At 35.4% G+C, this 72,089-nt stretch overlaps 3 pseudogenes; 1 reads left to right on the forward strand and 2 right to left on the reverse strand.

Annotated features, from left to right (window-relative positions):
• Positions 1 to 28,537: 28,537 nt before the first annotated feature.
• On the reverse strand, positions 28,538 to 29,786 carry LOC149159256 (transcription factor bHLH36-like; annotated as a pseudogene).
• Positions 29,787 to 30,132: 346 nt separating this feature from the next.
• Positions 30,133 to 31,291, forward strand: LOC149159257 (uncharacterized; annotated as a pseudogene).
• Positions 31,292 to 67,458: 36,167 nt separating this feature from the next.
• LOC149159258 (uncharacterized) lies at positions 67,459 to 67,989 on the reverse strand (annotated as a pseudogene).
• Positions 67,990 to 72,089: the final 4,100 nt, after the last annotated feature.

Here is a 72,089-nt window from a genome sequence, read left to right on the forward strand (position 1 = left end):
GAGTCAAGTTAAAATCCCCGGCTATTAGCAGCGAATTGATCTCTAGAATGTGTGAGTCAAAAAGTTTTTCCCAAAAGGCCAATCTGTTTTTGTATGGGGCATAGATGTTCAGCATGTTGAGAGAGCAAGTTTGTCCTCTGATTGAAGCATGTATTAAGATTCCTGCAATGCATTTAAATGCTTTAGCCTTGACCCAGACTGGATTCCACAGGACCGCCAGGCCACCCGATTGACCGTTTGCTTCCGTGGCCACCATATGCCACGTAGGGAACATTTTTCTAAAATATACTATGGATGCAAAGCTGGGATGCATGGTCTCCTGGATGAAAATGATCTTCGGATGGGCCGAGTAAAATACATCCTTTAGCGCATTAAATTTAGGGGCTGCGCCCAATCCCCTTATGTTCATTGAGATAAGGAAAGTCATTTTGATGCTTCACCGGCCTCGTATGCTCTAAGGGGCCGAAATTCAGGTGAGTCCAGAACCGGGACTTCCACTAGAGAAAAATTTCTCACATCTTGTTCAGAAGCTACAGTCCTCCCTCTAAAATGGCGAGTACCCCCCTTGGATTTCTTCCTGACAGTGATGTTTTTAGCAGATTAGGGACTGATGAACGGATTGGGCAAGCTGGACGGCTTGTGAATGGTAAGCGGTTCAAGCACCAGTGAATTCCTATTAAGGATGCCGTCTATATCACTGTCAAAGTTGTTTTCCAGAGAATCTGGGGAAGCATTACCCGGGGAGCGGGCATGATGAGGGTCGAAATCATGGGGCCGGATAGGTTCTTTTCCTTTCGAAACACCCTGACAAAGATTAACCGGAGACGGAGAGGAGGATGAGATTTGTATAAGAAGAGAGCCTACGACAAGGTCCGATTTATTCATATCAGGTGGAGGAGGAACTGGAGTGTCCTCGCGTGGTTCAGGAATTTGAGATCATATAGGTGGCGAGGAGACTGAATCTATGCGGACTTGTGAATCTCTATAGGAACAGAGGGGATCAGGTACAGTAGGAGGATCTGAAGACTGGGACTTTTTTCCCTTGTTTTGCGACTGATGTTGCCTTCCAGAGACCCAAATACCGGCTTCCTGGGAGAACTCAGACTCAGAATGTCTGGCCCGTCTGATATTTGATTTCCTGTTCTTATGAAGTAATCGACGGCTGCAGTTCCTGATCAAGTGGCCCGTCTTATGACAAAAGGAGCATCTAAAGGGGATACCCCAAAAATCTAGTCTTTGTAGGATTTTGCTATCTCCCCATGCGATTTCTAAGTGATCTGGATAACCGCCTTTGTATGGCTTTTCGATAAGGACCCAGGCGACTCTCTTATCAGTCTCTCCTCTACACCAGGGATCGACATAGACAAACCTGCCTATCGAGTTCCCTATTTTTGATAGAGATTCTTCCGTCCATAGCTCCAAGGGCAGATTTGGGAGCTTCACCCAGATCAGGCAGTTTGAAGGGGTGTTTTTTAAGGGGTCAAAACCTATATACCAGCGTGATAGTGCTAGGAAGCTTCTTCCATAGACCCAAGGATTTTTAAAAATGATCTCCACATCAGACTCTTTCAGAAAATGGAAGGAATACCAATCCTTCATTAGGCGGGAGATGATTGGGGTATACCCAATGAGGGGAGCCCATTTTACCGATAGCCATTTACGCATGTCCTGATCCTCCATCTCGGGAAATTGCCATTTCCCTACCAGCGACAGTTTCTTTAGGCTATCGATTCTTTCTGTGAGGGTGAGCCCATCTACACATATGGCTTTTGGAGAGGGGTCGGTCTTGACAGGATTCCTATCCTTGGAAAAGAAGGAAGAAGGGGGAACAGCAATATTGGAGGAGACCATATTTGACTTATGTGATCCTCTGCAAGCTGGCTTTATGATCATATCCTCCACTGTGGCTTGCCAGCCTGTAGTAGTAGAATGATTGTACCGATCCTCCTCAGCTTGTATTGCTGCCTGTACCAGCGCTCGCGTGGCTGAAGAGTCCGAGTCATCCATTTCAGGTAATGGGATTGAAGGGGTACCCAATGGCAGTGTTGTCACTGTCAGCCACTTGTGCCATAAACAGCGATCATACTCCAATACTACCTTCCTTAAAACTACCCCCTTTTTCAAAAAGACCTGGAGGAGACGGCCGTAGCAGAAAGGACAGTTTTTGATAGAGGAAACTGAGAGAAGACAGACCCGAAGTGAGAGCTTTTAATTGTGAATGCCAGGGCAATCAGAATCAAAGATTACAATTCAGACAAGAGAATATCTCGGAATATGGAGAAGTAAAGGATTGAGAGGGATAAGGACATAGGATCATTACGGAGGAAGACTCCAGAGAGGGGTAAAGGTGGCGGAATTCAGCATAAAAGGACTGCTCTTTCCCCAAGACAGCTAAATATCCTTAAATGGAAGAGATCATACGTACTAGGTGGAGTGTGAGAATAAGAGATAGAGTAAAAGCCATAAAAGCTGGGAAGGACCCTGGAAAATTCAAAATTTTCAGGTGGCCGGAGAGATGATGAAAAAACCAGAATTTTCAGTGGTTTTCAGGCATCCCTTGAATCTACCTTTCAGGTGGAGGATAGCGGTTTTGTAGAGGAATGGTCCTGGCAATCTACACAGCAACAAACGAGCTGGAATACACACCACCACCTCCCAATTCTGATACGAATATCAGTACACGGACTATAGAAGGCAAAAGAGTTCTTTATCTTAAGGAAAATAGACTTCAGCATTTTATAAACATATCAGAACTGTCACCTTGCCTACAGGGAAACCAGAAACTTAACACAAAAAACTACTGATAATCATCGTCAGAGATATTTGCCTTATAAACTAAGAAGCAGATAAGGGAGGTTGATAGAAGACTGACCTTTTCATGCGTGGCCGGAACATGCGGGAGAGAGAGCTCTTTTGTCAAAACCATCTTTGTCGAAACACCAATGCGGACCAAGAACAGTTCAGCTTGGATCTTTATACACCAGCACCCCAGAAAAACAATCAGACAGAGAATGAAACCTTTCAATATCTATGATTTACGCAACCTAGACCCCAGAAAAAGCATTCGCCTGATAGGAATCAGTTATGGCCACCATCTCGGTTCAGAGAGAGATGTCTTATATAAAAGACTCAAGGCCTGATGCGAATGAAGGAAGAGGGAAACTACAGCTAGATTATCAGTGTGTTATTTATAACTAGATGCTGTGAAGACATGGATAAACCCAGATGGCTTTCTGCATGGAGAGAACCTCCTGTCTGCACTTCGTGTCCAGGGAGATAAATTGCATGCGGTGAAACCGCTCCTTCCAGCCAGGTGTCACTGTATGGAAAACGACTTTCCTGTGGTAGACCGCCCAAAGGATACTCCCCGTCTTCCTAAGATCAGACCCCAAAGCCTAATGGAGTAAAATACGCTGTCTGTCTCCGGAGATGGTGAGTGGCTGTAGTCTACTGGACTCTGTCAGCGCCTGTTGTGACTCCGCTTCTCTCCCGTGTTCCGGCATCGCCCCTCGTCTCCTATCATTCAGAATCATATACATTTCTGATCCAGTGAATTTGTTGGTTCCAATGCAATCCTTTGCTTATCCGGTAAAGTATTTACTTTCTGTTCTCAAGGCTGGCGATTATAACTTTTAATAATAAATTTGTATTTTATCGGTCACTTGGATTTGATTTCTTTAGACTCACTAGTGAATATGAGTATTAGATAAGCTACAGCTATAATGTAGGTCGTTTCTTATTTTAAATGAAAATGAAGTTGATGTAGCTGGGTCCATGTGCATTTTAAGGACAAAAAGCAGTCCACACCGTTCCTCTGCTTTTAGGGAAAAACATTACAATCCTTTAGTTCTCGCGCATGTCTAAAGGTATTGGTATTTTCCATGGCAATCCTCCTCCATCGATGAAATACCTCTATTTATTTATTTATTCCGGTCCTTTTTTTTCAATCTACTTTAAACATACCTCTTTATTTATTTAATTCGGTCTTTTTTTTGTCAATCTACTTTAAACACTTACAACTGATTTCTTTAAATCTGGTAAGTTTGGCAACTTGTCACGTCTTTACTCGATCTTATATGGAGAAATAGGGTCCATGTGAAATGGCCTCAACTTCAGTTATAACCTGGTGGTGATGAAAGAAGTTGCAAGCAGTGATTGTTTAAATCTGGTAAGTTTGGCAACTTGTCACGTCTTTATTCGATCTTATATGGAGAAATAGGGTCCATGTGAAATGGCCTCAACTTCAGTTATAACCTGGTGGTGATGAAAGAAGTTGCAAGCAGTGGTTCAATCATGGCAAAATTATTTTAATTTAATCCACAAATGACCACATTCTTTATTTTCAATTAATAATTGAATTTAGAATTATTTGTCACAAGAGACAAGATATTTAAAGAGAATTAGAGAATTATTTCTGCGTATCACAACGCGGCAAGGCGTTTATATTTGGAAAGAACTCCCCTTCCATGACACTATGTACCTTGGCGGGCCGTTGATGTTGTGTGTTAGACTATTAGAGCCGCCATTTCTCTTTGGGAAGAATTCCCCTCCCATGACACTATGTACCTTGGTTGGCCGTTGATGTTGTGTTAGACTATTAGAACATTTTAAAGTGTTGGATCAGGTGTTCGGTGGAGAATGTTGCGGTCAAGTTAGTTAAAGTAGTTTTCCAGTCACCGATGATCCATTCAACTGAACTAGAAAGGGGTAGTTTTGCAGATAGTGAGGCTGAGCAAGGGCTCGTGTCCGACCGCACAGAGAAGTAAAAGACCGTGGGAATGGGTAGTTTTGCACGCAGTGACTTTTATTATGCGGGGGGCATAGCAAAGGCTGATGTCCGACCGCACAGAGAATCAAAAGACCGTGGGAATGGGTCCATCAAGGTTCTGCTGATTGAACGATGAGACTACGTTTTCAGCGCCCATCACGACCAGAAAACGTGAAAATTTGCTTATGATACTGCCCTTGAAAAGATTTGGGCGACCAGACATTTTCTTGATTTCCAAGATTCAGAGTCACAAGACCGATGCCATCATCGTCCAGGTTTGAAAAGGCTGTTCACAGAGAATATGGAGGCCGGGCCCAAAGTTGCTGAAATTGTAAATATTTGTGAGAGATTAGAGTCAGAAATCCGAATCCGCCCTCAAAGTGAGAACGCTGGTACTAAACTAAATAACATAATGGAGGGCCCTAGATGGCAGAATTTGAAAAAAGCTGCAAGATAAATGGCGCTGAGAAACGTATGTCCTTCATTCTTCATATTCTGAATGTTTTCTTTGTTTCATTATGGCTGACATTATCATTTTTGACAGAATTTGTTGTTGCAGAAAAATGCTGAGGTTAGTGATTGCATTGCCAAGTTTATGAAGGAATTTGATATAGATGAATCCAGAAATTATTTGGAACAGTTTGGACTGGTGTTGAAGCAGGTGGAGAACGAAGCAAGTTGCATCACTGTTCATGATGGCTTGTGATTTGAAGGCAAGGGGATCTCTCTGTGTATGTGTATGTAAGAATTGAATCAATGTATTTGATGAGTGGACTTATCAATGGGAAAATATTTTCAAAATTGTTAGTGGATGCTTTAACATTCATTGGATTTATGAGGGTCTTTTTACCACTGTAAGATGGCAACTAATAAATCCCATGCTATTGGGTATTTAAGACTCTTAAGAGTACATTTGGTCAACCGAAATACATCTCTGCATTCCCATGGCCATGAACATGGCAAGCGATATTTAATGTGACTTTTCAGCATTGACGTGACATCCATTTAGATGGTAATACATACATGGCATAGCATGTATGAGAGATGGTCGGCTTCCTTGCCGAACTTTCCAATGACCGCCAAAACAATCCCCGATACTGTCCACGTTGCCATACGCCGTCAGCGCAGACCAACACAATTAAAGCATTAATGTATGGATCAGCGACTATTCGTAATTTAAATTTTGAATTTTCAAAATGCCGCGCATAGCTACATGAACACTAGAGAGGCAGGATTTTTATGGCCTGGATTTTTGAATTTTCAAAATGCCGCGCATAGCTACATGAACACTAGAGAGGCAAGATTTTTATGGCTTGGATTTTTGTCAAACATAGTGCCCCTGTTTCAATGGCTCGGCTGTTTAGTCTAAAATGAACTCAGAATTCTGCAGGAAGGATATATTGAGCGCTCTGCGTAGCGCTAGCAGTGTTGAATTATATTGATGGGGTTCAGGGATCGATCCCGCGGCCGTGGAGATTATGACAAAAAAACGTTGTATGGAATCATCTTCAGATTTACCATAGGCATTCCCTAAGCAGCCATGCGCCGGCACCAATGCCGGCAGCCACAGCTTTGAAGAATTATTTTCTCTGCTGCAACAGATCGAGGCCACCAAGAGGCACTGCTCAAGGAGTCACAACGCTAATTGGAAAGCGACTGCTGCAAAATGCAGCGGGGTGGGGAAGATCGATGATTCCAAAGCCGTTACATCTCAGGGATTGTGGCGACATTCATTCGAGTGGGAGGATTTTTACCCTGAGGGAATGGAACCCGCGAGGTCGATTGCCAGGGCGACGCGCGGGGCTTGAAAGGGAGAGAAAATGAGCGACAGCGAGTCTCGGCGGAGGCGAGTGTGGACGGAGATAAAGGGTTGGATCTAAATTTTCCGTTGGAGTTAACACCCCTGTGAGGTATTCGGGGATAAATTAAAAAGTAGATTTATGTAATTGTAGCATGTAATCTTTGAAAAACTATATCATTAAGATTTAGTAAGAGTGAATCTGGGTTTTAATGTCTCGTGAAGATTCAGAAAAATTATGTTTTGGGTTTGATGTGTCATCAAGATTTAGTAAAAATACATTTTGGTTTTAATGTGTGATTAAGGTTTTAATTAAATTTATGGCTCTGGGTTCTCTAGAAAGTCCAAGGGATTTATTGTTCCATCCCCTTTTTATTTCACTATAAAGAAAGGCAAGTCAGATTGATTTTTATTTGGTACATTGTTAAAAAGAAATTTGACAATCAAATTTACATTTAAGTTTACATTTATTTTTTATATTTAAATAGTATAATAGATAAAGCTTGGTAATAATATTTATTTTTATAAATGAATGAATAGAATTTTTGTTTTTTGGAAAGCAAGAAAATATATTATAATTTAATTGTCAAACTAACAATAAAGATGAAGTATTTTTTGTTGTTATCAGCGAATGCCGACTGGCTCATCGCTGTTATTCAAGGAAAACTATGTCACTTGGAATAATTCATTGGTGGTTTGTAAAGAGACATGCTTCCACTCCTCCAGTCTCACTCCTACCAAATATGTCTAGATCTTGGATAGTTAAACTATTTCCTTAAGTTTGAAAAAAATTAACTCTTGAAATTTTTTGTTTATACAATACTAATATTATTTTTAATCTTATAAAATTTATTTTTAATAAATTAAAAATAAAAAAATGTGATATGTATGTGATAAAAATGCATAAATGTAATATGTATATGGTAAAAATAATATTCAGCTGAATAAACCATCGCAACCCTAACCCAATGCGAACACTATTTAGACATATGAGTAATGTAATTTTGAAATCAATGTTCTCACCATTTCATATTAAAAATATCATAAATTAAAACATTTTTACAAATTTTGTATATTTAAATTAGTTTATTTGGAAAATCAAAATAGGTATACAAAATCTTTTTGAATCGTAATATGATAGATAATTCCATTCTTATGTGTTTAACAAGTGGCTAAATATAATATTTTAAAATGAAATATGTTATTTTTTTAAATATCATTAATATTATTATATTATATTATTTGAAGAATATTATTTTGAAATTAATTAATTATTTATTTATTTATTTAAAAATCAATTTTTTCCAAATTTAAATATAAACTATAAATTAAAATATTAAAACAGGGTAAATTAAAATATTAAAACAGGGTAAAATTAAAGTATTTTACAAATTTTGTATATTTGATTTAATTTATTTGAAAACAATGGAAAATCAAAACATGTATACAAAATCTTTTTCAATCGCAATATGATAGGGAAATGAAATTATTCCATTTTAATGCGTTTAACCAATGCAAAATATATTATTTTTAAATGAATAAATAATTTCTTTTTTTAATAGTATTGTATTTTATTATTTGGAAAATATTTTTATCTATTTATTTATTTTAAAATCATAATTTTTCAAATCCAATTCCAATATAAATTATAAATACATTAAAAAAAACAAATCATAATTCTTTAAATCCAATTCCAATATAAATTATAAATACATTAAAAAAATATAATCATTTGACTTAAAATTCCAATAAAACTACAAAATTCATTTTTTTGGTCTCTTTGTCAATTTCAATTTCATACTTCTTGAAATGCATAATATATCATGACGTCAGATTACAGGGTTGGTCGATTAGTTTGGGCAGATTGTTAACATTTTTAGCTATAAATGTTCGCACTTGCAAAAATGAGTAAATTAATCGTTCTTGTGGAGATTTATCGAATCTTCAAACCCACCGTATGGAATTTTGTAAGATTAATCAAATTACCTTGATCTAGCTTCTATTCTTGACCTAGGTTCTAGTTTTTTAAAAGTCTTGGGGTAGAGTTTCCATTTTTTAGGTTAGGTATATGTGAGGTAAGCCCAATAAAGATCATAAGTAAAGAATATGTGAGGTAAGTCTAATAAAGATCATGAGTAAAGAACTTTAAAAATTGAGTTTATTTAAATGGTAATTTGTAATTTGTTTCTATTTTTTATTTTATGGTTTGATATATTTAATTTTTAACAAGATTAAAATTTATTTTATGGTTTGCTATATTTGATTTTTAATAATATTAAAAGTTATTTTTTTAATATTTAAATAGATTAAATTAAATATGTTTTTTAAATATTTAAATGGATTTAATATTATTATAGGTGTTGTAGGTATGGTATAATGTATTTAGTTTTGTTTTTGACTAAAAATTTATGGCGCTTATGGTTAGTTTAATATTAGGAATTCAATTTTTGTTATTTTTTATTATTATTTAAATTTATTTATTTGAAAGGTGATTGGTTGAAGTATTATTATGGGTTGTTTAATAACTTCCATTTCTATTCTACTAGTTACTAATTTTTTATTTTTAGTTTTATTTCCTTTTTATTTAACATTTTGGTTTTTTCTATTATTTCTATTTTCATGAATTATAATTTTTTCACAATATTTTCTATTTAAAATGACTTATTGTTATATTAAAAACATATTTTAATAGATTTAATTATAAACAATTATATATATTTAAGTATGGGGGTTTACGCAGTGCATTATAGATATCATTTTGGGATTCAACTGCATTAAGTAAGTCATTCACGTATGATCATTTCCATGAGAGGTAGTCGTAACTGACTAATTTCTCATGATTTGACTAATTTCTCATGATTTTTGAATAGTTCACTTAGCACTCATTGCACGTATGACCATTTCCATGAGAGGTAGTCGTAACTGACTAATTTCTCATGATTTTTGAATAGTTCACTTAGCACTCATTATAGATATCATTTTGGGATTCAACTGCATTAACTAAGTCATTCACGTATGACCATTTCCATGAGAGGTAGTCGTAACTGACTAATTTCTCATGATTATGACCATTTCCATGAGAGGTAGTCGTAACTGACTAATTTCTCATGATTTTTGAATAGTTCACTTAGCACTCATTGCATCGGGTGATGCTCATAGGGGTGAAGAAGTGGGATTGAAACTAGTGAAATGAATCACATAGCATTAATCATCACTTCCGAGGCTTGCACCCAATGCTCACAGGGGTGAAGAAGTGGGATTGAAACTAGTGAAATGAATCACATAGCATTAATCATCACTTCCGGGGCTTGCACCCAATAACCAGGACTTCCTAGGAGGTCACCCATCCCAGAACTCCTCTGGCTCAAGCGCGCTTAACTGTGGAGTTTGGCTCAAGCGCGCTTAACTGTGGAGTTTTCCCCACAATCAAGCCCACTTAGTGATGTCATGAGAGAAGTTAGAGATTAGAGATTAAAATTTATTAAAAATATTAAATTTATTTATTTCATATTAGAGGTTAGTATGTATTAAAAATATTAAATCTATTCATTTCATAATTAAGATCTGAGTTAACGAAAAAACAATAATAAACTATTAAAAATTAAATTATAAACAATAAACTATTAAAGTATTAATAAGAATATTATTAAATATTAATTTATTACTAGAATATAAAAAATATTAAGGTCTAATAAAACCAATTAATATTAGTAAACTATTAAAAAACTATAATGATTCTCAACTTATAAAATATTAAATAACTAATAAACTTTATAATTATTAAATTTGAATTATTAATAATTGATAAACTACTAAATTATTAAAAGATAAACTATAAATTAATAAATGATAAATTATTAATTAACTAATGATAAATTATTAATTAACTAATAATAAATTATTAATTAACTAATAGAAAAATTATCAATTACATACTATTTAAGATTTTGAAATCAATTTCAAAAAATAAATTTAAGGTCTCTATGGAATTAGTTTTTCTTATATCAAACTCTTTAAGTTTTTTATTTTTGTAATGTATTTTAAATTATGTAAATATATTAAATTTAAAAATAAAATTGTTAAAATGCAATATAATAATATATTTTAGAAATTTAAAATAAAAGAATAAAAAATTATAGTTAGTTGATAATTAGTTTTTTAATTATATAAAAATAATATTTTAAAACTCGAAAATTAACATATTTAAAAAATAAGAATACACCTTTTCCTAACAAAAGAAATAGTTTTATTTGTAACCAATGAGATGGTTTTAAGGGTGCAAAATCAACTTCCATTTATCTATAAGCTTATTAATAAATCTTGTAACTTTTAACGCCCAACAAAACACAATTTTTCAATTAGAAATATATATAAATCTTGTAACTTTTAAGGCCCAACAAAACACAAATTTTCAATTAGAAAAATATATAAATCTTGTAACTTTTAACGCCCAACAAAACACAATTTTTTAATTAGAAAAATATTAAAATTAAAATTAGTGCGAAAATAAATAAATAAAAAGTTCAGAAATAGAATTTCAAATTCAAATTCAAATTTTGCAAGCCGTTTGGCATACAAAGTATATAAATTTGGGAGGTATAATACGGTTTTGAATAACTCACGATAGATTTTATATGAAATCTCAGAGCGTTTTAGCCTGCGTGTCTGCTGAGAATCCTGTCGTTCAAGACTCATAACACATATGATGAGTATCGTCATAACATAAATTGAATTGAAACAATTTTACAATTTTAATGTTAAAACCCGTAGCTTTACCATTCATTAAATATTTTACACTATATATATTAAAAAAGAGTTGTTTATTTTCTCAAACTTTGATGAATATGATACTGATTACATGCACATGAAAGCAATACATTTTGCAAAAGAAAAAGTTTCAGGCAAAAGAAAATCTAAAATTCCATGAAATACAAGAGAGATATGTTGCTTTCTCTTGACCGACTTCTTAACAGAATTTAGGAGAATAGAAAACTAATCTAAAATTATAAGCTTACAATAAACAACAGATACAAACGAAATAGGAATATCTCAATTAAATACATCATTGCAAAAGTAGGGTTATAATCTCTCGCCCAGCAGTGCCTCTTGGTGGCCTCGATCCGTTGCAGCAGAGCAAAGAATTCTTCAAAGTTGTGGCTGTCAGCATTGGTGCCGGCGCATGGCCGCTTAGGGAACGCCTATGCTAAATCTGAAGATGATTCCATACAGAGTTTCTTTGTCATAATCTCCACAGTGACGAGATTGATCCTTGAACCCCATCAATATAATTCAAAAGTGCTAATGCTACACAAAGCGCTCAATATATCCTTCCTGCGGAATTCTGAGTTCACTTTAGATTAAACAACCGAGCCATTGAAATAGGGGCACTATGTTTGATAAGAATCCAGGCCATAAAAATCTTGCCACTATAGTGTTCATGGAGCTATGCACGGCATTTTGAAAATTCAAAATTTAAATTACGAATAGTCGTTGATCCATAAATTAATGCTTTAATTGCGTTGGTCTGCGCTGACGGCGTATGGCAACGTGGGGATTGTTTTGCCGGTCATTGGAAAGTTTGGCAAGGAAGTCGACCATCTTTGATACATGCTATGCCATGTATGTATTACCATCTAAATGGATGTCACGTCAATGTTAAAAAGTCACATTAAATATCGCTTGCCATGTTCATTGCAATGCAAATGCAGAGATGTATTTCGGTTGACCAAATGTATTCTTAAGAGTCTTAAATACCCAATAGCATGGGATTTATTGGTTGCCTCAATAGAGACCATCCTTTATTATTAGAAAATAATAATACATTGCAACTTCACACCTTTTCCATAAAGGTGCAATTCATCCTTTATGCGACACCATTCTATTGAGGAGTACCAGGCACAGTCTTCTCATGCTTTATGCCAAACCTGTTACAATGTTCGTTAAATGCATTTGAGCAATATTCTCCACCATTATTTGTTCTTAAACACTTCAACAATTTGTTAGTCTCTCTTTCAACAACAACATGGAATTTTTGAAATATTCAAAACAGTTCACTTTTATCTTTCATATGATATGCCCAAACCTTCCTGGATGCATCATCTATAAATCTTACAAAATATGATGCTCTTCCTAATGATTTGATGTTAGCAAGCCCAAACACATCTGAGTGTACTAATTCTAAACACATTTTTCTTTCTATCATGGCCACCTCTAAGGAATGAAACTCTTCTTTGTCTACCATATATACAATGCTCACAAAGATCAAGATTGTAGGATTTCAAACCTGGCAATAAATTTTTACCAACAAGGATTTTTAAGCCCTTCTCGCTCATGTGACCCAAACACTTATGCCACAGATCTGTTGAATTTCCTTCTTTTGTGACAGCAACCAAATCTGATTTTCCTATCAGTGTCTTCGATGTCTATAATGTTCCTGTCTTGGGTCATGTGGCCACAACCAATGCACTTTTGCTAATTTTCCAGCCTCTTTTCCAAAGCTTGTTGAATAGCCTTCATCATCCAGTCGTCCCATAGAGATTAAACTCATGCGCATTTCTGGTACATGCGTGACCTGTTTCAACAATATATCTTGTCCATCTTTGTTAAGTTATGGTATGTTCTATGCTTATAAAAATTTACTTCTTTTTCTTATTATATTCCACCGATTAGCAATCACATGTACATAAAGTAAAGTGCAGATAGAACATTAAACGATCGACAAAAAACAAGCCAAGACAAGAGACACAAGATGTGGCGGCTAGCCAGGGACAAACCCCACAATGTGTGGGGAAACCCTTTGATCAAATCTTCTTTTATCTTCAATAATTCAGCAGATAGAAATAGTACAATAAATCTGATTCATATCAGTAGTAGCAAACCCTAGATCAGTAGCATCAGCATTAGCGGCTTCATTATCAAACTAGGGCAGACAATATCTCACAAACCGACCGTCGGATTGACTTCATTCCACCACCAAAAGTTTCGGCTTCCAGAGGAGGTTCAGATGAACCTACAACGCAGTTCAGATGAGAAGATCTTCTAGGCCACGCAAGTCAATCTTTACTTCTGTAGTTGCAGCTTCAGTTTCAGCAGTTTCCGACTTCAAACTAGGGCAGTCGATATCTTGCAAACCGTTCGTCGGATTGACTTCATTTCACCACCAAAAGTTTCGGCTTCCAGAGGAGGTTCAGATGAACCTACAACGCAGTTCCAAAGAGGAGATCTTCTAGGCCACGGAATTCAATCTTTACTTCTGCAGTTGTAGCTTCAGTTTCAGCAGTTTCCGGCTTCAAACTAGGGCAGTCGATATCTTGCAAACCGTTCGTCGGATTGACTTCATTCCACCACCAAAAGTTGCGGCTTTCAAAGGAGATTCAGATGAACCTATAGCGCAGTTCCAAAGAGGAGATCTTCTAGGCCACGCAAGTCAATCTTTACTTCTGCAGTTGTAGCTTCAGTTTCAGCATTTTCCGACTTCAAACTAGGGCAGTCGATATCTTGCAAACTGTTCGTCGGATTGACTTCATTCCACCACCAAAAGTTGTGGCTTTCAAAGGAGATTCATATGAACCTACAGCACAGTTCCAAAGAGGAGATCTTCTAGGCCACGCAAGTCAATCTTTACTTCTACAGTTACAGCTTCAAAATTCAGCATCTTCCGGCTTCACATGTGTGAGAGAGAGGACTATTTCAGCGCAGTAGAGAAGAAACTCATATCTGCGCAGTAGAGAGAGAGAGATGTGATGAGATGAGTGACTCAAAGATGGATTAAATTAAGCAGCAAATCAGAAACTTGACATAATGAGTAAACAAAGAAATGAACGGTAATTGACCTAGATTCCCTAGGGTCATAGAAACCATCCAAAAACTAAAAAAATCAAGCAATGAAACTTCAAACCAATCAATCAATAAAAAACCAGCAAACAAAGCATTCTAGTCACTTCTGGGTGGAAGAAGATATTTTGAGGGTCAAGGCACACTGGCATTGGAATGGGAGAAATTCTGATTTTTTTCTTAACTTAGAGATTGACACTACTGCCTAACTAACAACTAGCATTGATTGGCACAACTAGCATGACTAGCCAGGCTACAACTAGCACTGATAGGTCTGATCGGCTCAACTGCTAGGCTACAACTAACAGTAATTGAGGGATTAAAAAAGAAGAAGAAGAAGTTCACTTACAAGAATCGGCACGACTGCCTAATTGGAAACATGCACTAGAAGGGGGTCGATGCGACTGTTTTTGATAAACTTGCGCTAATTGGCATGACTGTTAGAGAAATAAATGTGCTGAAGGAGGATTTAAGGAAAAAAAAAATCAAAGGTTAAGACCAGACTTGCCACTGTAAATTTTAGGCTTAGAGAAGTAAACTAGGCAAAGTAGAGAATAGTAAACAAAAATGGTGATGGTAGAAAATTTCACACAAAATGATAAAACGACAATCAATAAAATAGAAGGATTGGATCCCCAATGAAGTTGCCAATTTGTGGTGCAGGTAAATTCTTAGTGTAGACACAAACAATTCCTCTAGCTCGAGAGAGCGGTTCTAGCCACAAACAAACAATCTATGGAAAATCTCCTTAAGCTAGAATCAGTTAAGAGGTCCTACCTCTTAGAACACTATTCTGCTTGGTGATGGTCCTACTTCCTTAGTCTAGCTATCTTCCGTTTCCTTCCTTCGATTACCTGAAACAAGCAAACAACAACAACAACAAACATGATAACATGCAATATTGTATTCAACCTACTTAATAGGTCAAGGAACATTAATCCATAAAAATGTCAAATGACACTTCATGTAGGAAATCAATTGATAGTTACATTAATATAATCAGAAAGAGATTACAACCGGTGCCTTTACGTTGCTGGTCTCCTCCGACGTATCAAGTTCCAACACTTCTACTAGCACTTCATGGATAGCCCCAAAAATGGAATTTTTAAGGCTTCTTTTCCTCTAGTCTCAAACCAAACCAAAATCACACTATTCTCCCTCAAACACACTCTAGAAAGCTACAAGCTATAAATGACTTGTTGTTTATTCAAATTTTCTCCAAAACTCAACTAGCTTTTGCTTGGGAAAAAGAGAGGTTTATATATCTTGGATGGATGGGATATGGTTCCTCTCTTCATTGGAACCATCTACCAGACTTCCATTATGAATCTTCTAGACATGGAAGCTTCAGCTCCTTATTTAAAAAACCTTCCAAAATACTGGTCAACACAAGGAGAAAACTAGTCAGTACCGTCATCTTGTAAACTGGGATAGAAGAAAGATTCTTGGGAAATGGTGTAAAGGGGAATTATTATGCTCATGAAGAGGTACATATTAGGAGTTTCTTCATGATGGGAAAGCATGTCAGGTACACTATAGAGGGCGTCCAGGATCGTAGACTAGGGAGTACAGGGACAGTGACAAAATGTTGTGTAGCACTATCTATCTTATGTTTCTTTTAGATTCTTCTTTATTACTTGCATTTCCTATTCCATTTCTACCAATATGTTTGAACCAATAAGTACCTTGTTCACTAGATCACTCTAAGTGATGGGAATGTTACAACTTCGCCCATACGGTGCCTTAAACATACTCATAATAAATGTTGTTGCATGCAAACTCAACAAATGGAAGGTACTCCTCCCATCTCCTCTGATAATGCATGAAAAACATCCTCAACATATCCTCCAATATCCTATTGACCCTCTCTGGTTTTCCATCTTCTTGTGGATGATACAATGTTCTGAAGGTTAAATTTGTCCCCAATCCTACAAACAGCTCCTTCCAAAACTTGGAAGTGAACTTGGCAGCCTTGTCTAACAAAATCATCTTTGAAACACAATGTAGTATCATGATCTCCCTGATGAAGACATGTGCTACCTAACTATTTGAATAAGTAGTCTTCACTAGAATGAAGTGAGCTACCTTGGTCAACTAGTAATGAAATCCATGAAAATGACCCTCCATTTCCACTTTGGAAGCAGAATAGGTTGAAGCAATCCACTTGGATGCATACACTCTACTTTAACCTGCTGACAGTCCAAAGAAATCACCAGGAAGTTTGCCACTTTCTTCTTTCGATTCGACCAATAGTAGAATTGTTGTCAATGTCTTCTAATATCCTGGTGACCTGAATATGGTTTTACATGAAACTCCCTTAAGATAAGCTTCTTGAGTTCACTATCATCTGACACATAGATCTTATCCATAAATATCACCAGGCCATCTGATGTAAGATGATAATCCACATCCTGAAAACATGTACCATGCTATTACTTGTGCATAATCTCCTTGTACCTTTCATCTTACTGTTCTTCTAGTAAAATCTGATCCTGTAAATTTGTCCCATATGAGCTCACTATTCCAACATGGTTCAACTGCACTTTTGTGCTGAGAGAATCCACAACCATGTTCTGCTTTCCCTTAATGTACATGATCTCAATGTCAAACTCACTAAGAGTAGCCAACCATCTGGCTTACTAAGTGTTCATATTCAGTTGGTCAAACAAATATCTCAACCGACTATGATTGTTGATCAACACAAACCTCCTTCCAAGAAGATAATGTATCCACATCTTCAAGGCATGAATACTAGTTGCCAACTCAAGATCATGAGTCATGTAGTTATGCATGTGCTCACTCAGTTTCCTAGACTCATAACATATCACTTGTCTCTCATGCATAAGGACTCCATCATGTTCTCTCTTGCAAGCATCTGTACACACTACAAAATATTTGTCTGGATCTGTAATCTTTAACACTGGATCATTTGTCAACAACTGCTTCAACTCCTCAAAATTAGTTGCACACTCCTTTTTCCATTCAAACTTCTTACCTTTCCTCTGCAATGATGTAATAGGATATGAAATGCATGAGAAGTTCCTAATGAACCTCCTATAGTAACCTGCTAAGCCCATGAATGATCTGACCTCCTCCACATTTTTAGGATTTTCCCACTCCAAGATAGATTTTATCATCTCCAGATATACTTCTATGCCATTCTCGGAAACAACATGTCCCAAGTAGTGTAATTTTTTCTGAAAGAAACTGCACTTGTTAAACTTAGCATACAATTGATGCTCTTTTAGAAATATCAAGACTGCTGCTAAACGCTTGACATGCTCTTCCTCATTCTTAGAATATATTAAGTTGTCATCAATGAATACAATAACAAACTTGTACTGATAAGGATGTAACACACTATTCATCAAACACATAAAAGTAATTGGAGGATTAGTCAAACTGAATGGAACTACAAAACACTCATAACGCCCATACTTGGTCCTGAAGGAAGTCTTGTAGATGTCCTCTTCTTTGATGTGTACCTGATAATATCTTGCTCGCAGATCTATATTTCAGAACACTATTTCTCCCTTCAACTAATCAAACAAGTCATCAATCCTCGACAATGGATACCTATTCCTGATTGTCACCTTGTTCAACTTCCTGTAATCAATTTAGAATCTAAGAGTAGCATCGTCCTTCTTCACGAACAATATTGGTGCACTCAAGGCAATGCACTTAGTCTAATGTATCCCTTATCAAGCATCTCCTTCAACTGCAACTTGAACTTTAGTAGTTCTCAAGTGCTCATCCTATAAGGTGCCTTTGATGTTGTTGCTACCCTTGGTTCCAGCTCAATAGAAAATTCTACTTCCATATGTGAAGGAAACTCTGGAATCTTTGCTAGAAACACATCCTAAAACTATTACAATACATGATACCTCTTGAATATTTATGCATCCTTAACATCCTTACCCTTGTTACTAGACATATGAACTACAAAAAACATACATATTTTCCTGCAACTTCACTTAGCTTGCATAGTTGTGACAATCCTCACTGATGTAGGCTTCATCTTCACTTACAAGATTCTCTTCTTTCCATTATCATTCTGGTAATCAATTTCATTGTCATAGCAATCTACTTTGGTCATGTGGAGATACAACCAATCCATACCCATAAAGCATACTATATGATCCCATGGAAATACATTCAAATGTTTTGTTGTAGGCATACCATTCAACTCAAATGCTTAAGCTCTTACCCAATGATGAACTCTCTTCTTTGTACTTGTAGCCAGTTGCACCAACCAAGAATTTAAATGCACTTCTTTTCTCAAGCCACAGTTGTCCACCAAGTCAGGATTAACATAGCTATAGTTAGATCCAAGATCAATCAAAATAGAAATAACTTGATCACAAACCTTACTATCCATCTCAATGATAGATGCCTGTTGATCCACCTGCCTATTGTCCACACCCGCATAAATCTGAGGAATGCTATGACCAACATCCCCAATTGTTTTCTACCAAAGGGTCCATTAGTTTTCTCTTCCTCCTCTTAATTGATCCTCAGTTGACCCTATCTCTGCAACTCTGACAAGCTCTGAAGGATTATTGCATTAACCTCTACCATTTTTTCCTAAGCTATTGCAATTCTTTCTTGAGCCTCAACTGACCTGTCATTATCTTCTTTGCAAATTCTGATCTCTACCGTCAACCTCCTTAATGTATTTCCTATGCAAAGGGAATACTCTTCTCCTTAATGCTCAACTGATCTGTAGAGGGGAGTCATGGGAATTGTAGTCTACCATTTTTATTTTCATCTTGAATTATCTTATTCCTAAAAGAATACCATGTCAGATAAACCAAACAGATACCAAAATCAAATCCCTACCTAAGTGATGTTCATAGGAGGCTTATCTCATCTACAAGATCAGCCCACATTAGCATGTACATGTATAATCATAAACATATCCATGTAATAACATAATATCACAACAACATCATGCATGATCATACCAAGTCTATACCTTGATCCATGTGTGAAAACCGTAACCTTGACAACATCAAACTTATCCAAAAAGAGTGAAACCATGCTATGATACCACCCTATGGTATTAGATATGACCCAAAGAGAATGCAACCCGCTCTGATACCACTGTGTAACTGCGTCCTCCCTCCTTTACCCACTTCCACCAGCTTGCCCAGGGTAAACATGAGTTTATGGTCACTATGATATGAGTCAACCTTGTATGCGACCTTAAGGAAATGGAGTCGACAACTTAAGACCTTACTAACTTTCCTCATGTGTCACATGACCTTCAGGAGTAACCCTAACCCTCTAGGTGTCAAACCTGTGAGACAACTCACTTTTTCCCTTAACTTGAGCCCTAATCACTCCCTTGCTGAGGCCTCCATGTGACTATGGGTTCCGAGTCGCTCCCATAGGCTTGCATCAATGTGACTCTTGCATTTTTTTTGCCAATGCAGTGCCAACGACTGCATAAATTAAGGCTACTTTCTAGGGTTGGGGCCATGCCTTAGGCCATAAATCCATGAAACATCCAGAAATCATAAAATGCATGAAGACAATGCTTACAAAACAAAATTGGAACTAGGATTTAACCTAACCATCCCCAACTCGGACTAACATTTTGTCAAACACTTGGTAGATATGAAAGGCTTAACATAAGGAATGAATGCAAGGTTGAATATAAGGGACTGAAAAATTAACTGAGGTTTAACCAAAAGGTTTGTCACATTAGTTCTCGTATCATCAATTATGTCTTTCATTCATTATATTCAGTTACACGTAAAAGCATGAATAAAGCCATGACCGAGAAGTGTCATATAACCATGCATATAACCAGTATACAACCATTAAATCCATATAATAACCCATGCATTTCCACCTAGTTATATATATATATATATATATATATATTTATTTATATTTATATTTGAATTCTTTTCTTATTGTTATGTAATTTTAGTGCGTCAAAATATTTTAATTAATAATTATAATCAAGAACTTTTTTTAAAGATTTACTTTTTACTTTTATGTAATCTTATCGAGTCGAAATGTTTACATAACATGACAATCTCTCGATGGAAAGTATCTCTCTTTTAAAAAATGTAATAAACTTAAATTCAAAAAACATTATAAAATATTTTGGTTGTGAAATGAGGGATGGTTCTTTGGCATGTATTTATGAGCAATAGTATTGGCCCATGGTATTTTTAAAAAACCCATTTACAATTTAATAATATCCATGGTAAAGTGGAGGCAAATATGAGCGATTAAAAATCTTGTTATACCCTAAGTATTAAGCTTCTATGGGCTTTTTAATAAAATTTAAATATGAATCTTAATTTATTTTAATTTATATGGTAAAATGAATCTTAATTTATAGTTACTATTTATATATTTAATGTGATATAGGGTTTGGATATAATTCAAAAGTAATTATAACATTTTTCCTTTTAGATTTAATTAAAAAAAATGTCAAATTAAATTAAGATAATTTTTTTTATAAAATATTTTGATTGTGAAATAAGTTATGGTTCTTGGGCATGCGGTATTGATAATACATGGGATTGGCCCATGGTATTGTAACAAATCCTATTTAAAAGTTAATAATATCCATGATAAAATGAGGATGAATATCCATGGTTAAGAAACTTATCGTATTGCTATAAAATATTATGATTGTGGAATAAGTTATGTTATTTTGGGCATGTGGTATTGATAAACCATGGTATTGAAATAAAGCCTATTTACACATTAATAATATCCACGGTAAAGTGGAGGTGGATATCCATGGTTAAGAATCTTTTCATATTGTTATAAAATATTTTAGTTGTGAAATAAGTTATGGTTTTTGAGCAATGTGGTATTGATAAGCCATGGTATTTTCCCATGGTATTGAAAAACAATTATTCATAAGTTAATAATAAAATCAACATATAAAAAAATTAATTTTAATATTATTTTTATCACTTTAACGTTCTATTAGTAATTTACCAATCTATCTTAATCCGTTATTTTATTTTATTTTTTAAATTAATTTTTTATTTTATATTTGATTTTACTTAGTCAAAATATTTTTAATTAATAATTATAATTAACAATTTTTTTAGTTTTACTAGTTATTCTTATGTAATTTTATCTAGTGAAAATGTTTACATAACATAACATAATAGGATATTACAACATCTCTTCCATAGTTGAAATGTAATAAAATTATATATATATAGTTTTACTTGTTATTCTTATGTAATTTTATCTAGTGAAACTGTTTACATAACATAACATGATAGGATATTACAACATCTCTTCCATAGTTGGCTCGAAAGTGCCTCTTGGCCAAAAAAATGTAATATAAGTATATTGAAAAAAAATTATAAAATATTTTGGTTGTGAAATGAGGGATGGTTTTTGGGTATGTATTTATGAACAATAGTATTGGCCCATGGTATTATAACAAAGCATATTTACAAGTTAATAATATCCATGGTAACGTGAAGGTGAATATACATGATTAAAAGTCTTGTTATATTGTAAGTATTAAGTTTTTATGTGCTTCTTAATGAAATTTAAACATGGTTGCAAAATTATTATTTTAATTTATATGGTAAAATGGATCTTATTTTATAGCTATTATTTATATACTTTAATGTGATAAAGAGTTTAGATATATCTGAAAAGTAATTATAAACTTTATCCTTTTAGATTAAACTAAAAAAGTGTTAAATTAAATTAAAATGAAATATTTTTAAAAATATGTTGATTGTAAAATAAGTTATGGTTTTTTGGCATATGGTATTGATAAACAATGGTATTGGCCCATGGTATTGTAACAAAGTCTATTTACGAGTTAATAATATCCGTGGTAAAGTGAGATGAATATCCATTGCTAAGAATCTTGTCATATTGTTATAAAATATTTTGATTGTGAAATAAGTTATGGATTTTTTGGCATGTGGTATTGATAGGCCATGGTATTGGCCCATGGTATTAAAGCAAAGCCTATTTACAAGTTAATAAAATATTTTGGTAGTGAAATATTTTTATGGATTTTGAGAGCGGTATTGATAGGTATTTGCCCATGGTATTGTAACAAAGCTTATTCATAAGTTAATAACAAAATAAAAATATAAAAAATTGAATTCTAATATTTTTATCACTTTAAAATTTTCTTATTAATTGAGCCAACATCTAAATGTTGCTACTCATCCTCATATTGGGTCTATATTAATTTTAACTTTTTATTTATTTAAATAAAATTCCAATAAATCACATAATTTGGTTCATCATTTATTACTTTTAACTTTTTATTATTTTTTAATTGAGATTGCATTTAAAATTGTTCACATACTTACATGACACTTATACATCTACCCTATATTGAGCTATAAGAATGCTTCTCGCAATTTTTTTTTTTTCAAATTATATATTAATAATCTATCTATTTTTAATAGTGAAAAATATTCATATGGGAAAATATCATAAATAACCTCTTACAAAGTGTATACTAATAAACTATTTTTATGAATATTTATTTTAAATCTAAATTATTAAAAAATATTATTTAATTACATGTTAATTTGTTTCATATTAAGCAATAAAAAAATTACACACTAAAAACATGAATTTTTATCCTGATATAATGAATTCAAATTTAACATATATTTATGTTAATTTAATTTTTGAAATATTATCGCATACTTGCTTATTTGATGGGTCATATAACTTAAAATAATACTATGTCACAACATCTCCCTATACAACCTTTGATCTAAAAATACTGCCGTGTATTACATAACTTTGTATTTATTTATATTTTAGTCTTGTAACTCAACATAACGTTACCTTACAATATATACTCGCTCTGAGTAAAAAGCCTTTTTTAGTCCAGCAATAACTACAATAACCACAAAAATCTAACATTTAAAAAATGCAAAATCTAACATCATACAAACCGTAATGTGACTGTGGAGACTACAACCTTGTAAAAACAGATAAATTATTAATATACATCTAGCAAAACATAATATAACATATACACCATTTAATAAGCTTATAAACTTTTACAAATGGAAAACAATATGCATCTCACATGATAGCATTGAAAGTTGTATATACGACATGCTCTTTTGAAAGGTTTATATTAATAGTCTATCTACTTTTAGCAAGTTGTAGTGCCTATAGTCTCTACAAACTAGGTAAAGCTCATTGACTTATACAGCGAGCAAAGGATATGCATCTCCATGAGAGCATTGAATGTTGTATATTCTAAATGCTCTTTTGTAATGTGTATACTAATAGCTTATATATTTTTATGAGGTTGTGCTCCTCATAATCTCCTCAATCTAGAAAAAGCTCATTAACAATTACACTAGGCGAAGGATATCTATTTTATAATAAAACATTGGATGTTGTGTATCCTAAATGCTTAGTTGCAAAGTGTATATCAATAGTCTATCTATTTTTACTAAGTCATAGTCCCATTAAAGGCCAATCCTGCACGAAATCATCTAGTTTATACAATGTCAGAAATTTTACTCAGTCATAGTCCCATTAAAACCCAATCCTGCACTAAATCATCTAGTTTATACAATGTCATACTTCTGACTGGTTATAAAAGTTAATAAACTTTTAAACTCAAAACTAAAGCAAAATTAAAGAAAACTTAAACCTCGTTAATTCACCGTAATATTGACTAACGAAGCATTTTTCCGCTTAAAATACTAAAGGGAATTTTAGTGGTTCAACGAAACACTATACTATACCGAAAAAAAAGCCCTTTATTTTTCAACCAGAAGTTTTCGGTGGAATACGGAATCCTGTGCAAAACTGAAGGTGAACGCTGATATGTCAATAGCTCGAGGGAGGTCCGGAGAGCACGTAGCTACTAGGGCTTCATTAGATCCCATTGAAATTAAATTTTGAAAGATAACATTGAAATTAAATTTTGTGTTCCATTTTCAACGTCCAATATTTACTGGGGCATCACTATTAAGTTCATTCCAAAAAAATTCAAAATTTTCTAGCGGGAGTGCTCAGTTTGAAATATTGAACGCGTGAGTGAAAGTGTACCTGCGTTAATTACGTCTGCACCAAAGGAGTCAGGGCGGTCTTGTCTCCAACCTGTATTAACTGCATAAGTACAACGAGCTTTTACCCTGCCGGAATAGGAAGGCGGGCGAGTCGCCGGGAATTAGCCTGAGAATCTACACATGGTGCATGTTATGGGCATGGTATGGTGCATGCCCAGTCACATTAAATATTGCTTGCCATGTTCATACCCATGCGAATGCAGAGATGCATTTCGGTTGACCAAATGTACTCTTAAGCGCCTTAAATACCCAATAGCTTAGGATTTATGGGTTGCCCTGTGTGATGGCTCTGGCCAATTTATACTGATTTATTCTATGAAACCTGTATTGCCTTTATATTTGTTTTCAAAGCGTGTACTGAAAATCTCTATTGTTTTCAGTGTGATCTCACTGTAGAGCGTGTACTGAAAATCTCTATTATTTTCAGTGTGATCTCACTGTAAACTGAAACTGAAGGTATAATTCAATTCACTTATCAATTTATCAACATCGTAGTAATGCATAGATTAAAATGAAGTCTTCTTACATTGGCAATTGAAAATTGAAATATTCAACATCTAACATCTTAAAATTAAAATTTTCTTCTGCGGCACTATATTGATGAAAACCCAGGTAAAAAAACAATCCACGGAGGTCAAGAAGGTTATGGTTTAAGCTGATAATGAAAATAGGTACAAGGATGTAAACGGTGAAGTCCTCGTTTTGATGAGGTTATGGTTGCAGATGATAATGAATATGGGTACAAGGATGTAAACGGTAAAGTCCTCGTTTTGATGAGGTTATGGTTTAAGCTGATAATGAATATAGGTACAAGGATGTAAACGGTAAATTCCTTGTTTTTCATCAAAGTGATTTCAAATTTAGTTTAGTTAATTTATTGAAGGTTACCAACTTTATACAAAATCTGTCATAGTTAATTTAGTTTAGTTAATTTATTGAAGGTTTCCAAGTACGTATTCTGTCATAGTTAACGTGGATGTCATACCTCATGTTTCTCGCACATCCTTTTTAACTCAACAACAATTCCAAGTGCCTCGTAACACACGGAATGCAATGCCAAAGTATGCAACAGCATGGCAGGAAGTTTATCAATGTATCATTTCATCAGTTTGGGAGAATTTTTCCAAGTACCTAGCATGGCAGGAAGTTTATCAATGTATCATTTCATCAGTTTTGGAGAATTTTTCCAAGTACCTATTCTGTCATAAGATTCATGAACACTAAGCAAAAAGACATTAGAACATCTTATCTTATCAATCATCAGTTTTGGAGAATTTTTCCAAGTACGTATTTTGTCATAGTTAACGTGTCATACTTTTTAGCCATAAGATTCATGAACACTAACCCAAAAGACATTAGCCATAAGATTCATGAACACTAGCCAAAAAAAACATTAGAACATCTTATCCATCTACTTGTGTTGCCTTTTCAATATTCTCAAATTTGTTATTTATGCTATTACAAACTCCTTGTTAATCTCAAGTCCTTTGTACATTAGCATATCCTTTTTTGGATTATATCTTATAAAATATTAACATTAGCATATCCTTTTTTGGATTATATCCTATAAAATATTATTTATTATTTATGGTTTATTTTTGGTTTTAATTTTAATTTTTGGATTATATCTTATAAAGTATTATTTACGGTCATTTTTTGGTTTTAAATGGATTTTTTTAAAATCCTTCGACACTTTTCATGTTGTCAGCATGTGTATTATGGACTATTTTTGGTTTTAAATGGATATTTTTTTAAATCCTTCAACACTTTTCATGTTGTCAGAATTTAATACACAGTCGAATATAAACATGATGGCATTCCCTTATTTTCCAAGAATTAAAAAATCCAATTCAAGTGTTTGATGATGAATATAGGCATGTTTGCAAGGATGTAAAAGGTAAAGTCTTCATTTTTCATCAAAGCAATCTCAAATTTTGTTTAAAGGTTACAAATTTTATACAAAATTATTTGGTGTGCATTAAAATCAATTTTATACAAAATCATTTTGGTGTGCATTAAAATCATTGATAGCGATCTCAAATTTCGTTTAAAGGTTACAAATTTTATACAAAATTATTTGGTGTGCATTAAAATCAATTTTATACAAAATCATTTTGGTGTGCATTAAAATCATTGATAGCGATCTCAAATTTCGTTTAAAGGTTACAAATTTTATACAAAATCATATTGGTGTGCATTAAAATCTAGTAAGTGCATCTGATAATGCTTAGATGATTTCATCTTTCTCGCACATCCTTTTTAACTCAAAGACAATTCCAAGTGCCTCTTAACTTAGGGAATGCAATGCCAAAGAATGCAACAACATGACAGGGATGTTTTAGCCATAAAATTCATGAACACTAAGCAAGAAGGCATTGGACCATCTTATTAACTCCATCTGCTGCCTTCTCAATATTCTCAAATTTGTTATTTATGCTATTACAAATTGTCCATCTTATCACTCTCCTTGTGCTGCTTTCTCAATATTTTCAAATTTGTTATTTATGATATTACAATATAGCTATTTGCCTTTTCAATATTTTTAAATTTGTTATTTATGCTATTACAAAATCTTTATTAAGTTCACTTCTTTTGTGCATTAGCATATTCTTCTTTTGGATTATATCCTATAAAGTATTGTTTATGGTCTATTTTTGGTTTTGATTTTAAATTTTAGTTTTTGGATTATGGACCATAAATATTGTTTATGGTCTATTTTGGATTTTGGTTTTAAATGGGTGTTTTCTTAAATTTTTTGACACTTGTTAAGATGTGTTGCTTTTTATTTTCTTACTCAAATGTATTGAGACCATTAAATATAATTAGTACAACAACATTAAAAATATTAATTTGGTTGATATAGACAACATTTTTTAAATATAACAAAAAAATTATTGTAACCAAAGAATGCCTTACCAATGTAACCATGTATAAAAAAGTTATGAAGTTATGAGTCAATTTTAACTTGAGAAGAAAAAAGAATTACACATCTTATTCTAAAATGAACCATTTTAGAATATGAACCTATTAGAATTGGAGTAATCTCATCACTAGGAAATTGGTGGGCTCGGAGCCGTGGCACAAATCTAATTTAATTTGAGAAAAAAAAATAATTACACAGCACAAATCTAATTTAATTTGAGAAAAAAAAGAATTACACATCTGGTTGTAAAATGGACCATTTTGCTAAATAAAATTTGCTTATATTAAATTCTTCATCTAATTAGAATATGAACTTATTAGAATTGGAATGATCTCAAATCTCTAGGAATCTAATATTTCAAATTTATTAAAAGCCAATACAACCTAACAAATGTTAGTAACATGTTAGTTTAAAAAAATAAACAACATATATTAATAAACCATTAATTGAAATATCCCATTTTCATAATTCAAAATTTTGATGATAAAAAATTTATACAATGTATCATGATATGATTGAGTAAATTCATATAAAAATAGACATTTTGATTGACATCATTACAAATTTTTGGTGGAAAATATTTTAATACAATTTAGTGAACTTTATCAACAAAGTAATTAATGAAATGAGTTTAATTACTCTTTAATATATATATATATATATATATATATATATATATATAGATGAGATATACTTGAAAGATATAATTTTTATTAAAATTGTCTTAAATATATTTTAATAGTTTCCATAAATAAAATACTAAATAAAAATATTTTGTACTTTATTTATGTAGTCATATTTAAGAATAAAATTGATATTATTTTATAAATATTATTTTATAGAAAATTTTATATATATAACACATACTTGAGGATGCCACTTATATTATGTCTGTTCAAAACCTTCATCCACTTTCTCAGTGAATATGCAACTCTAACCGATGCCACTTATATTATGTTTGTTCAAAACCTTCATCCACTTTCTTAGTGAATATGCAACTCTAACCAATAAGCATTGAAGGATTCTATAACTAGATAAAAAAATTGTAATTCAACTCCCAACCTTCTAATAAATCTATCATTTTGTTTGACATAGACGCATAATATCATATTGACAGAATTTAAAGACGTTAGTTTATTCTACACAAAACATTATGTTGGAGCTCCAGTGGTCCTTACATCTTGAATCTTGATCGAATCTTGATCCTGTCTAGTAAAGGGTGTTATTGCTGAAAGTATCGATATCGATATCATAACACCTGCATTGTTATGAAAACATATGAACATATATGCTTAGTGCAAGTAGGGAAGCCAAGTTCTTTGAGACTTGGATGAAAGAAATGTCCATGTAAAATTTGTGTAACCCTAATAAAGTGAGGTCCTACTTTTATTAATTTTTGAAAGAAAAAATACATGAATTCATCTTAAGTTTGGATTTTTAGCAGTGCAAAAGATTTACATAAAACCATCAATAATTGTTATCCTTGGATTTTTATCAGCACAAAAGCTTTGAATGTGTTTTTATGGAGTGTTGAGATTATCCTATTCGTAGAAGAAGATGTTAGAGTGGTGACGACGATAAGAGATTACCTTTGGCATGTAAGGTATGATAAGCAGTTTTGTTAATGGCATATGAAGCAGCACTCAAAACTTCAAGCCCACCTTTTTCAAGTGCCAATAGAATATCAAAATACGCATTCTCATTTTCTACAACATTTGTCCAAATCTGAACATCTGAACCCACAATGTTGGTATTCTCAATCTGATTATCCAAATGGGAGAGTTATATTGCAAAGTTTCTTGAATGGAACATTTTCCTTTTGATAAGAGTTCACCTTCATTTTCTTTCTTTGGGCTGAAAGCTCTTCAATTTTTTGTTGTAGATGGCAAACTTAATTCAAAGCTTCGAGTACTTGTTCTAACACTAGTCATTTTCCCTGCACAACAAAATATCCAAATTCCATTGAATAAAACCTTGGAGAATGTCGTCAATTTCCCAAAACCCTATATATTGAGCAGAAGAAGCATAGTCAAAGATTTTCTTCTGGGAGCAATGATCTAAGCTGAGAGAAAAGCACTTTCATTTCTCTATGTCACTCTCTTTCAATCATTTTGTGATTCCTTTTATCAAGCATGATGGAGCCTAGAAATCTATTCAAGGATTGACCATCAGTCAGAGGACTTGAGTTGTTGAATGTTTGCATTAGAGGAGGATTTGAAAGGCCTGTTGGGGTTTCAGAGCTATCAAACAAGTTAAATTTTTATGCATGATGGTTAGTTCTAAAATGTGTTGATCTTAATGGATGGAATTACTCCATATGCTTTGGACATCCAACTTGTTCGCGACATCATTATAAGAGAAAATTGATGAGTGCGACCAAGAAGGAATGCTCATCTTTGAGGCCAACTCAACCTTAAGAGGCCTAATTTGAAAATTACGAAAAATATTTGCTAACAATTTACAAACCAATGAATGGATCCGCAATCGTCTGCAACGAGATTACTGCTTGATCAGTTCTCTCTTTCCAGTGAAGTACAAAATCCTGAATAGAATCTAAATAAAAATCCGATGAACACCTTAACTACTAAAGAAATAAGTTGGGATTTGAAGGATCTCTTCCTCTAAATGAAAAAACTCTTGCCTAAGACTATAGAAGATCCTACACCATTTAACTGTTAAAAATACAGTTGAAAACTCATTTCAGAAGTTCACCAATTAGATTCACTGTGTTGTCATGATGAGAACAATGGCTAGTGGTAGGCTAGTGTGTACACTCTCCTACCAGTCAAGAGTAAGACTAGTCAATTCTGTAATCTAGAAATTTAATTACACTGGTCAAACAAGTGATTACAGGGTAAGTATGCACATATTATTTGCCATATTATCGTTCCGAAGCAACAACTGACAGAAAAAGCATAGTTACCACAGACTTGGCAACAGGAATCACACTATCAATAAATGAGGACATAAGAGTTCCACAAATTCTAGTAATAGGGAGTTGTTGAGGAATAACTTGGACCGTGGGTTTGATATATTCCTTATTTATGAGCTATGAAGGGAGGCTTGTCTCTCCATGTTTTCCATTTTCTACTACCTCTAACATTTCTCAATGGGAATAAGTGACCTCTATTGACTCTTGAATCACATGGATTGTTTGTGGCATGGATTTTGTGCACATCACCATGAAATTAGGTGTCAAGCATGCCTCTTGCTGAGAAAATGTATTCTTTCCAAACATGAGATGCAAGAGGTCGCGAGAATGAGGGGATTGTCAAAAGCCTTGCAGGAAGCTCAAGAAATTGTTAGAAACAAACCAAGCTCAAAGCAATCTCTGGATATGCTCATGATGCATTTTGATTATTTTGATGACTACAATCCCACTCTCTTTGGTGGTGGATATGATTAAGAGTAATAACATCAGTATCACAAAGTAGCAGTAAAAGTCGTTGATTGATTGATTGATTGATACATTTATGTCAGGTGGGCAAACCCAGACGTCCCTCTTAAGACACTTGTTATACTCCCAGTTAAGCAAGAGATGAGCCATGAATTTTCATATAGATCGGTGTCATGCCCTTATGGAGGAGTAAGAGGGGCCCATGACGTAAATGAATAGAGACCCACACGTATATCCAGATCGACCCCTTCATATGACAGAGATGAATCCACTATTGTGGTTGTGGTGAAGGATTTGATTATGGAGGCCCAAGCCTCAGCCTGCATATGGGTTCAAGGCCAATCTATATGGATATTAGTATGAGGAAAATCCTAGATGGAGCATATCACTCCAACATTATCAGTCTGGGTATTCTAATTATAAATATGGATGAGAGAGTAAATCGGGTTATGGGAGGAGGCCTCGTTATGGTCAGTAGGAGGCCAAGTTATCCATCAACCTGAAGTAGTCAATGGGAAACCCAAGTGTGTATTGTAAACCTACAGTGTCACCATTTAGATTGATCATGTTGTCATGCTCGGAGCAATTGCTATTGTGTACACTCTCCTACCAGTGAAGAGTAAGACTAGCCAATTGCATAATCTAGAAATTGAATTCGAGTGGTCAAACAAGTGATTGTGGGATAAATATGCACATTGTTTCCTATACTTGTAATATAATTGTTGAGAGGTCCTAATAGATAGAAAAATGGCTTTTTGTATTGTAGTGTTTTCCTTTAAAAAATGCCCCTTGCAAAAGAGTCTTGCATCCAATTGTTGCAATGTGAATGTGTCTTTTTCTTAGTAATCATGAGCAGCAAGAGGAACATCCTCCAAGGCTTGAAAGTCCCCATATCAATGTCCAACTAGTAGTTCCATATGCCGACAAGAGCCCAAGCTTGAAGAGCATGCTTGGTCCTATAAAAATAGATATTTTTGCCTTTGAAAGCAACAATGGAGAAGAGACTACACCTTCATCTATTGGGGATCTAAGAAAATGGTTGAGATGATTACTACAACCAATATGTTTATTCTACTTTAAGTCAGGTTTTCTATTAGCGTAAAGTTGTCAAAAGTCTTACTAGCTCAGTTCAGGTTGTTTTTTTTTTAATGTGAGAATAACCAAGGTAGGCACAATCTTTTTATTTTTCTATCTAGCCTTTATGCTCATCTAACTCAAATTAATAAGCTCGGATTCCCCAAGAAAACAACAAATCAAGCTCTAATAACAATCATAATATTTCTAGGAGATGAGTCGGTTGTCCTTTTGTGATGATACTGTCTTACGACATTTCCTTTGGAACATATGGTGCAATTGCTAGTTTAATCTCATGGTGCATTACTTATTTTAAATATGTTTATAATAATAGAAGGAAATAAGTGTCCCTTCGTAATTTTTTACCAACAATTTAAAGCATAGAAAATTATTTTAAAAGTTAAAAGTATTGTTTAAAATATGAGTGTAGCTTTAAAGAGTAAATTATCTTTGATAATTATCTCGAAAAATCATCATATATCATGGAGTGTAATGTTAAATATCTATCTTGAGTGTAATGTTAAATATCAAAATAACTATCTTGAAGCATCGTCAGATATTAGATTATTTCACATATATTTATTTTAATTAAGCTAGTTTGAAATATTTTATATAAATACCAAAGCATATAACCATTCAAACTAACCTGCCAAACTATCACTTAAAATCACTGGCATATAAACCATGTCCAATCAATTTATCAGCTCAATTTTGAAATTTAGTCGGAAATTAACCAATTTGGTTGGAATAACCAAATTCAAAAACCTAGCCCATAAAACATGTGAAAAAATATTTGCTTATAAACCATGTCTAATCCATTATCTAGCTCAATTTTGAAGTTTGGCCATATAACCAAATTCTAAGTTTGGTTGGAATAACTAAATTTCTAAGTCACTTGACACAGGACATAGAGCATGGAACATGCATGACACAAAAATTTGAGTATATGACACGGGCATGTTGACCCCAGAACATGACACACAAGACACATTATATTTATTTAATTAATATATATATATATATATATATTAAAAATTAATACTAAATCTATATTTCTTACACAAATTCTCATTCATGATACAAATTCAAACATAGATCTAGATTTTACATTGTAAATTTAAAATTTGTAAGTTTTACAAAGTAACATTATGCATACAAATACAACTGTGACATATTCATCAATGATCCAATAGGAGAAAGACAAGAAATTGCAGTTTTCTCATTAAGTCATCAAAATCAAAATGTGTTACATAGGTAGTAGCAATGCAAATGGAAAATAGAAATATCATATACAAAACAACTACAAGGTAGTAGGTAGATCATGACTCATGAGTCATCAATCATCATCATCAAATTCATCATCATTTTCATGGTCACCATTTCTCTCCTCTGTTGCATCCTCCTCCTCTATATTCAATGTCATCTCTGCATTTGTTGGTGTGGAGGATGACCCCTCAACAATATCACCATCATCAAAAGTGACAGGTTCTAGCACTGGGCCATTAAGATCCAAGTTGGCCAATGCCAACTTAACGTTGTTGTCCAAACCCATATCACTAGGAAAGACATCCCACATCTTTGTCTTTCCCTTCAACCGCTCTTCCCTCTGCATGTAAATAAGACGAAGGTTGGTGTGCACATGCACTATTGTCTCTGCCTTGGCCTACGCAAACCTACTCTTCTTGACATTATACAAATTCCCATATGTGCTACAATTCCTCTCGCAACAAGAGGATGAAGTCACCTAAGAGAGGAGCATCATGGCTAACTGTTGTAGAGGAGGGCTTGTTTCCCCATGAGTTGCCCACCAAGAATAGGGCTTTTTAGCCCCCCTGTCTCTAATAACATCATAGCCTGAAAATTTCCCAGTGTTAGTGGATAACTCTGCAAAGGCATCATCCACTCATTAAGTGATGCTCTATCCTGAAAAATCTGCCTCAATGCATCCTTTGTCCCATGTGAAATTTCACCATCCATGTGAGGAGGGAATCTGTGGGAAGGTCCACCATTTAGCCACTCATGGTTGTAGTATTGGGTTCAATGAGTGAGCGAAACAATGCAAAGGTGTGTATTTCCTGTCTCATATGCTGACAAGAATATTAATATCATGTGTGGTGGTGAAGAAGGCATTTGATGATGTCTCGTACTTATGGCACTCACTCTGTAAAATAATGGTTCTCACAAACTCAATCATGGAATCTCATCCCTTATAAACATCTCTTAGGATGGGTTGGTTTGTATTTGCAAATCGTAGCAAAGCAATGATAGGTTCCATGATCGTAATAGTGAGATCTACCCTTTCCCACCGAGCATCATCTAACACTATGTCCTTGACTTTTTTTTAGGCTGCTTGATATGTTTTTCTCCAAAAAGACCAAATCTTTGAAATAACCATGGCCCCAAGAGAGGCATTGACCTCTCTATGATGAATGAAGAGGCAAACCTTGTATCTACAATCTTCAACAATGATATATTGGTGTACTCCTTGTAGATTGTGAGGGCATTTGTATGATTGTGTACAAAGTTACGGATATGTTGTGCATCCTCAATAATACTTCCAATACAAGGCACACCATAAGCAATAGATTTTGAGCTGAGGCCCCAAAAGAGGCCTTGACCTCTCTATGATGAATGAAGAGGCAAACCATGTATCTACAATCTTCAACAATGATATATTGGTGTACTCCTTGTAGATTGTGAGGGCATTTGTATGATTGTGTACAAAGTTGCGGATATGTTGTGCATCCTCAATAATACTTCCAATACAAGGCACATCATAAGCAATAGATTTTGAGCTGAAATTGGAACAAGACGGGCATCACCAATGGGCACATTTTCTTGGTTTCTTTTAATTGAGTTGTGAATGCTATAAAAAAAAAAAAAAAAAAAATGCACATCCAAACTGTTGCATCAAAAAAAAAAAAAATAGAAGCAAAATGCACTTACTTGTTGTTTGAATCACCTCCAAAATGCTCCCAAAACCTTTGCTAGAAGCTCCCACACACTCACAATAGAAGAGGTACTCAAGAATGAGTGCTAAATGAGCCCAAATTAGGCTTTATTGGTCGTGTGCACTCTTTTTTGAGGGACATTTCGGGACACGCTAAACACGACCTTAGGATTCACATGTCCGTCGAATCCCACGATGGACACGCTCATAGGACACATGTCCCAACGAATCATGCCTGATTCATGGGATTTCAAACACGAAGGGGTTTGGACGAATCCGGTTTCTTAGCTAATACCATTTTTTTTTTTTAAATGGCTAATCAAAATTGTCATATGAATTTCTTCCAAACCTCAAGATATTCAACCTTTTTCACACAAATTAATTTCAAATTTAGGAGGAAAGAAGTAAGGTATGCCTCACCATTCTTAAGGGATGTTTCACATTTCCATCTTTGACATGGTTCCAATTCACAAAATAGATAACATGGCAAGAGCAATTATTAATGCAATGTAATGTACAAGGTATGAATTATTGTAATGGTGGATAACTTTTTTGAAGTAGTCTAACAAGCTTATTAAGTTTATTAAGTTTTTCTTTTGGGGAGTTGTATGATATTACTTCCTTTATTTCCCTGTAAACCTAATTTGATAATGTATTTATTTTTTTACCAAGTAATAAGATATAATTAAAACTCAAATGAATTGTTTTAATTATGCAAATATGTTTACATTAAATAAACTCTGAAGCCTAAAAAATATCCTACTTAGGAAGTGATAAAATTTTAGTATGTAAAAGGTAAATGGTCAAAACATGAACTAGGGGAAATTATGATTAACAAGTCATTAGCATTATTTTATTAACAATTAGCTTTAATGAACTGATTTTTATATTATTTTTATATTTTATTGTACATAGATTTTTTTAATATTGTTACACTATGTATATAACTTTTAATCAAATTTGAGCACTCCTGTGTCTAAAGATGGTAGCTCAGGTCATTATGTAAGTTAAATTATCTTTTTCTAGAATGTTATAATTCTTTTTAAATGTTATAATGTATTTTTCATTTATTTTTACTAAATTGTAATATGTTTTGTCATTTTATTTTTGAAATACAAGTTATTGTTTTTAAATATTACAGTGTATTTCTCATTCACTTTTAGTAATTTATATTATCTTTTATTATTTCATTTTTGGAGTACAAGTTATAACCAGATGACATTTTCACAATCTATATCTTTTGAGATTCAACCTATATTATTATGTACATTTCCCTGTAGTATAATTATATACAATTAGCATTAATATAAGATTCAACAACTATGAATAATTTTGGAAGACACGTTATAACCAGATGACATTTTCACAATCCATTTCCTTTGAGATTCAACCTGTATTATTATGTACATTAATAATACATTTCTCTTTGATATAATTATGTACAATCGTCATTGATATAAGATTCAACAACTATGAATAACTTTCTATGTAGTTTTTGTTTTTGTTACATGCTTCCATAGTTTTATAATATATTTTGCTGAAGGAAATTAACCGAAGGTTTGATTTGGATGGAGAGCTCTGGAGCGAAGCCAGAATGCTACGCGTCGTCTCCCATGAAACCTCCCTGCTGCATCCAAAACCAATCCATGCTCTGCAAGTAGAGACCTCCACTGACCACCTGTCACTCATGCGCATCTGACGTTCCGCCTACAAGAAGACTCTGCCACCCTCGCATGCAGGTTTTGCCCCGCAGAGCAATGAACGTCACCATACAGCCTCTGCTTTCGCTCGAACCACGCCACCTGTAGCTCCTTCTGATTCATAAACAACCATTCTTTCTGTTTTTGCTCAGAATCCCCGCCTTGGTCTATTTAAAACCGTCATTTCACCTATTTTCCATCTCCCTGGCTTTCCTGCTGAATGTTTCTTCCGGTTCATGGTGAACGTGCGGTTCGTGCATATGGGTTTCTGCTCCAGGTAAGTCTTCACAGAACGATTGCTTGCAATATCATGTTTTTAGTGTATGCTTTTCATGGTGATTGCCTAGCTGATTAACATAGACTCTAGCTCCCATCTTTGCCAGAAGGATGTTAAAATCTTTTTTCTGCAAGCTAAGAAACCATTTCATCCTTTACAAGCCCTGCAACGATATTCGTTTTAAAATTGGTTATTTGTGGTGTATTGTAAAAGTCTACTGCTGTTGCATCCTTTGTGATGAACAACCTCAGTAATTTTTGCTCTCCACAGTCTTCGGTCTCTGAACTCTTCCTCTGCAAGCTTCCTTGAAGCGAATCGAACTAGGGTCCCCTGAAAATCTTTCCGGTTGTTCTCCCGGCCGTTTCGTCTTTCCGGTGACTGCATGCATCCAGGCATTACTCTCTGCATCTACCATTTGTCCGATAGATCCGTTTCAGGATTTCGAATTTCCTCCGTACATCGAAGTCCGCTCCTCTGATCCTTTCTTCTATTTCACTTGCTGGAACATTTATTTTCACTATAGGCTGATTCTGCAGGGTGGTTGAGTCTTGTCAGAACCTTCGGTTTAATCCATTTTTATACTTCCTCCATCGTACTTCCTTCTCGGTTGTGCCCCTTTTGGCGGTGCATGGAGGAAGCATAGGACTCCATTGCGTCAGAGGAACTCATAAATGCCACCGTCAATGCGGAGAACGCATGGTCGTCCGCCACCCTGGCAACCATGAACAGTCTGCTTGTCAATCCATCTCTACCTAATGTGATTCCACGTCACAAGAATATGGAACGTGGGCCCAAAAGGCAGCACAAGGCTGCGAATACATCCTCCCCTCCACGTGCGATCCGGATCGACATTGCCCACCTGGATGAAAGACTAGAAAGTCTTCAGCAAAACGCTCTTGTTGGGAAATGGCATTTTCCCGAAATGTCTGACACTGAAATGAGGACCTGGCTAGCCAAATATTGGAAACCGGTCATTGGATATGTTCCGGTTATTTCTAGTCTCATGTGTGACTGGTATTGCTTTCACTTCCTCACGGCTGAAGATGCAAGCTCAATCCTTTGTCGGCCTTGGGTTTATAAGCGCAGCTTCCTTGCTATGCACAAGTGGTACATGGGTTTTAATCCGCTGAAAAACACCCCGGTTAACAACTTAATCTGGGTTAAATGCCCTAATCTTCCTCTGGAACTATGGTCTCCGAAATCCCTTCAGATGATTGGCAATGCAATTGGATGATTTATTTATGTTGACCCCTGGTGCCTTGGCGAACGAGATAAGCGAATTGCCTAGATTCTTATCCAGAGAACATATAAGGGGGGATTCCCCGACCATATTGAAATCAGTTGGAAGGATCAATCCATCTCCCAAAGATTGGATTTTTGGGGAATCCCATTCCGTTGTGCTGCTTGCAAAAAGACAGGTCATCTGGTAAGAAATTGTCCCAGCGCAAAATTATATGTGAATAGGAAAGGCCTCAGGAAATCTTTCTTAAATGGCAGCCAATCGTCACCTTCCTCCCCTATAAAATCCCGGGCCCATAGTAATCCATCCTCTCCCCTCCGCCCGGCACAAGATCCCCCCACTGTCATGCATTCCCCTCCTTTCACCGAACCCATTGATGACCCCCCTGTTCCTTCTCCGCAGCCGGTGGATCCAAAGAACTTTATCCCCTTTCCTCAATATATACCATCGCCCTCAAACGAATTTTCTGTTGGATCCATCCCTATCCCCATCTCCTCTTCATCCCCGGGGGCCAGGCAAGACAAAGGGAAGGGGAAATTGCTTTTTGTTGGTCCCACCCCTCCAAACTCCCCTTCCTCCTCCCCTGTCAATCTCTTTGACAGTGATCTCGACCTGCTGCAAACTAGGGCTTCTCTTCAGCTTGAACCCCTCACGATCCACAAACCTGGGCCCTGCTTGCCTGTGATCAGTCCGGAATCGGCCAAAAATATTACGGTCCGGAGGAGGGGTCGATGTAGCTCTCGACATTTCAGAGGCCGAACCATTGTAACAAATGAAGGAATCCGAAATTTATCTCTTGTTGAGGTCCCAGTTCTAGATGATACGACTTCACAGCCCCTTAGAGCATGCAAGGCTGCCAAATCTCCAAAATGATCTCTGTCTTATCTTTCAACATCCGCGGTCTTGGTGTGGACCCAAAATTTATCACGCTAAAGAATTTCCTTTTCCATTCCAGGGCCTCAATTTTTCTTATTCAGGAAACGATGCATGGAAAGGAGGACTCTCTGTCTTATTTTCGAAGGATGCTTCCCTCCTGGCACATGGCTGCTACAGAGGCGACCGGGCTTTTGGGAGGCATGATTTCCCTTTGGGATCCGTCAAAGGTCAAGGCAAAGGCTTACAGATGCTTTGCTGGAATTCTAATATCAGTATCAATCCGTGGTATTGATTTTCCTATCAACATTCTCAATCTATATGCCCCGTATAAATCCCGTATATCTTTCTGGAACAGGGTTTTTGCTTCTGACCTTTTCAATCTGAACAACCTAATCATCGCGGGAGATTCAAATTCTGTTTTATATTCAAACGAGGTTTGGGGGAAGGGCAAGATAAACAATGCCTTGGCGGACCTCATCAACTCCGAATTGATAAACAGGAACATGGTTGACATCATTCCTGTCAGGAACAGGCCGACATGGTCCAATGGTAGAGTTGGTGATGCCTACATTGCCAAACGATTGGACAGGGTGTTCATCCACTTCAGCCTCATCGACAAATTAGGCCTTCCAAAGCTGTCTGTGGAGAATGTCATGATCTCTGACCACCTCCCCATTCTCTTATCGTGGCCTGACAAGATCTACAGAAGAGGCTACTCTTTCAAGTTTGATAACAGTCTCCTCCTGAACCCTGCCTTTAATCTTTTTGTTCAAACCACATGGAAAGATATAAAGGACCGGGAGAAAACGAAATTTATTTTTTCCACTTTTAGGGAAAAACTCTCCGAGCTCAGGGACCTGGCGAAAAAATGGCAATTCCAAAGACACCAGGATGACAGGGCGGACCTAAATCGGGCTCAACAGGAATTGCAGTACATCATGGAATCCACTGATTTTTCCACCTGCTCTCTTGAGATGAAAGCTCGCATTAGGGCTCTGGAGAAGAGAAGATTCTACTTACTAAAATAGGACGAAGAAAAATGGAGGCTCAAAAGTCGCGCCACTTGGCTTGAATTAGGTGACAAAAACACAAAATTCTTCCACAAGTTTGCCAATGCTCGAAGAGAGAGGAACTTCATTTGGAAAATCAAGGATGAACAGGGGAATGAGGCTGTCTCACAGGAGGACATCACTCGGCTCGCGGTAAGTTTTTTCAATAAACAGTATAGCAGAACAAATGATATTGCTTTCAGTGATATCCGATGGGGGATTGACCCAATGCCTGTGATGTTTGATCATGATATGAATGAGGAAATTTTCCGTCCTGTTGATGAGAACGAACTCCTCAACGCCATGAAAACATTCAAAAAGGACAAAGCCCCCGGACCGGACGGCTGGACTATTGGTTTCCTTACTCACTTCTTTGACCTCTTTAAAAAAGATTTGCTAAGCATGGTACAGGCCTCCAGACTATCTGGTCAAGTCCACAGCCTAACCTCCTCCACTCTCATTGCCCTCATTCCGAAAAAAGATGAGCCTGAATCTTTCTTCGATTTCCGCCCTATCTCCCTTTGCAACATCTCTTTCAAGATCATCACAAAAATCATTGCACTTAGAATAAAGGGATCACTGGCCCGCCATCTTTCTCCAAACCAGCATGCTTTCCTTAAGGGTCGAAACATTCATGATGCTGTCGCCTCCACTCAGGAATGCCTCCATTCCATTGCCGTCAATAACACCAAAGCAGCCATCCTGAAAATTGACTTGCAGCGGGCTTTCGATGTTATCGATTGGGGATATCTTCAATGCCTCCTTGCCAAAATAGGTTTATCTCCTGCTGTCATCCGCTGGATTATGGGGTGCATTGAAAATGTTAACTATGCAATTCTGGTGAATGGACGGCCTTCCCCTTTCTTCAAGGCTGAGAGGGGCCTCCGGCAAGGATGCCCTCTGTCCCCCCTCCTCTTTATCCTTGCGATTGATGCCATGAGTCTTCATATCAATCGTGTTGTGGCGCTGAAAGAAATTTTCCCGATAAGGATATGCAAGAACATCAATATGTCTCACAACCTCTTTGTCGACAATGTGCTTATATTTGCTATGCTCACGATGGCTTCTTGGCTATGCATAAAATCCATCCTGGACCGCTTTCACAAAGCTTCGGGGTTGGCCATGAACAAAGCAAAAAAAATTCTCTACCATAATGGAGTTGATGAACACCTCATTTGCCGGATAGCCCTACTTTTCGACATTCAATATAAGCCATTGTCAGATGGAATCAAGTATCTTGGTTTCAGATTAAAAGGTCATTCATACAAGTCGTCGGACTGGCACTGGCTCGTAGACCGCTTTCTCAATAAACTCTCTCTCTGGAGTTTCCGCACCCTCTCTTTAGGAGGCAGGGTCGTTCTCGTCAAATCGGTCCTAACACAACTTTCAGTCTTCTGGGGACACCTCTTCCTCCTCCCGACCTGCTTTATCCAAGCAATCAACAGGATTATATCAAGCTTTATATGGGGTGCCAAGGCCGAGCGTAGCAAAATACATCTTGTGAAGCTGGACCTTCTCACATTACCGAAAAATTCTGATGGATGGGGCATACTGAACATTAAAACTTTTGGGGTTGCTCTTATTTGTAAATCACTTTGGAGGGGTATTTATGGCACCAATCCATGGAGCGACATCATTCGACAGAAATATCAAAGAGGCAGGGGAATTGAATTCTGGTTCAGATTTGATTCTATTGGCATCAAACGAGGCTCCGCAATATGGCTCAGTTTTAGAAGGGTCCAGCGATATTTTCTCAGCAATCTAAAATGGAAAATCTTCTCAGGCAGAAAGATTATCATAGGCATGGACTCTTTCGCTGGTTTCAAGGGAACGTTACAGTTTCCTCCCCCTCTTCTCTTCTTCCTCCGCAGAGCTAGCTACTTCACATGGGATCGTATCATAAAGGTCTTCCAATAGACCTTCATCCTCTTTGGTCCGATCTATCTTCCTCTCTCCAGCAGGGAGGTATCCAGCGATCCTCCAATGACAACCACCTGATCTGGTCCCTTCCTTTCTCTGTCTCACATGCAAATGTAAAGGACATTTACTCTGATCTCATTTCTGCAAACATTTCATCCAATCGGCGCTTTCCAGTCTTCTGGTGGAAGCTTCGCTGCCCCCTCAAGGTTATTTTATTCTCCTGGTTGGTGCTCTTCAACAAGAATTTAACTTGGGGCTCCTTGAGAAGACGCTCATGGCACGGCCCCAGTAGATGTGCTCTCTGCAATATGGACGAGGAAACAAACTACCACCTCTTCTTCAAATGCACTGTCTCTCAACAAATCTGGTATGACCTTCCACAGTTTTTTTCCTTTCAACCTCTTAACTTCATCTCTGTGGATGCAGCGTTTGACTGGTGGGGGCGACAAAAGACTCTCCGGCCCATTCTTCCCATCACCATCTGGTCACTCTGGAGGTGGCGGAATCAAAATTTTTTTGAAGACTCTTCTTTATTCGCCAAATATGTTCTATCGTCCATCACTGCTCTTTATCTTCCGATCAGCTGAATGGTTTAATGGTTTTTTTGTTTCTTTCTGAAAATATTGTGAACATGCTCATACATGATGGTTATATGCTCAACTTGGTTTTGAGTTGCTGTCTATCGGTAGTTATCAGGAGTTCATTAAACTCTTTCAGATCTATCTGAACAATATGTTTATATATCCTCAATATAATATCATGATTTTCTTTCTAGAAAAAAAAATATATTTTGCTCATGGAAACTTATTTCACTATGTAGTATCATTGTGAATAAAATGAATGCATCAAAATGTTGAATGTGACATGGATGAATGAGTGAGATAAACCTTTGGGGATTTAATATTATTTATGCGGCTTTTCTTTCCGTAGGCTTTTTATGTTTAGCTTCTGTCAACAAGATCTGTGGGAATTCACATCACGTGTTGCAGGTTTCTATCCATCCCCACAACACTTTGGAATTATGAGATAGAGGATGAAAATAGAAAGAATAGAAACCATCTATTGATTAGGTTATTAATTAGTATTTTGTTTAATAACATGAAGGCTATCCAGTTAGTCAACTATAACTTAACATGGTTAGCATTGTAATACTAGGTTTCAATATTATGTTCACATTGTCTTTTTAATATTAAACAAATTGTAATGCTAGGTTACAACATTATATTCACATTGTTTTCTTTAACATTTTTGTTCAAGTTTTTTTTAATTGTGTGAACATTATTTTTTAGTAATTTATTTTCTTTTAATATTGGAAAATAGAAATTTATAAGAAATTGATTTTTCATTGCCATTTTCTTGTGAACAGCATGGAAAAAATTTAGTGAGCCAATTGTATCGTAACATTGTGATGTACCATAACAACATAGAAAATATGGAAAAAAATTTAGTATGCCAATTGTATTGAACATTGTTTGCCCTTTAATATAGGAGTAAAATAGATAATATTATAATATTATAATATTGATTTTATTTAAATTAAATCAGTTTTGGTTTTTAATTGATTTGTATAAAATATTTATAAAATTGTTGAAAGGTACAAGGATATTTTATTTATTCAAGATGAAATACAATTTCTTTTTTTTTGGTCAAATAAGAGTGGAGCCTTCAATTAACCGAAAACATGATACATATAGTACACATATTTACAAGTGTAAAGACCAAAGAAAGACAGACTCGTTGATGAATACAAACAACAGGGTCAACATGCCCTAAATATCACAAAACAAAAGTTTACCCTCTTTTACCAAAAAACTAACTGTGAAAAAAATCTCGTCGTCGGTTTGATTCTAGATCTGGCAATTGACAAATCATCGCTTCGGGAACTTGCTCGCCCTTTAACCTCTTTTCGGACCCGATAACGCCAATAAACCAATGATCTATAAAATATCGGGTCCGCTCCTAGCCTTATCCTCCCTCCACTTTAAAACCCAATAACCAATAAAAAGGCATCGCTTCGGAAACTTGCTCACCCTTTAACCGCTTTCTGGACCCGATAACGCCAATAAACCAATGGTCTATAAAATATCGGGTCCACTCCTAGCCTTATCCTCCCTCCACTTTAAAACCCAATAACCAATAAAAAGGCATCGCTCTGGAGACTTGCTCTCCACTTAACCGCAAACTGGACCCGATAACATCAATAAACTTGTGGTCTATAGAAGTTCGGGTCCGCTCTTCGCCTTAACCACCCTCCTCTTTGAAACCCGATAACCAATCAGAAAGCAATGCGCCATAGACTTGCGCCCTGCTTAACCGCCATCCGGACCTGATAATGAAAAAGAATCTTTGGTCTATAAATTTCAAGTTTGCTCTTAGGCTTAACCTCCCTCCACTTAAACACCCAATATCCATTCGATGAACGGGGGCGCTGAAAACCTACAGTCTGCGCCTAATCCATTAGCATGCGGGTTACAAGTAGCTGAACTCCCTTAAAGGCATGTGACTTCAACATCTAGTAATAAGATCGACGATCAGGGTTAAAGTGGCAATACTAACCGATTCCAGGATGCCCGTTGATCTACCATGATCTAATGATTCCTGTGCATAATTACCCTGCCTCTTCATCCTTCTCTTCACTTTGTGTATCTGTCGTTCCTTCATCTTACCTCTTCCTCCTTCTCTTCACTTCGGGTTTGTGCCATGCTTTCCTCTCCCACTGGTCTTCCTCCTGCTCATTCTTCATTAGTCTAGAGATTCACCATGTCTTTGTCTGCCTGTTTTTGAAAATCATCGCACAGTTTTCCAGGGGGTATAGACTGCCAGTCATAACAAATGTAGCTTTCCTTGCATAGCACCCTTTCATTCGCTAGACGATCAACTAACATATTGGCTTTCCTTCTCACATGAACAAAGCTAATTGTTCTTAGGGTTTGCAAGTGGGAATGAATACGCTGAAAGACCTGCGAGAGCCTCTAGTGTTTCGACACTTTTCCATGTGTCGTTCCATTACACATTTTCTTGGCTGCACTAATGACCAGTTCATAGTCAGCTTCAATGATGGCATTGTGTAAATTTGCCTCCATCAGGATTTCCAGGCACTGCTCTAAGGCCATAAGCTCTGCCATGTTATTTGTGGCAGTCCCTAAATGACTATGGAAGATATTCTTTATGCACCCCTGCTCATCTCTTATAACACCACCATAGCCAGCCATCCCTGGGTTACCCTTAGAGGCCCCATCTATATTGATTTTAAAAAAACCAGGAGGAGGAGGTTGCCAAATATCTTTGCCAGCAATTGTTTTGCTCACACCCTTGCCCTCGCCTTGGGGAACTAGAGAATGGAGACCCAACTTCATCGGTATGCGAACATCCTAAGGCGAAGGGAGGTCTTCAAGGATTTTCCAACCAAGGAATTGGAGCTCAACCTGAACAAGATGAAATACAATTTCAATTATATGAAATTGTTTTTATAAAAACATGTATTATGAAACAATTGCACTATAATTAAAGTTAATTTTATTTTATTATTTTTTAGTTAATTTTATTTTATTATTTTTTTAGTTAATTTTATTTTTATGGTAACATGTTTTCTACTTTGTTTTTACAATTAACAATTATGAAACAATTAATCATTATGATTAATTGCCCTTGACATATTGTTAGATGATGTCATGTTTAATTATGCTACTTTGTGGTATAAATTGATCTGATATTTTTACAGATGATTAATTGCTCTTACATATTGTTAGATGATGCCATGTTTAATTATGCTATTTTGCGGTATAAATTGATTTGATATTTTTACAAATGAAATATGTAATATTTTTCATTGTTTACATGTTTTCAATACTTAACTTTTAATTAGTTAAATAAATGGTCATTATTTTAAGAGAGGGCTTCCATTGAACCATGTAAACTAAGATTTCTTTGTTTTTGGGAAATCTCTTTCATGTTTTTTCACTATTTCTATTAAACTTAAATTGTTTATTGTTTTTTTTTTTTTTTTAATTAAGAAAAATTATTTCCATAAATTATATAGACTTTAAAAGTAACACCAATGTAGATTCATTTTAACTTTGGATCTTTGCTTTTATATTTAATTAAAAAAAATGTTTGGGTTGAGAGATGTAAACATTTTGACCTGGTTAAAATACATAAAAATAAAATTAAATAAAAAGATTAATGTAATGTTAACATTTTAATTTCATAAAAAAATACAAATGATTAATTTCTCATAACATATTGTTAGATGATGCCATGTTTAATTATGCTACTTTGTGATATAAATTGATTTGATATTTTTACAAATGAAATATGTAATATTTTTCATTGTTTACATGTTTTCAATACTTAACTTTTAATTAGTCAAATAAATGATCATTATTTTAATAGAGGGCCTCCATTGAACTATATAAACCAAGATTTTTTTGGGGAGGAATCACTTTCATGGTTTTTCACTATTTCCATTAAACTTAAATTATTGCTTTTTTTAATTAAGAAAAATTATGTCCATAAAATGTATAGACTTTAAAAGTAACAACCAACTTAGATTCATTTTAACTCTGGATCTTTGCTTTTATATTTAATTAAAAAAATATTTGGGTGGAGAGACTCACTCCAACCTACCTATAATGTTCTTTCCTGTAAACATTTTGACTCGATTAAAATGCATAAAAATAAAATTAAATAAAAAGATTAACTTAATGTAAACATTTTAACTTCATCAAAATAAAATAAGAATAGCCTATGTTAAAATAAAAATTCTACATTATTACTTTTTTATTTTTATTTTCTGGGTAAAGGCTACTTCTATATTAAGTAAGAAAAATATTTACATAGTTTTACATCATCCAAGGGGGACGATGCCACCCTCTAACAGAGACAACTGGGACAGACTATCAGACTTCTGAGACAACATTACAAAAAATTGTCCAAATGAGTTCCTTGGACAACATACAGTTTTGGATAGCCAAAAACAGACTCTATTAACTTGCTGACTCTAACTTTTAACAAGCTGCCACTATAGGGCTGATAACAGGAACTGAGCGAGATTGAGGATTTAACCAAAAAAGACATGAACAAGTATGCACAAAACCTTGAGAAACTCCTTCGAACAGATTCAGGTTAGGTGACTGGGCGACGTTGGCAGCTGCCTGTGCATCGGGCTGGGCGGATCAAGCCAAATGACAGACTCCTCACCATCCTGAAGATGCCCCTCCGAACCCGGATGAACTGAGTCCTGTTCCTCATTCCTATTCTGAACACGATTGATTAATGGCAGAATTTCTTGCACTGATTCATCATGTGTCGAGTTCTCCTGTTCCTGAACCGGCTGAGGCTGGTCGACTGGTTCTGTGGGTGCCAGTGGACGGGGGACACGATACACCCTTCCTTGCATGTCCCCCAGAAGAATTTCGCTGCCCTGGAGACTATCTGCAGCAGGGGAGGACCATGAGGGACTAACTGGAGACGCTTCTGAAAGATACACAAAGAAATTGACTATTACATCCGACTGAAGGATCCTTCTGGGAATTCGAAGGCGGAAAGTCTGGTAGGAATCCGGTAAACACAGAAATTCTTCCTCAGAGCTGGATGACGAGGGGGGTATGGCTGCCATAGGAGCTATTGGGCGCGGCTCCTCCCCTTCAATCCCATTGCGAACCCCTGAACGACCACCTCGACGAGGCACGCCTCTTCGATGCATCACGGCTTCCAAGTTGAGCGCTTGGAGACTTTGCTCAGTTTCCTTGAGACAATACTGCAGCTCAATATTTTGCCTACCGCTCGCTTCAGACAACATTCCCTGAACATTGCAGGTCTGAGCGATATTGTTATATAACCAGGACTTCGCCATCACCATATGCCGCATACAAAACGCCATTACACCAGACTTCCTCGAGACCGGAGCAGGCTCGCTCGGCTTGAATGCTCTCCCTGCCGTGCTCTGCCTTTCCTTAATTCCTTTTGCCTGTAGCATTAAATAAAATCCTGTCTTCATCGCTGTCTCGTACCCACTTGCTGCCTCGGCCTTGACACAGGTGTAGAGGCGCGGGATGCCTTAATTGCATGTCAGGATACCCGCATCCGGGTCATTATTACTTTTTTATTACTTTTTAACCTATGTTAAAATAAAAATTCTACATTGTTATTTTTTAATTAATTTTTGTTGAGTAGTTAAGATAAACTTGACTTGGTCAAGATAACGATGGTTTTCGAGCTCCAGGTTTATGAGAACCCGTGGTATTTACGTGGAATATAGCGTGGTATTTATGTGGAATATAACCTATTTTGCACAGCTCTCCAGCCTAATATGCAAGAGATGTTGTAATGTCTCGTCATATCTTGTAAACATTTTGACTCAGTCAAAATACATAAAAATAAAAATTAAATTAAATAAAAATATTAATGTAATGTAATGTAAACATTTTAACTTGGTTTATTTATTATTATTTTAACGGAGTCATCTCAAAGACATACCCCATGTCATTGGGTTAATGTTTTGATGAATATGTTGCCACGGACAGTGTTGAGAAAAGTAGCATGGGGTTGAAAGATCACCTTGCTTTATATGCTCAAAGAAAATAACCCTGTAAAATTAATTGTATACTATTACAGACCCATATAAAACCTAGATTTGATATGCACCTTAAGGTACTTAAGGTCCAAAATCAACTTATATCATCTTTAATAGGAATTCATTTCAAGAAATTAATTTCATATTTTTATGCATTGTAATTTAAGATCTGAACTTATTGCCTCTGACCTAATTTTCTTTCTCTGATTTGGAGCATTTGATAAGTGTTCCAACTCAATCAACCATTTCCCCAAGCTTTGTAAGGCATTCGTTTCAGTTGTGATATGTTGAATATGCTCAACATCACTTGAAATTGGTTCATTATTTTTTCCACAACACTTTTCATGTAATGTATTAACTAAAGCTATTGTAGGCAGGATTATCTCTTACAAATCATTGTTGGCCTTGAATTTCCACGATGTTCTAGCAAATCCCTTCAAAGAGCACACCATTGTTCTATTTCTAATCATACCTACAGATGTGTGGCTTATGTAATTGTCATCCCACCCTTTGAATATTGTTGGTTGTCATATCTGCAAGATTAATGTTGTTTAGTTTTTCTACCATGTCAATGACCATCAGTTTCATGCCTTGTAAGTCTCTATTTCTTGTCTCTTCCCGACATTGTTAGATATTATTTTGTCGGTGTTCTCAAGAGAAGTGATTGGAAACACCAACCCTTAAATATAGAAAACCACAAAAAATACCTTACATGGAACCTCCTAAGTAACAACAAAAACTAAACTAACAAAATAGCAATAACAAGGAGGGATCATTTTCAGGCTTGTTGGGTGGTCACGTGGGAAGCAGTTTAGCTTGGGGTTTGTTAGCACTTCCATGGATCACTCTGGAGAAACTAATCCCTAATCATAAGGACTGCAATATGAAAAATTCATGCTTTTTCACAGGTGATGAATGCAATCCATGACTGCATCCATATTTGGATCCATCCATGTTACCCCATTTCTATTTTTTTTCTTTTCCTTTTGGTGCACAAATAGATTACCCCCTACCCTTATGAAATCTCTCCATGTGACCAAGTTACTAGAACCCATTCTAAGGGATTCTAACAAACATCCATGAGAAGCAAAACCTACAGGATAGAACCCATTATCGATAACAAAAAGGGCGCACCATCTTCAAATGCATATTGGCATAAAATAACTAACACTACAGACTCTAAGAAAAGAACCCACCTTGCTAAATATTTTGCATAAAAACAAATGAAAACCCAAGAAAAGGTTTTAAGCTTATTTTCTCTTGAAAAATAAATATAGAAACCCACAGAGTTTTGGAAGACCACGAAACCCTCACCGTAGATTTTTATTGTAGATTCAACAACTTATGTGATATGCTAAAACACAAGACAAGAATCTACTCTACTCTTAATAGGAAATCAAAATTGATCAACGAAAACAATAAGCAAAAAAATAAGAATATCAATCACACATAAGATAATATTTCTCTGGGGAAAGCAACTGCTAAAAACCTTGACTATCGACATTACATTAACCAGAAGATCTGAGAAGAAAATACAATGTTTGTTCAACCCCAATAATTCCTGCACTAGTACTATCTCTCTGCTTCATAAACCTGCTCAATCCAACACTTAACCAAATATGCTATCTGCCAAGCCCCTACTTCCTTGCACACTCCCTAGAGGAATTACCCATATTTAACTGGGAAATCCACTCTCCATAATTGCACAATCCAACATAAGTCCTCAACTGATTTCACGGACCATCTATACAACTCGGAAACTTATACAACTGATAGTACATTGTCCCTGAACTCTAATCTCAACTGGGTCTTCCTCTAAACTGACATGCGTGAGTTATTTATGAGTGAATCATCAGTTAACTAGTGTGGTACTAAGGATGCACTAGTTCCTGTCCCCACTACTAGACCTCCTACTAGTTCCTCCAATAGTTAGAACCATTTTAACTGACTATAACTCAGTTAGATTGAGTTAATTAATTACAACTCAAAAGAACTCAACCTAGGCCCCTAAAATTTCGGGATCACTCTACATGACTCTAGATATACTTCCAACTCGAATTTCCTAAATCAACTAAGTCAATTTAACTTAGTTAACTATTAGGCGTTGCTAGGAGAATAAAATTTTGATTTTATTCACAATTTAATCCAATGACAAATTAAATTGGAATTTCTTGTTGCTATTTTTAAAACTCGCTCTCAAAAAGAAAGGTATTATCTACTACCACGATCCTACTTCTATGAAACTCAAATTTGCATCTTGACAAAGCCTTTGTCAAATATCTGCATCCTTCTCCTCTGTGGGAATGTACTCCAAAAAGATAATTCTCCTCTTCACACAATCTTGAAGATGATGATATTGAATATCAATATGCTTGGTCTGATCATGAAAAATTGGATTCTCAGAGAGTTTTATACAACTGTGATTGTCACATTAAATCACAGTTGGATCCATCTGCTAACCAAACAAACCAACAAGAATCTTCCTCATCCAGATAGCTTCATAAGCTGCTTGACTGGCAGCCATGTACTCTGCTTCTCCTGGACTGAGTGAAATTGATCTATGTTTCTTATTGTACCAAGAAACAGTTGCTGACCCAATACTAAAGATCCCACCTGATGTGCTCTTCTCGTCGAACAAACTCTCTTCCCAATCTACACCAATGTAGCCTTGAAGCTTCACTCCCTCTGTTCGTTTGTACCATAAACCATACTGAGTAGTGCCTTTGAGGTACCTCAACACATGCTTGGCCGCCTTCCAATACAGCTTGGTCATATTAATGATCGCTTGACTAAGTTGGTTAACTGCATAGCACATGTTCAGTCGTGTGTTCATCAAATACATGAGTGAACCCACAAGCTGCCTGTAAATAGTAACTTCCACTAATTCACCAGAAGTAGCATCCTCCTTCCTCCAGTTACCTGCTAGAGGAGTCTCCATGGGTTTACTGCTCTCCATGTGAAACCTTTTGAGTATCTCGTTGGCATACTTGCCCTGAGAGATAAAAAGTTCCTCATCACCTTGCCATACTTCCATGCCCATAAATTAGTGCATGAGCCCTAAGTCCTTCATTTTGAAATCTCTTGGAAGATCCTCTTTGTAAGACTTGATCATCTTATCATCACCTGTTAGAATCAAATTGTCGACATATAAAACAATAATCAACAATTTACCTTTAACCACAATATGGTAAAGGTTCACATCTGCTTCACTTTTGGTGAAGCCCAACTCGGTGAAGTAGCTATTGATCCTGGTGTACCAAGCATGGGGTGCTTGTTTCATCCCATACAACGCTCGCTTGAGTCGGCACACATGCGACTCTTGGTCGAAGGTCTCAAAACCTTCAAGCTACTCAATATACACCTCTTCCTCAATCATGCCATTAAGGAAGGTTGTATTTACATCCATCTGATGTATCTTCCATCCCATCTGCATTGATAGTGCCAAAATGGATCTAACTGATGAGTACCTTGCAACAAGATCAAAAGTCTCATCGTAATCAATCCCATCCACCTGAGAAAAATCTCAAGCCACAAACCTGGCCTTGCATTTCTCCACACTACCATTTGTTGTTTTCTTTACCTTGTAAAGCCATCAAGAACTCACTGCTGACTTGTCCACCAGTCTTGGGACCACATCCCAAACATTGTTCCTGAAAATGGAGTCATACTCCTCAATCATGGCATCGACCCAAACCGATTGTTGCACTGCTTCCTCAAAATAGGATGGCTCAGTTTCAACACATTTTCTCATAAGAGCCATGTATCCAGTGTACCTCTTTGGTGACCTCCTCTGCCTACGCTTTGATGTGGGTACTCCCACATTCTCTCTAGCATCATGTACTAACATGTCAGCTTCTCTGGTGTGCTTTCTCCCATCTCTGGAAGACTCTGCATGAATGGGTGTCTCCACTGCCTAATCCTTTGCATGTGGTTTTTCCACATCAATCAGAGGTTCCTCCTTAGAATCTAAAATCTCCTCAACTACATATAGCTAAATCTCCCTCTCAAGGGAACATCTCATGCCTTCTCTTCATCGAAGTTTACATCCCTACGAACCAATGTCATCTTGTTGGTCGGCAGGTACACCCGATAGTTGTGAGGTGTATTAGTGTATCCCACAAATATTCCCAACTCTGTTGTTGGATCAAGCTTCTTTCATGCATCTTTGGTTACATGGTAATAAATTGATGAACCAAAAATCTTGAAGTGACCCACATCTAGTCTCTTCCCTGAAAAAGCCTCTTTCGATGTACTCATCCCAAGAATTCGATGAGGGCTTATGTTATGCAAATAAACAGTTATGTTGCATGCCTCGCCCCACACGTGTAGTGGTAGGCCCTGATCATGAAACATCACCCGTGTTTCTCCTTCTATGCTTATGTTTTTCCTTTTAGCCACTCCATTCTGTTGTGTATTATGAGGTGCTATCAACTCTCGTCGAATGCCTTCTGCAGCACATAAATTCTTAAACTCATTCAACACATACTCTCCACTGTTATCACTCATGAGAGCTTTAACCTTCCTACCAATATCTTTCTCGACCAATGCTTTAAATTCACAAAACTTTGCAAAAGTATGATCTTTCTTCTGCATGAAGAAGATCCAACATTTATGAGAAAAATCATCAACAAATATAACATAATACATGTGCTTGGCCATGGATGTTGTCGATAAATGTTCACACACATATGAATGGACTCAATCGAGGATCGCCTATGCTCAACTGTCTTTGTCATGAAAGGAAGCCTTGGTGTACATTTGGAAAGTACACCCTTTGCATGTGTCAACTTTCTCAAGTGTACCCTTGGGAAGACTGATAGAAATTTGTTGCATGATTTTCAAAGCGCCATGATGCAAGTGACCCAACCTCCTGTGCCACAACTCACTAATGTCTCAGCTCTGCACCTTCTCTACTTTCGTGCTCAAGGAAACACAATCTTATACCTCCAACTTGTAGAGATTCTTCACTCTAATCCCTATCCTCTTCACCTTTCCCTTACTAAATATCACATCATAGCCTCTATCCTCCAACATGGCAACAGATACCAAGTTCTTCTTCAAACCAGGAACATACATAACATCTCGCAAAGTGAGGGGAGCACCTGACTCCCTCTGAAAGGTAATTGTACCAAGCCCGGTAGCACTATACCTCTCGTCATCACCCATCTCGATATGCATATGGAGATCCTTCTCCTCCAAGTTACTGAAGAGATATTTGTTACCAGTCATGTGGAAAGAAGCTACATTGTCCAGGTACCATACACTACCCATCATCGATGACACCATATATGTGATGAGGGTAAAATCTATTTCGAATTATGAGGCAAGAGCCTCACCTGTCGCTCCTCCTGAGGGCTTCTTACCAGCCTTCTTGAGTGGACACTTTGTGGAAAAATGTCCCAGCTCATGATAATGAAAGCACTTGACTTTTGACATGCCCTTCTTCTTATTGCCATGACAAGAATTTGATTTGGAATGGGATGCCTTGCCCTTCCCTTTCTTTTCCTTAACCCCTAAGGCACAATTCTCCTCATCATCAGTCCTCGATGAGGATCCGTCTCTAGTGTTACTTCAAATCTCTTCCTCTACCAAATACGACCATAGTCGTTCCCAATTTAGTAGCTTCTCCCTCCCATTGACTGAGTCCTAGTAATTATGCCAGCTCTTAGGAATTCCTAGAAGAGCTAGGCTCACCATGTCGTCTTCAGAAATAGTAATCTCATTACTTCCAAGCTCATCCCGATAATGGGTGAACTTGGTCAAGTACTTCAGAATTGATTCACCCTTCTCCATCTTGAGATTTATGAGTTTATCCTTCAGTGCCAACTTCCTATGGTCATTGTTATTTTGAAACAGGTTCGTCAATGCCTTCCACACTGAGTATGGAGTATCCTTACACTGGAGACTCGAGACAATGTGGTCTGGAACTCCTTCCAAGATAATTCTTCTCGCTTTTTCCAAACACTTTCTCCATTCATCCAGATCTTTAGCATCTAATGTTGGAGGCTTATGAATGTCATGATCTATGAATTCCTTGAAGCCATTATCTTCTAGAACTGCCTCCATCCTATCCTTTAAAGCTATGTAAATCGAGCCTTCCAAGGCATATTGTTTGGGTCTAAAATGAGGATGCAAATTAGAGTTTCATTTACTATCAATCTGGGTAAGTAAACTTCGAGGATCATCCAATATATATGGACTTAGAGACAAAATAAACTAAGCTAGGTGAAGAAATGTCAAATCTCCCTTACAGGAGGTCTTTCATTGGGATATCCAACACCTATTTAGTCATTTAATCAAAATGAAATCTAAAGACATTGTGACAAGTGTGAGAAATATTAAATCTCACTTACATGAGAATGTTCATTAATATTTCTAATCATATTAATCAACAAACTATTTAAACTAATGAAATTAAAGCACTTAAACCTAATTCTGATTGATTGCATGAAGTATTAAAGCTCTCTTACAAGAGACTATTCATTTATATCTCAAGCATATGAATCAGAAACTTAAACTAATGAAATCCAACATTAAATAACAAATCAGATTCATTGAAAGAAACATTAATACTTTCTTACGAAAGGTCATTCGTTAATATTTCAAACATATGAACCAATAATTTAATCTAATGAAATTCACAAACAAACATAAAATGAAAGTTTACCAAAACAAAACGAGCATGCAAGCGAGGCAATGGGGGCCCTCCATAGCTCCACAAGCACACCTAGAAAGAAGTCAAATGTAGAAGAAAATCCAATCCACTTTATTTATCATCAATTGCAAATCGCAATTACAAGCTCCAAGTTCTACATTCCAAGAGGTTTTAAAATCTACATTATAATGATTCTAAAATCTAAAATTACAAATGAAGGACTAAGTTTCTAAATTCTAAAAATTAAGATTACAAATGGAGGAGATAACACTCCTATTTATACAAGAAGATGGGATAACAAACTCATAATGATGATCCATTATTCCCTCTTCAAATCCACATATATCTCAAGTAATGGTGACACATAACCCTATCCTCCATGATCTTCTCCATGAGGTCCATGATCTTCTCAAATTCGAATTTGAAGATAGAGTGCCACATAAGGGTGCCTTAGAAGCTTCCTTTGTACCTAAACATGTCAATAAACTCATTATAATTGTTAGGTATAAGTATATGGATATTATTTTATAAAGTTTAACCACAAATTCTCTTAAAAATACTAAGAATTAATAATGTTTTGGAAAACACAATGATAACCCATTTAATGATGCAATTGAAGCTAATGTGATGACATGGTGGTGGAATAGAGATGAGAAAATGTGTGAATGGAGAGAAAGTGGATGTTGAATGGAGTGAAAGTGGATGTATTTTAAGGATAATTATTAGGCCCAACATACTCCCAAACTGAAGGTATTGCATGTCCTCATGCAATTTATTTCATTACTTTTTGATACTTGAGCTTTCGCTTAAACTTTGCATGATATCATTTACTTAACGTTTGCAAAGTGTTTTTGATGAATTGCAACTTGGTTGGTTCTTGTGTTTCAACCATATTTTGTTTGTTGCATTCAATTTTAATGTATGAACTTTTCATAATGATAATTTGATTTTTATTGCAAAGTATTTTTTTGGAATGCACCATGGTTGGTTCTTGTGTAACAACCATGTTTGTGTTGCATCCAATTAGATTTTAAGTTCTTTTTACAAAGCCATTTATATGTTCATGTAATAGTGAATGTATTTTGACGGTATGTGGGTTTTAGAATGTGATATATGAATGTGACAAAGTATGAATGTAAATGTATCCCTCTCCCCCCAAACTAATGGTTTTGAAATGAGGAAAGAAAGTTTGTTTTTTTTTTTTTTTTTTTTCAAAAAATATCATTCTAGCTTTCAAGGAATTAAATGGTTAAAAGTTAGCAAATATCATACCTCAACTTACCCTTTCAAAAATAGATCAGAGTTGTGCATGTGTGGCTGCAAAATTCTGATCATAGTCTTCTTTACTTGGTTGTGAAAATGGTGGATGAAGTCGAAAAAGTGAATCATTTATTTTTGTTGCATCTGTTGCTAAATCTGCTGCTAGATTTTCTGTTGAATGTTCGGAATCTGCTGCTAGATCTTTTGTTGAATGTTCGGAATCTACTACTGAATGCGGCTGGAAATGTATAAGGCATGGAAGGTATACAAAACTTAGGATTTACATGTCAAACCATTAAGTTATTATAGGAAGTTGCAAGAATTTGTAATTTTCTAGAAATTTCGTTTATGATCATGGACTTGTTCTTTGGAATTTCTCATGAAATCAGTCTTTTTGAAGACCAATCGCAGGCACAATTTAGTCTCCTTAATGATCAGTTGATCTCCCAAATCCTGCTAAAAAAACTTGGCCTAAAGAACATAAGTGTGTTCACGAAGAAATGGTCATTCCCTTCCTAGTTCTTATGCATAAATTGTCTGCCAAAATGAAACAACTTAAGGAAAATCAAAAGCGTAATTTTTCCTCGATTCATGATGTTGATAACCGTCCATTTTTAATAAATGTCCATGAAAACGAACTTAATTATTGTTTTGATTTATATATATTATTTTTTTATGTAATAAAGTTGTTTTATGTAAAAGTAATCCTAATTGTGATTTTATTAAAATATGTAATAATAATAGTAGTAGTTATAATAAAGTATTAAATGGGGTGGATTACCTTAAGTGTAAGTCTGGTATTAAGGGTACGTCGGTGGGTAATTCGAGTTCCCTCCCTCAGGATAATAAGGTGGTAAATCTGTCTAGTTTTTCCTTTCCGCCTGCGGTTTTTAATCTCTTAGGGAAAGGTCTTAATTTTGCCTTAGCACCTAGAAAAATCCCGATTGAAGACATCATTTGCGATGTAGAATATGGCATTAAGAACCTTCCTGATAAGGTTAAAGACACGATTAGGCAGGATTGTGCCGTTGCCCTGAGGAGGGCTAAGCCTCCCCGTAGCAATATCAGCAAGGCTGAGTTTGAAGCTCTGAAGAGCTTGAACGGTAATCGTGACGTCGTGGTCTTAAAGGCTGATAAAGGTGGGGCTGCCGTTATCATGGATAGAAAGGATTACAGAGATAAGATGCTTGACCATCTCTGTAATAGTGGGAGTTATAAGAAGCTTTCGAAGAATCCCCTCAAAAAGGTTTCCAGAGCGGTCGCTCTTGCGATCAAGTCGTGCAATTCCACGATTCCTCTAGCCCAAAAACTTATTGAGGGTAACCCCATCACTCCTAGGATTTATGGGCTTCCTAAAATCCATAAGGAGGGGGTCCCCCTGAGACCCATTGTCAATACCATCGGTGGTCCGACTTACCTCCTGGCCAAGTTCCTCGCCGCAAAGTTGAGACCCTTGGTTGGGCAGACTGAGTCCTTTGTCAAAGACTCGGCTTCTTTTATTGAGGATCTTAAGAGAATTAAACTTGAGCCCGAAGACATTCTGGTAAGTTTCGACGTGGTCTCTCTTTATACTTGCATTCCTATCAATGAGGCCATGATGGTAATTAATAAGCTAACTGACCCTGATACGGCTAAGTTAGTTGAGCTTTGCCTTACCTCTACCTTTTTCAGCTTCGAAGGAGAATTCTATGAGCAGACTTGCGGGGTTGCCATGGGCTCCCCCTTGTCCCCTGTTGTCGCTAATCTCTTCATGGAGGAGTTTGAGTCTAAGGCTTTGGCCTCCTCTCGTCTCTTACCAAAGCTTTGGAAAAGATTCGTCGATGACACTGGTGTTGTCTGGTCTCATGGTCCTGACGAGCTTGATCGTTTCTTCTGTCACCTCAATAACCAATCCGCCGCCATTAAATTCACGATGGAAAAAGAAGTTAATGGTTGTCTTCCGTTCTTGGATGTTCTCATCTCTAAGAAGGTGGATGGTTCCTTTTCTCATCAGGTGTTTAGAAAGAAGACGCATACTGAGCAATACTTGCATGCTTCTTCGCATCATTTCCCCGCTCAGAAGTTAGGGGTTCTTAGCACTCTTGCCACCCGTGCTGTGAGAATTTCGGATGAGGAGAGCCTGGAAAAGGAGAAGGCTCACCTCCTAGAAGTCTTTGAGAAGAATGGTTACAATAGGCACCTCGGTCAAAAGGCCTTCCTCAAGGCCAAGAAGGAGCCTTCAATCCGAAGGGTTCCCAAAGATCATTTCTTGGGTGTGAACCTTCCTTACATCCAAGGGACCACGGACAGGATTGCGAGGATTCTAAGGAAGTATGATGTACCCGCAACTTTTAGACCCCTCAATACTATCCGTGGCTCCCTCAGGTCTGTAAAAGACCCAATTGACCCTAAGAACATGAAGGGCGTCTATGTCATTCCATGTTCCTGTGGGACCCCTTATATTGGTGAGACTGGTCGTTCTATCAATCAGCGGATTAGCGAGCATTCGGCTGACTTAAGACATGGTAGGACCAAGTCCTCGGCCCTGGCTGAGCATGCAGGGAAGACTATGCATCATATATGTATAGAGGAGGCTCAAGTCATTGCCAAAATTGCGCAGTTTCACCATCGCAAATTTAGAGAGGCCCTGGAGATTGAGAAAAGGCCGACCAATCTTAATAGGGATGATGGCTGGAAGATTAGCCGTTGCTGGGTCCCAGCCTTGTCTTCCTAGCCTCCTCATTCCCCTCTGTGTTAGGTCTTAGGGTTTCTGTCTTCCCCCTCCTTGTATTTTTCTTTTGGCAGATTTTTCCTATTATTATGGAGTGTTTTATGTGTATTTACCTTAATTGTTTATGATTCTATTGGGCATTTTATTAGTTTTGATTTTTTCATCCTTAGAATTGAGTTTCCCTTCAACTATTAAAACCTTTTTAAACCTTATGGATAATAATATATTTACCTATTGACATAGTTATCCTTAATAATTTGATTGGAATAAATAAATTTTGCATAAATATGGATTATTAATAGATAAATAATTTATTTGTTATTATTTTATATTTCTTCATTTATATATTTATATATTTATTCAATAAATAAATAATTTATTATTATAATTCTTCATATATTTATTTTATCTTACACCTAATATAACTAATTTTATATATTCATATATAAATCTATATATATTTATTTATTTATTATTATATTATAATTTATTTATAATTTTATAAATAAATAATTTATTATTAATCTATAATTCTTTATTTAGATATTTATATATTTTACCTACTAATGATACCATTTAATTTTAATTTTTTCAATAAATAATTTATACTATTATATTTATTAATTTATAATTTTTCATTTATTTATTTAATAGATAAATAAATAATTTATTATTATTTTATATTTCTTCATTTATATATTTATTTAATAAATAATTATTTTATTATTATTTTATAATTCTTCATATATTTATTTTTTATCTTACACCTAATATAACTAATTATATATATATATATATATTTATTTATTTATTTATTATTATATTATAATTTATTTATTTATCTATTTGATACCTAAATTAACTGAATTTGACCTTGCTCCCTTAGTCAGGTAACCGTTGGTGTCTCTGCTCTAGCTATTTAAACAGGCTAAGCTGGATCTGTTTTTCAACTTGTCCTGACGATGAACCACACTAGTTGGTTCGGAACGCGTCGACAAAAGATTGATTATGTGATTTTGCCGAAGATTTTCTAAACAATGTTATGGATCACAGAAGTCTAAATTCCTTAATATTTTTTTATTGTTTTAGTGTTTTTTTAATTATTGTTTTGTTTTGCTTTTAATTGTTTTGAATTTTTTTAATTAATTGTTTTGATGATTCATTTATTTATTTATTTTTATTTTATTTATTTGTTTTTTTAAACTAAAATTTAAAAATAAAATTTATTTTATTTTAACAAAAAAAATATGTAATGGTTTTTCTTTTTCCCATTATTCAAGTAAAACAGTGTTAAATTGTTCCCTTTGTCCCTTCACTATAGCAGACGTGGAGAAAATTCACAATCATTTCCCCTTTTTTTTGAAGTATATTATATATTTGAATTCATTGTTGTCATGATACCACAAAACCCAAAAACAATCGATTAAGCCTACCTCCATAATTACCACCATCTTGTGCAAGTTTCCTTTCGTTTTTAATTCTCGGCTGATTTTTTGGAACAGTCTTCTGGGAAAATCACTTTCCTCACATTCCTTTATGAAGATACCCCTTTGTTGTGTCAACCTCCTGGCATTGTTCATTGCATTTTTTATTCTCTGCATAGCTTCCTTTCGAGATTGAATCTAGCTCCCCATTCCAACTCTTGAGATTGGGGCCTGTCGATCAAGGAATGCAATCGATATCTACATGCAATCGCTCAGAATCCTCAAATTGCTGAAATTGAGCCACAAAATTTGCATGCAACCATGATATCGCTAAGAATGGATCAACCGAAAGTAGATCAAATCAAGGCTTGATTCGTTGATTGCACCTATTTATTTCTCTTGGAAAAGTCTAGGGATTCGTTGATTAAAAGACGTTATGAACGCTCCATATTGTTCATAATATTAAAAGACATAAATGAACACTCCATATTGTTATGAAAGTTGTAACAATATTATTTCTATGAACAATGCGAATGAATATTGTGCAAACAATATGCTGCCTAGTGGAAAAAACTATATGAGGTTATGCAATCAATATGTTGTCCAAAACAATAAGCTACCCAATATCTGCAAACAATTGCTGCTCAAAACAATAAACTGCCAAAACAATACGCTGTCCATTTTGTGCAAAAAATACACTATTGAAACTCGCATCTCCACTATTATGTGAAAAATGATATGTTGCCCATGAATGTTTCTCCAAGTAAACGATCCAACATTGCTCCAGTTCTAAAGCTCCAAAGCTAGTCTCACAAGCTCGATGTTTCTAACTTGCAGAAAGCCAGCTTCACATGCAGATGAATTTCTGGGTTGCACGCTAGCATTCCCAGTGATTCCACGTGATATTGGAATTCTTACTGAGCGTAGGAACCCAATAATCCTTTACAACTCAAGTTCGACAGTTTACTAGCTGGAAAAAAGTTTCACAGTTTACTCAAGCATGAATGAAAGGGTCCTGAAGAACTGCAATTTACTCTCAAACCGTTAGGAATCCAAGTAAACGATTTTTGGGTTATGTAATTCATTCCATTCTGGAAACAACCCATGTCTTCATTTTTCCAGACTTGTTTTGTTTTGATCACAAAACATGTTTCAAAACGACATGTAAAAATTGTTGCGCTTCTGGCAATGTGCTTCTAACGGTCATATTGCAAGAATCGATGGCTTAGACTGCTTCAAGTTGAGAATTGGAGCCTCTCATTCATCTGTTTACTCTACTAAGCCCTATGACATGTTTTGCAAAGTTCCACCATGGTCTTGCGTAGCTCAACACGTTTGCAAGTCCCAATCCGATCTAATCTAGCTCAGATATCAATGTCGTTATGCAAAAAATCGCCAAAAGTGCTATAATTACAAGACCAGATGTTCTATGACATATTTGATTCACTTTCTTAGCCATATGCTAGATCCACACAAATCAACGCAATAGATCTAGGTGAATCAACACTCCACATAGTTGATTGCAATCAACACTACTCTAATCTCTAAGTGAATCGATCCTCCAGGTGCACAACCTTACTGATAGTAACCATAAAATGAGTATGCTTCATGTACTCATGTGATGACTCGAACTCGCTGCCTCGTTCTACAAGTCTGTATTACGAATCATCTAGATAACCAGGATCAAACGCGTTCTCTTCACCAATAGCAGAAAACTCCTCTTGCGATACTTTATTCTAAAAGTTTTTAAAAAAAAATTACAAACTACATTTATTTGTTGCTTGTCTGTTTCAATTTCTTTATAATTGTTTTCAGTTTTAACTTGAAATTGCGAGACATAGGATAAAGTAATCATGTAAAACCTCTCTTGTCATGAAATTATCGGTTTCAAAAAAAATTAAGAGCAAATATTTGTTTGCAATTAGATAAAGCCGAATGGATTTTTGTTGCAGATTTCTTCCTTAAAGACTGACATTGAATTGTTGATATGCAGATTTAGCTTGTTTGAAGAAATGATCCTAGCACATATGCAAAGAAAGAAATCATATGCCAAGAATTTTTATTCACAATTATCAAATCACTAAACACTAAACTACAGATTTAATTTTTAAATTTGAAATCGAAAATAAATGAATTAAAAATAATATATATATATATATATATATATATATATATATATATAAACAATAGTTAAGTTTGTTTTCATGGATATTTATTAAAAAATGACTATTATCAACATCATGAATTGGACAAAAATTACGCTTTTGATTTTCCTTAAGCTGTTTCATTTTGGCATACAATTTATGCGTAAGAACCAGGAAGGTAATGACCATTTCTTCTTGAACACACGTATGTTCTTTATGCTAAGTTTTTTTAGCAAGATTTGGGAGATCAACTGATCATTAAGAAGACTAAATTGTGCCAGCGGTTGGTCTTCAAAAAGACTAATTTCATGAGAAATTCCAAAGAACAAGTCCATGATCATAAATGAAAGTTCCAGAAAATTACAAATTCTTGCAACTTCCAGTAATAACTTAATGGTTTGACATGTTGCATGACAGATTAGCAAATTTGAAGATTTTGGGTTTGTTCCTAAATGTCCAAGGACGGTGAAATACCTATCCACACTTTAATTTTACATCTACAAGTGGCTGGTCAACACTGGTCAAACTCTTTTAGTAGAAAGTCCAAGATTAAGGAGCACATTTGCTATTTTTGATATTGTGCATGCTATAATTCACTTTTTCCTAGCAAGAGTCATTATCCATTCCTCATAATCCACATACATTTCGTTACATTTTCATCAATCTTAACCCACCAATAAAAGCAACGAAGCTCATTTACAAGCTTTTTGTTCCACTTTACATATTCATTGTCAGTTTCCTTTTTCCTACCTTTGCAAATAAAACCTTGCTTCCATACACCATTGAGTCCATAGTCCTTGAGTCTAAATATTTTTCTAAAAAACCTTGAAGCTTGCATGCCTTAAGGGCAAGTTATCATGCTAATAAACAAAGGGAATACACTAGTGTCCCTTGTTCATCGGATCTTCTAAGTATTCAACAACAACAAATTCATTCATACTTAGAAAGATGTGTTCGGGGCATCTTGACTCTCATCCACATCAAAGATGGGAGATCTCGTGTTGACTAGTGGCATCCATCAATGGCCACTAAGTTAACAATTTCTTGTTATGTTCGACACTGAAACATTTATTCACATGACAAGAATTGTGCCAAAGAGCGTTGAAGACTTGAAGACCAATCATTTTGTAGCAGATGAAGCAGAATTGCATTCATTACTTTTCAGTTTTTGATGTAAATGACTTGAGGACAAGTCAATAAATAAGGTTGGGGGGAAGTGTAAATTCTAAATTTTGTATACCTTCCAAGCCTTATACATTTCCATCTGCCTTCAGCAGCAGATTCTGAACATTAAACTGAAGATCTAGCAGCAGATGCAACAACAATAAAAGATTCACTTTTTCAACTTCATCCACCATTTTCACAACCAATTAAAGAAGACTATGATTGGAATTTTTCAGCCACACATGCACAACTCTCATCCATTTTTGAAAGGGTAAGTTGAGATATGATATTTGCTAACTTTTAACCCTTTAATTCCTTGGAAGTTAGAATGATAATTTTTGGAAAAAACAAAACATCAAAACAATTAATAAAAAAAAAATTCAAAACAATTAAAAGCAAAACAAAACAATAATTAAAAAAAAAAAACACCAAAACAATAAAAAAAAAATAATATATATAAATCAAAACAATAGTTAAGTTCGTTTTCATGGATATTTATTAAAAATGCATTGTTATCAACATCATGAATTGGACAAAAATTACGCTTTTGATTTTCCTTAAGCTGTTTCATTTTGGCATACAATTTATGCGTAAGAACCAGGAAGGGAATGGCCATTTCTTCTTGAACACGCTTATGTTCATTATGCCAAGTTTTTTTAGCAGGTTTTGGGAGATCAATTGATCATTAAGGAGACTAAATTGTGTCAGCAATTGGTCTTCAAAAAGACTAATTTCATGAAAAATTCCAAAGAACAAGTTCATGATCATAAACGAAACATCCTGGTCCATGGTCGTTGTAGTATAGTGGTAATTATTCCTGCATGTCACGCGGGTGACCGGGTTCGATCCCCAGCAACGACGCCAAAATGTTTGGGTTTAAAATGCGGATGCAAATTAGAGTTTCATTTACTATCAATCCGGGTAAGTAAACTTCGAGGATCATCCAATATATATGGACTTAGAGACAAACTAAACTAAGCTAGGTGAAGAAATGCCAAAGCTCCCTTATAGGAGGTCTTTCATTGGGATCTCCAACACCTATTTAGTCATTTAATCAAAATTAAATCTAAATACATTGTGACAAGTGTAAGAAATATTAAATCTCCCTTACAGGAGACTGTTCATTAATATTTCTAATCATATTAATCAACAAACTATTTAAACTAATGAAATTAAAGCACTTAAACCTAATTCTGATTGATTGCATGAAATATTAAAGCTCTCTTACAAGAGACTATTCATTTATATCTCAAGCATATGAATCAGAAACTTAAACTAATGAAATCAAACATTAAATAACAAATCAGATTCATTGAAAGAAACATTAATACTTTCTTACGAAAGGTCATTCGTTAATATTTCAAACATATGAACCAATAATTTAATCTAATGAAATTCACAAACAAACATAAAATGAAAGTTTACCAAAACAAAACAAGCATGCAAGTGAGGCAATGGGGGGCCTCCATAGCTCCACAAGCACACCTAGAAAGAAGTCAAATGTAGAAGAAAATCCAATCCACTTTATTTATCATCAATTGCAAGTTGCAATTACAAGCTCCAAGTTCTACATTCTAAGGGGTCCTAAAATATACATTGCAATGACTCTAAAATCTAATATTACAAATGAAGGACTAAGTTTCTAAATTCTAAAAATTAAGATTACAAATGAAGGAGATAACACTCATATTTATACAACAAGATGGGATAACAAACTCATAATGATGATCCATTAGTCCCTCTTCAAATCCACTTATCCCTCAACCAATAGTGAAACATAACCCTATCCTCCATGATCTTCTCCATGAGGTCCATGATCTCCTCAAATTCGAATTTGAACATAGGGTGCCACATAAGGGTGCCTTAGAAGCTTCCTTTGTACCTACACATGTCAACAAACTCATTATAATTGTTAGGTATAAGTATATGGATATTATTTTCTAAAGTTTAACCTCAAATTCTCTTAAAAATACTAAGAATTAATAATGTTTTGGAAAACACAATGATAACCCATTTAATGATGAAAGTGAAGCTAATGTGATGACATGGTGGTGGAATAGAGGTGAGAAAATGTGTGAATGGAGAGAAAGTGGATGTTGAATGGAGTGAAAGTGGATGTATTTTAAGGATAATACTTAGGCCCAACACATAATCAAGTCGCAAACCGTAGAATGACATATTGTTGCTCTGAAGTATGAACTTGCAAATTCAATTTTCACCTGCACAACAAACTCGAATTCTCCTCTTATATATTGTCTTTAGCTCCGATACCATGTATATTTTTACTTTAGAATCAACAACTTATGTGATATGCTAAAACACAAGACAAGAATCTAGTCTTTTAGCGGAAACCAAAATTGATCGATAAAAACAATAAGAAGAAAAGCAAGAATATCAATCACACATAATACAATATTTCTCTGGGGAAATAAACTACTAAAAACCCCGACTATTTATATTGAATTAACTAGAAGATTTGAGAAGAAAATACAATTCTTGTTAAACTCGAACAATTGTTACATTAGTACAATCTATCTCTCTGCTTCACAAACCAGCTCAAGCCAACACTTCACCAAATCTGTTGTCTACCAAGCCCCTACTCCTTGTGAAATCCCTAAAGGAATTAACCCATATTTAATTGGGAAATCCACTTCCCATAATTGTGCAATCCAAACATAGGTCCTCAACTGATTGCATGCACCATTTGTACAACTCGGAAAATTATACAACTAATAGTACATTGTCCCTGAACTCTAATCTCAATTGGATATTCCTCTAAATTAACATGCATCAGTTATTTATGAGTGAATCTTTAGTTAAATGGTGTGGTACTGAGGATGAACTGGTGCTCGTCCCCACTACTAGACCTCATACTAGTTCCTCCAACAATTAGAACTAGTTTAACTCACTATAATTCAATTAGACTGAGTTAATTAATTACAACTCAAAATAACTCAACCTGGGCCCCTAAAATTTGTGGATCACTCTACATGACTCTAGATAGACTTCCAAATCGAATTTCCTAAGTCAACTAAGTCAATTTAACTTAGTTAACTATTACAAGTCATAGAATATTGATTTTATTCACAATTTAATTCAAGGAAAAAATAAATTGGAATATCTTGTTGCTATTTTTAACACTCACTGCTCTTGGAGTTTGTGGTCTGCAACAGATGGATATTGGAGGCTTTCTCTCATCGTTCTTGCATAGTGTTCTGTTCGTCCATTTGTCCTCTCACACTTCACTCAACTGGGATAAGATTTAGTGCATCGATGAAATATATGTAATGTTCCTAATCACATAAGCCCTTTATCGACGACATATGTTGGTAGTAATAATGAATTCAGCATGTCGACTCAAATCCCTCAATATACCTGTCATTCAATCTTGAAACAATTCCAAAGAAAACAACTTCACAAAACACAACACAAAAATTATAATAAACATCACTGCAGTTTATTGCATCTTCAATATGGTCACTACTCAAACACCATTCATATACACAAGAAAATAACCATAACTCTATTTTTGTGTTTACCTAGCTACAATTATCAAGATTTCATTAATTCAAACAAAAACTAGTCCCGCTTTTGAAATAGGAGGAAAAAAAAGAGTGATCCCCGCAATCTCCTGTTAAAGTCAGAAGCATAAAAGCCCTCAATTTTTCTTAAAGACTATGAAAATACCAATATCATTGCTCTGCCATTAAGGATGAAGCTCCTCTTGTGGGACCTTGGTCCACTTGAAGCACTCCTCAAGAAGAGCCTTGAAGCATTCAATGGTCTCGTAACAAATCTCGTAAGCCAAAAAAATATGGGTTCGGCCATCAACAAGATGGTTCAGAGTTTTACAGAGGGCGAGCATGGTTTTGACATTGTAGAGTAGATCAAACATCAAAATGAAGTCCATGAGCAGTGAAAGATGCGAGCAATCATCCCACCACATCAAGGCATTCACCATGGCTCGTTGTAGGCCATTTTCGTCCATGTTCCTTTGAAGGCCAAGGAAGAGCTTTAGGATGTTTTTCAAAACAACAGAGGTGCCCAGGGTCACAGCAGTAAAGCCTAGAATGTCGGTCTCGGCGCCCAGTTCTATTACCCTCTTGCCCGTGAAGGAGTTGAGCGTCCATGAGGGCATGAGTTGCCATTGAACCAAAAGCGAAGAGAAATCCTACGTCCAACAATCCATGAAAGGTAACAAACGATTGCCCCAAAATGTGAAAAGGGAGATCGATGGGACTATTAAATTGTGATAATTTCAACGATAAAGGTATATTTGATCCAATATTTTTAAATTTCAGCATCCAAATATTATACGCCTTTCAAGGGGAATACAACACCAATTACTAAAAAAATTAATTAAACTACTCAAACTATTTCCACCAATACATAAAAATTGCAATCTCAGCCCATTAATTAATTAACTTTATAGTGAAATTCTATTGGTTAATATGAAAATATCACAACCAAATTGAGAATATAGCTTAACTTCCTCAAATAAAGAAAAAACTTAACTTATTTATTTAATTGGATCAAGGGATAACTATATAAAAATGGATGAATAGAAATTTTAACTAACCCAATAAAATTGTTAATTATTTCATTTTAAAATATATTTGATCTAAATTATTGAAATTATTGATATCAAATAATTAAAAATTATATAAGATAAAAAAATTAAATATTTAACATTTAACGTTTTTACACACTATTGGTCAAAAAAATATTAAACACTAGGATTCAATGAGCGTATAGTTTAGTTAATTTGCTTTTATGTTATCCATTATATATCATAATATTCACATCCAACCAATTAGAATAAAAACAAGCAGCGAATAATTGAATTCAATATTTGCCATATTTTTTTAGTTTAGTGTGACAAAAAGGCAGGGGGGGGACAATTTTTCCACCTTTGCATTTCTGAATGACTCCTAATTTTTCACATGTTGCACGCAAACTTCCTTGCGTGGCAGAAGTTGTGAGGTACCGAGAAAACATGTGCCACACACTTATCGTACCAACTGGTTCAGGGAAAACCTTCCCTTCTATCTGGAAAGCCTTTGCAGATAACTGCAAGTTCCTCTTTACAAGGTAAGCATAAATGTAGACATCTAACCTACAATCACAACAAAAAGTCAGCCAATGAGAAGATCAATTGCAATGGCCCCAATAAATCTCAATGATGATTCTCATACCACATGGCACAAAGATAGCTTGAAAAATATTCTACTTACATTTTATCATCTTCCCAGTTCTGTGACATGATTATGGAATTTAAGATGTTTAACTTGCAGCCTTAATAAGTGATAGGCTATAGCTCACATAAAAGATCTCAGAAGTCCTACAAAATCACATGTCAATACATGATAAAAGCACGTAACTGCACACCATAAAAATGTTAATTCTGTAAATCATGTAGCTAAAAGTGAATGCTCTCCATAGTTAAGGTGGACTAAACACCAGAAATATTAACCATTGTTGATTTTCTTATTTGAAATCTCTGATGGATTTTTGAGCAATTGCAGAATCTTAACTATATTGTTGAATGACAACATAACTAATTACAGTAGATATTACAAATGTGCACTCAAACAAAATGCCATGTTACACTCGCCTGTGAACTGAAACAAGTTCAATGATTACAAGTGTATGTTTTTCTCCATAATAGAAGTAGTGAGACTACACATACCCAGTTTATGTATATTGTTCTTTGTGACGTTCTAAGTACTGTCAATTCCCTTTTATTATTCTAACATATAAGTGAAGGTCAAGAAAAACGATGCATAGGGTGGCTACCACTAGCACTAAAACCTATCTTAATTAATCTAGCGATTGAAATTAACTCTCCAATTATATAACCATCCATGTTTAATTTCAAAGGATTTTAATGATATTGCAACTACCCCACTAAAAGATATTTACTGAAATTTAGCCAAGAAGGACTAGTTGCTAGTATATACTTTTAAAATAAAATTAGCCTAACATACTAGGTTCTAATGGATCTTTACGGACAATAGCTTCATTAAAGGGATTAAATAGGCTAAAATTGATTTTGTTATTTATGCTCGAGTAATGCTAAGGTTACTGTTTTAGGTAGATCTACAATGTCAAATAAAAGAACAAAAAAATGTCTACATTCAACATGTTTGATTCCTTTTGAGTACCCAATGAATTACCATTTACAACTCTGGAAAACATGTGAATAAGGTTCAAACAAAATCTAGATAACCCTGCCACGTCAGATTTTGTTGTCAAGTCGGTTTCAAGATTTCACCTAGAAATTTATGTTAGCTTAATACATGGGTAGTCAATCATAGCCAATTGTGATAAAACATTATAAGATTTGTTTTCATATAATTCATGGCAATGGATATTTCAGAAGTTCAGTCTACAAATCTTGTTGTACTACCCACAAATAAGTCGCTAGCAAAGCTAACAACATTTATTTCAATGTTACATTAAAACATTTGTAAGATTCTTACATAGCCAAATATCAGTACCACCCAAAGCCTGGTACAAGTGTTGGAAATAATGAAAACCCGGTAAGTGTTGAGTACAATTTTGCGATTATATTCTTAAGCTTGTGATCTGCACAGTTGAAATTGTTGGGAGACTAATTCACATAAATCAAAAATTCTGGCAACAAGTTCTTCAGTAATCCCTATGGATGCCACATTAACCTCGATTCAAGTGCTAGAAGTAATGAAAAACCACTGTGTTGAGTGAAATTTTGCAATCATAACCTTAGGCTTTATTTGTACACTTGAAAATCTTTGTTAATTCTACATAGGTGCACTTGTAAGATTGATCCACAAAAGTAAAAAAATCTTGCAAAGATTTTTTCGGTATTCCTAACTTGAATAAGGAAACACTACTAGCAATCAGAGATCCAAAAGACACATAAGAAAATATTTAATCCTTTGAAACAGCTATGAGGTTATTATCTAAAGGGAGTTCCTTTTTCGAAAACTCAACACGAATTCCTCTTAGCTCATACCGGTTAGAAGACAAAGGGCGAAAAAATATCACATAATTACATGTGTAAGATATATGTAAAGCAGTAAGAGGGTTTCAATCTAGTGATTCACAACCATTCTAGCAAGAGTATTCCATTCTTTAATCATTCCTGACCTCAATGCAGAAGAAAGAAGCATAGCGACAAAACAACAAATTTTCCTTTGGGCATTTGAATTCCAATCCAACCAAACCACATTTCATTTTCTAGCCACAAAGCTGGTGATCCTTCAGGAACCCCCCATGGTGAGTTCTCATTTTTTGTTCAAAGCAACTCTTGCATATATTTTTTCTACGTGGCTATAAAGCTTTAATTGAGTGCAAAACCTATGCATGAGTACCTTACAAACTCTGCTCCCTCGACTACTGCTTCGGATGTGGAAATTGCATACCTAACATAAACAAATAGTGCTAATTTGATATAACTTGGTTTAAGTTAGTAGGCTTTAACAATTAAAATTCCAGTTGTGTTGCATAGGCAGACCTGAAGTCAAAATTTATAATGAAATGGACAAAGACAATTGAAATCAAAGTCTAAAGCAAAATGGGTCCCAAAACGGCTTTAATATTTTGTAAAGAAATATGGAAGGATCTGAACATTACACATACCAGCAAAGTGGAAGGACCTGAAACTTCTCGGCGACCTGAAAGCCACAAAATAATTGTGCAATAAAAGCTTGTTCATGCGACCTCCACTACAGTGAATGAGGGAGGTTGGAAAATGATAAGAGAAACGTAAGGAAACAACTTGTGTGTAGCGAGTGGCTCGTGATTGAAGTGGTAATAAGTTGCAACTGGATCAACGACCTCTCCAACAACACTAGCAGTTTTGGTGTCTAGTAAAATATTCCGATGTGATGTCATTGAACTCAATCAAATAATGGCACCACCCAATTTCCCCTACATCCCAAGAATGGCGCCACCTTTCAAACCAACAGTTATAATAACAAATCAAAATTCGACCAATCAAATTGTGTACAGATGTCACAACAAAGGTAAAAGTGTAGACTAAACTGAGAGATACATGGATTCAAAAGAAAGGTCTATCGGCCTAATAACCATTCTCGGTGATGATTAGGTTGGCGCCTATAAAATCTGCAACTGAAACACGCAACACCTACAACTGTAACCAACTGATGTAAGCAACTTCCAACGCAACATTCTCCACCATTTATGATGATCCAATAGCGAGAAATTTTTTAATCATCTAACACATAAGATCGACTACCCAAAATGGTACACAGTGACACCAATAGAGAGTTCTCCCCAAAAAAA

Source organism: Pinus tabuliformis, chromosome 5_2, assembly GCF_031772625.1.
Source record: "Pinus tabuliformis cultivar Carrire ecotype Pingquan chromosome 5_2, CPIR1, whole genome shotgun sequence".
In the NCBI taxonomy this organism is placed as follows: Eukaryota; Viridiplantae; Streptophyta; class Pinopsida; order Pinales; family Pinaceae; genus Pinus; species Pinus tabuliformis.